At 42.6% G+C, this 72,089-nt stretch overlaps 1 long non-coding RNA gene across 1 annotated transcript; it reads right to left on the bottom strand.

Annotated features, from left to right (window-relative positions):
• Positions 1-13,905: 13,905 nt before the first annotated feature.
• On the bottom strand, positions 13,906-71,556 carry LOC131191663 (uncharacterized). The gene is made up of 5 exons (XR_009153553.1): positions 71,453-71,556; positions 15,580-15,721; positions 15,084-15,232; positions 14,496-14,973; positions 13,906-13,964 (listed from the first exon to the last, which is right to left on the bottom strand). It is a non-coding gene; the product is annotated as an uncharacterized LOC131191663 (long non-coding RNA).
• Positions 71,557-72,089: the final 533 nt, after the last annotated feature.

Raw genomic sequence — 72,089 nt, 5'->3', positions numbered from 1 at the left:
CAGGGGGACCCCTATCTCGTTTAACATAGACCCCCAAGTTGCCCCTATCCGCCTAAAGGCTAGGAGGGTCCCGTTCGCCCTAAAGCCCAGGATTGACCGGGAACTGGACAAGCTAGTAAACCAGGGAATTCTAGTGCCAGTTGACCATGCTAAGTGGGAGACCCCTATAGTCACCCCAGTCAAACCGGACGGATCGGTCCGGATTTGCGCTGACTACAAGGCAACGCTTAACAAAGCGTTGCAAAAGAGTGCTTACCCCGTCCCGGTGGTACAGCACTTACTGCACTCAATGGGGCAAGGGCAAGTTTTTGCCAAGCTAGACTTGGCCCAAGCCTATCAACAGCTGCCCGTAGATAGCAGCACAGCCGAAGCGCAGACAATTGTGACTCACAGAGGGGCTTTTAAGTGTACCCGATTACAGTTTGGGGTTAGTGTGGCTCCAGGGTTATTTCAGAACCTGATGGAGCGGCTATTGCAGGGCCTACCAGGGGTGGTACCATACTTTGACGATGTACTGGTATCCGCTGAGAATCTAGAGGAATTAGGGGTAAGGCTGCGAAAAGTTTTGGGCATTTTCCGGTCTGCCGGTCTCACGGTTAAACTGAACAAATGCCAGATCGGGGTTGAGTCTGTGGAATTCCTGGGCTACCGGATAGACAGGGAAGGGATTCACCCCACTGAGAGCAAGGTACGGGCCATCAGGAAGGCCCCGGTTCCAAAGAACAAAACGGAGTTACAGGCATTCTTAGGTCTGGTCAACTTCTACGCAGTATTCTTAAAGAATAAGGCAACAGTAGCCAAGCCGCTGCATAAATTACTAGCAAAGACAGCTGCATGGTCTTGGGGAAAGGCGAAGCTAGGCATTCAAGGGTAAAGAATCTCCTAACGAGTGATAGCCTCCTTATCCAATACAATGGCACGCTGCCATTAGTGTTAAGCTGCGATGCATCTCCCTATGGGTGGGGCTGTGCTCAGCCACAGATTACCAAATGGCACAGAAGCCCCTATTGCATACTACTCCCGAACCATGTCATCAACTGAAAGGAATTATAGCCAGCTTGATAAGGAAGCCTTGGCTATAGTTTCAGGAGTAAAGAAATTCCATGAATATGTATTTGGTTGTGATTTTGAAATCATCACGGACCATAGACCTTGCTAGGTCTGCTGGCAGGCGACCGCCCAACGCCTGTGGCACTTTCGCCAAGACTGACCCGATGGACTATCTTCCTGGCAGCGTATTCTTACAAATTACTACACCGGCCAGGAAAGGAATTAGGCATGCAGACGCCTGAGCAGATGCCCGTTACCAGAGACTATCAAGACCCCACTCCGGGATACCAGTTCTGCTAATTGACTCTTTGGACTCTGGCCCAGTCACATCCAAAGAGGTGGCTCGGCTCGTATAAGGACATTACAATAAGAACTGTAATTGGTTGGGTACAAGAGGTTGGCGCCGGGCGAGCGTTTTAAAGAGTTTGTAAAAAAACGTGGGGAACTCTCGGCTCAAGGGGGGTGCCTGCTATGGGGGGATCGAGTGGTGATCCCGGAGAAATTGAGGAAAAAGGTATTGGATCTCCTTCACGAAGGTCACCCAGGGATCGTGAGAATGAAGGGTCTAGCGAGAAGCTATGTGTGGTGGCCCTTAATGGACTCGGAAATTGCTGAAAGGGTAGGGAAATGCCAGGCCTGCCAGGAGTCCAGACCGCTACCCCCAACGGCCCCGATTCGGGAATGGGAGAGACCCCAGGGCCCCTGGTCTAGGATCCATATCGATTTTGCCGGCCCCTTCCACGGCCAAACCTTTCTGGTAGTAGTCGATGCCTACTCCAAATGGCTGGAAATCATTCTCATGAGATCCATGACAGCCGATGCCGTGATTTCAGTCCTACGGCACCTATTTGTAACCCACGGGTTGCCCGACACTTTAGTCTCCGATAACGGCCCGCAATTCACGGCAACCCAGTTTGAGGGGTACTTGGCAGAGGAGGGCATCCGGCATGTCCTCTCGGCGCCTTTCCACCCTGCGACGAACGGCCTTGCAGAACACTTCATTCGGAGCGCAAAGGAGGCATTGTCCAGAATCAAGCCAGGCGATTGGCAAACAAAAATTGATACATTCCTAGCAGTCCAACACAGAACCCCCTGTGTCACAACTGGCCGCAGCCCGGCCGAACTATTAATGGGTCGGAAGCTTAGGTGCCCACTAGACCGTTTAAACCCAAACTACACACCAGACGGTTACAAAGGGGCACACGGGAAAACAAGAGAGATGGCAACAGGTGACCTAGTGTGGGCACACAACTACAGCGAGGGCCCGACCTGGTTAGCAGGAACAATCCTAGAAATAACAGGACCCAAGTCATATCTAATAGAATTGGGGGACGGCCGGGTATGGAAGCGCCACATAGACCAGATAAGAAAACGAATAATAGGGAACACAGAATCAGACGATACATGCCCTGACTATTCAATGTTGGATTCCACAGCTGACTCAAACCCGGGGCAAACGAGGGACTTATCTGAGTTCCAGGCGGTCCAGCGACGCCAACCGGTTCCTCTGGGAAACAGCAGGGACGACTCTGCAAATAATCCAGGGCCGGATGGCCTAGAGGAGGAGCTGAGAGGAACAAACAGTCCCTCCGGCCAGCTCGACTCACTCCCAGAGAATGAATTGCGCAGGTCTGAAAGAGTCAGGAGACGCCCAGTCTACTTGCGTGATTACGTTGAAAAATAAGATGTAAATTTTATGTAAATAGTGGTAAAGTGTTTTCTGGGAGGGAAGGAGTGTAATGTATCTTTAAAAGTTTTGGCGGGAAAATAGCACGTTGCTGATTGGTTGAAGCCCCCGGTTAAACTGTATATAAGGAGAAGTTTTTCCCAGCACAGGTTGCTGGGTTCACCATATAGTAAAGAGCTGTTGTCACTATCCTGGTCTCCTGCCTCGTTATTGCCCGAATCTAACACAGCCCATACTTGAAATCATGACAGGAAACAAGTATTGATCATGTTTTACCTTGTTGTTAGTCGCAAAGTCGTGTCCGACCTACCGCAACCCCATGGACAACATTCATCCAGGCCTTCCTGTCCTCTACCTTTCCCAGGAGTCCATTTAAGCTCACACCTACTGCTTCAGTGACCCCATCCAGCCACCTCATTCTCTGTCGTCCCGTTCTTCTTTTACCCTCAGTCTTTCCCAGCATTAGGCTCTTCTCCAGTGAGTCCTTCCTTCTCATTAGGTGGCCAAAGTATTTGAGTTTCATCTTCAGGACCTGACCTTCTAAAGAGCAATCAGGGTTGATCTCCTCTAGGACTGACTGGTTTGATCGCCTTGCAGTCCAAGGGCCTCGCAGGAATCTTCTCCAGCACCATAGTTCAAAGGCCTCAATTCTTCGATGCTCAGCCTTCCTTATGGTCCAACTTTCACAGCAATACATTGCAACTGGGAAAACCATAGCCTTGACTATATGCACTTTTTTTGGCAGAGTGATGTCTCTGCTTTTTAGTATGCTGTCTAACTTTGCCATAGCTTTCTTCCCCAGGAGCAAGCGTGTTTTAATTTCTTGGCTGTAGTCCCCAACTAAGAAAATAAAATGTTCTACCTAAACGGTATAAAAGATTGGGGGTGAGATGTCATTATTTCACATTGTATGCAGGCAACCCATTCTGTTTATTACATTCTTCACAATTGTTCTGTTTAGATAAAATGTAAAAGGCTGAAAATACAGTTTCCTACTAGGGCATCATTTAAATCAGAGGTCTCCAACCTCGGCAACTTTAAGACTTGTGGACTTCAACTCCCAGAATCTCATCCTGAGAGCTGAAGTCGACAAGTCTTAAGGTTGCCAAGATTGGAGACCTCTGATTTAAATAATATCACCAAAAAGTAAACAAACAGATCAGATGCACTCAATTTCTTTCTTTTAGGAGACAGTGACATAGTTTATGTACATTATGGAGAACCTTTGGAGGTATCACCTGACATATTTAACCAGTTAGTCACTTTTTATTCTTCTTCTTCTTACATGCCACTGAGCTAAAAAATAGTGGACTAGCTTGAGGTTTGGTGTCTCATGCAAATCCTAATCCTGTATTTTGCTTTGTTTTCTTTCTGATCCCATTCAGGTTATTAATTGCGGTCTGGGTGACCCGTTAGGCCCTTTCACAACTGGTATGCCCTGTGTCAGGAACTTGCTGATTAGCAGGCTGATTATGTGTTGGGGTGTGTTAGGGAAGGGGAAGTTGTTTTTCTATTATTGCTGGCGAGAGATCAAGGGTTTTTAAAAATGTGGTGGAGTCTATTTAGGAAGTGTATTTGTTTACACAGCCCTTGACAGCTGTGGTGTTAATAGAAGGGCAGCTCTAATTTAAAGGTACAGGATGCTGCAAATGGCTGATTTGACCCTGCAGTCAAACTCATACATCTTCTAGACCTCTGTCAATCCGGGGGAATGAAAAAACCCATCGGACTCACTGCAAAGTGTCACAAGGCTTTGTACTTGTTGATGTTTTAGAAAAGCTAGCAATGCTGTACCAAATTTATCACGGTTGATTTGAGTTAAAGACTTTGGGGGCCCAATGCAATGCCCTTCCTGCTTTTAGCCCTCGATTTAAGGCAGCAGATGGGTTTTCTGCAAAATGGGATGCTAACTCTGCATGTTCAGAATCAAAGCCTGAACTAAATGTTATAGATGCATCTAAAATACAATAATCACCATGTAGTGAACATTTGTTTAGAATAACTCTATTGGCCCGATTCAACCTTGGGAAAACATAGAACCTGTCCTCCCTACACCCCAATCCATGCTGCCTAATCTATCTTTTGGGTAACACAGAGCTAAAGGATAGAGCAGCCTACTTGGAAATGCTATTAGCAAATCTACCGATCCATTAAAATCTGTTGAGCTGTGTTGGCTCAAAGATAGATCTGCCCAACCTATTGGTCTAGCTAACGGGAGATAGCAATTGCAATAATACTTAGACTTATATACCACTTCATAGTGCTTCACAGTCCTCTCTAAGCGGTTTGCAAAGTTAGCATATTGCTCCCAACAATCTGAGTCCTCATTTTACCCACCTCGGAAGGATGGAAGGCTGAATCAACCTTGAGCCAGTCAGAATCGAACTCTTGGCAGTGAGCAGTGAGTTAGCCTGCAATAAATGCATTCTAACCACTTTCACCACCACAGCTCTGCTGAACAAAGTGATGAAGACAAAAGAGTATTTTTGCTTTCTTGTCCTGAGATTATTTGCCCATTTCCTGCTTCCACCTGTTCTTTAGTAATCTCTTTGGATTTGAGGTGGTATGTTGTTTACTAATCTCCTAGGGGAAGGGTGTCACCTTTCTTGGGTCCAGTATACTGGCGAGTCTATTGGCGAAAACTATAATATATGTACTTTATGATCAGTTAAAGGCAAGAGTTCTGAGCTGAAGTGGCGCAGTGGTTAGAGTGCAGTACTGCAGGCTACTGCTGTTCATCACCGGCTGCCAGCAGTTTGGCAGATCAAATCTCACCAGGCTCAAGGTTGACTCAGCCTTCCATCCTTCTAGGGTTGGTAAAATGAGGACCCAGATTGTTGGGGGCAAGATGCTGACTCTTAGATGCTTAGAGAGGGCTGTAAAGCACTGTGAATATAAGTCTAAGTGCTATTGCTATTGCTATTGTTAACCATAATCTGCTTTTAACAGAAGTCTGATACACAAAAAGTTGGCAAATGAAGTTTCTATATATCATGAGGAAGAAAATTCCAGGTTGTGGCTTCTGTGTGCTGGGGTAATGTTAAATATACCACCTGCAGGTAGGTTGACCCTTTAAATTTCCATGTACTTTATCTTAATTTTCACAATTGGCTTATCAGTGGGTGGTTCATTTTTCATGGTATTATGGTTAAAAAGATTGAGGATTTGCTTATCTAGGATTAGCTTTTTTCATGACAGGATTTATAGATACTTAAAAAATAAACATGGGGGAAAAAAACTACCACATATACTTGCAGATAAGCCTATCCATGGATAAGCCCTTCCTCAGATAAGCTGAACCCAATTTTGGGGTATGTTTTGGCACCTAAAGTCTTATCTGTGAATATATACAATAGTCAAATTTAACTTGCCAGAAATTTTTTTTAGTTAATAAATGCATGTTGTAATCAAAAAGCCTTCATCACAGGATGTGAGATGGAAGTTCACCCTGGGGCTGAGACTGGATAGAATTATTATTTTCAAGTTCAACTTCCTGGAAAGGGTTTGCAAAATGTATTAGAAGGTATTACAAAAACCATGGAGTACGTGTAAAATAGGTGTAAAAGGCATCACATTTTGTTAATTTTCTAGATACGGGCAAAAGAATGACAGCTCGCTGCTTCAATAAGCTTTAATGGAATTCAGCAGGATTGTCTTTTATAAAGGAATGTACTGAAGAAAAAGCAAGGGGCATTAATACGGAATCATTGGAAGCTTAAGAAGCTTCTTGGATGGGAATCAAAACATCTTCAAGGAAAAACCAAGTCCAATTGCCTTTTGAAAAAGCACCTTTGGGACAACCATGACCTGGATGAATGAGAAGCTCCATCGACATTCCCCCTGCAGTTTTCTTGGTAGGTTTTCCTAAGTAGTTTGCCATGGATTCCTTCCCAGGGCTGACAAGGTCTGATTGGCTCAAGGTCATTAGCCTGGCTGTTTTGTGCCTAAAATGAGAATCATAATCTCCCAGTTTTTAACCTGGTGCTTTAACCATGACACCAGTATGGCTCTGTTACTTAAGGAATACTCAACTTATTAAATTCTATAGAAAACCAAGTATTTATTACAATACAACTGATTAGAGGCAATCTCTCTAGAGTTTTCCTGAGTCTTAAAATAACATTTTCAACTGCAAATTAACAGCTTCTTTTTTTCCCTATAAAGCAGTTTCAGACTGGAGCTCATGTTTGCACAACTGTGGACACAAGCCCTGCTAAAATGTATACATTAAAGAACGTAGGACAATTATTTATATCCAAAACACATTGTAGTGCAATCACAGTGTTGGTGGCATTGATGTGTTTTCTAAGACAGGGAACATATGGAACCATCAATCCAGTGATTTATGCTTAATGTACAAAAAGAAAATCCCAGAGCCTAACAATTCAGTTGATTTAATCAAGCAACACTGTCCATTTTTGTTGGTATGATGATGATGATGATGATGATGATGATGATGATGATGATGACGACAACGACGACAGTATACACAGCAAACGAGATAACTATGCTGGATTTCGTATCTCAGATCACTAGTCGAACACTTCCCAAGTGTTTAGGACTGTGTGATGTATTGGCGAATTATGCGAGCAGATCCCAGTAAGGTGGCCTTCTGCAGCTGACCAATGGTGATCTTGTCAGCGCCAATCATTTTTAAGTGCTTGCCTAGGTCTTTAGGCACAGCTCCCAGTGTGAGTACCACTAGAACCACCTGCACTGGTTTATGCCAGAGTCTCTGCAGTTCGATTCTCAAGTCCTGATATCTGGTGAGTTTTTCAAGTTGTTTCTCATCGATTCTGCTGTCACCAAGCATAGCAATGTCGACTCTCCACACTTTTTTCTTTTCCACAATCGTGATATCTGAGGTATTGTGTTCCAAAACTTTATCAGTCTGTATTCGGAAATCCCATATTAGTTTTGCATGCTCATTTTCAATCAATGTGCGATTGGTCAGCTATAACCAGGTCTTTTCCTTATCTACTTTTCCTTGGATCTTTTCAAGGAACTGTCCATGAAGTGCTTGAGCTTGCATCGCTGTTGTTGTTGTTGTTGTTGTTATTATTATTATTATTATTATTATTATTATTATTTACTTTATTCATTAAATATGAAACTCAGTCAACTGAACATTCAAAAATGCATCACAAATACCATTGACTGGTGCTAATGGTTGATACGTGTTGCTGCCAGTGTCCAAGGTATCAACCAAGTACCTTCTTAAGATGTACAATGTTCCAAGTAGCACAGTTTTTTACAGTTCCGCTGGTATTATTGCAGGAAGCTGCAATTTGCTGATGTATCTTATAAAATTCTTGGACATGGTACCAAGTGCCCTGATGACAATGGGTATCATTTTACATGTTTCATCCATAGCGTTGGAGTTTCGATTATGATTATGATTATGATTATTATTGTTGTTGTTGTTGTTGTTGTTCTTTTAAAAACAACATAATTAGTAGCTTTTATAAAAACAGTCTTTATAATTGTTTATTTGGCTGTTTCTTATTTTTAAAAAGCACACCAGTGCCTTATGTCTATGGAGATTCTCAGTCATCAAGTTCATGGTTGTCCCAAAGGTGTTTTTTCAAGAGACAACTAGAATTTCTGATTTTTTTCTTTGAAGACATTTCGCTTCTCATCCAAGAAGCTTCAAAGCTGAAGAAACATTTTTGGTAAGAAGCAAAGAAAAATTTTACATTTTTGGTAAGAAGCAAGAAAAAACCAGAAAGTCTAGAAAAAAACTCTTGAAAAAACACCTTTGGGACACCATTGCCTTAGTCAAGCATCTGGGACTTAGTCTGGATTTGTTTTATCCCATTCAGATACTGACCACATTGGGACATCAATTCAGGACATCCAAGGCAACTCCAATTTGGCCAAATGCAGTGATACATAATTGGGTATCATCGATATATAGATGACACCGTATCTAAGCAATGTGTGTCCTCTGTCACCAACTGTAGTATCACCAACTGTAGTAAATAACATAGGGAAGAGGACTGAATCCTGAGAAACTCTACAATTAATCTCCCAAGGACTTGATTGTTCACCCAAGGGACTGGCACACTTCTGAAGTAGGAGTGAAATCACGGAAGAATGTTGTTCTCAACTCCCAACTGCTGCAGATGGCCAAAGAAGATAAAGGTAAAGGTAAAGGTTCCCCTCGCACATACATGCTAGTCGTTGCCGACTCTAGGGGGCAGTGCTCATCTCCGTTTCAAAGTCGAAGAGCCAGCACTGTCCGAAAACGTCTCCGTGGTCATGTGGCCGGCATGACTAAACGCCAAAGGCGCATGGAACACTGTTACCTTCCCACCAAAGGTGGTCCCTATTTTTTCTACTTGCATTTTTACGTGCTTTCGAAACTGCTAGGTTGGCTGGGACAAGTAACGGGAGCTCACCCCATTACACGGCAGCACTAGGGATTCGAACTATTGAGCTGCCGACCTTTTGATCGACAAGCTCAATGTCCTAGCCCCTGAGCCAGTGCACTGTAGAAAATAATGTATAAAATACATTTTACTCTTGAAAACTGTAGAATAGCATATACGCTTTAGGAGAACTAAACACAGGCATGTGTATGTTAACTGAAGAGGACATGACAACGTGTATAAATATTTGTGCAAATCTTTTCTCGGTCAGAAGCTGCAGCAGTGGCTAAAATATTACTTTTGTTTAATGTAAGCTTGTCATTACTGCCTAACGCCAGAATGGATAGGCAGCTGCTTCTGGAAGGCAGAAGATATTGCCTGCTCACCTTCAAAGTGACCTCATGTTTCTTAGTTCTACTTCTAAAATACACTTATGTCAACTTGAGTCTGTTGTCTCTTGGGCTAAAGTGTTTGTTGTAGGCTAATAAAGGTAAAGGTAAAGGTTCCCCTCGCACATACGTGCTAGTCGTTGCCGACTCTAGGGGATGGTGCTCATCTCCGTTTCAAAGTTGAAGAGCCAGCGCTGTCCGAAGACGTCTCTTTGGTCATGTGGCCAGCATGACTCAACGCCAAAGGCGCATGGAATGCTGTTACCTTCCCACCTATTTTTTCTACTTGCATACTTGCATTTTTACGTGTTTTTGAAACTGCTAGGTTGGCAGAAGCACAAGTAACAGGAGCTCACCCCGTTACATGGCAGCACTAGGGATTCGAACCGCCGAGCTGCCGACCTTTCAATCAACAAGCTCAACGTCCTAGCCCCTGAGCCACCGCGTCATCAATTAAATGGCTATTTTGCAAAAGAAAGACTGACCCTTCAATTAAACCAATTCTTAAATCAGTTCTTGTACTTTTTAGACCTTTCCTTTGCCCTGAGTGTTAAAATATCACAGTAAGTATAACAAAGATTGCTGCTTTGAAACTAGCAAAAGCTTTATTTTAATTGTTTTCCTTTCTGAGTTCCTTCTGTGCTTTATTATTATTATTTAAATGAACACATTTTCACCATGTCACCAATTTAGTAATCGGTCACCTGCAATAGAAAGATTTTACGCTTAGCTCTCAAATAGCCAGATAACCTATGAACCATTGTCAAAAGCAAGCTGAACTCTCAGTGTGATGCCACTGGGTGTTTATGGAGCTATTGGAAGTAAACATTTCTCTTCCAAATGACACTGGAATACAACTCATAATTGACTTTTGAAAAAATGTACATTTCTACAAAAATCAGGCAATTACATAGGTCTTCTCGAAATACCAGAGCGAGAATGGAAGATCTCCTGCATACCCCCACCCCACCCCAAATGTGATAGTTTGTTTAACAACATCATTCTGTTGAATTCAGCTGGAGTAAAAGCATATGCTGCTTTGTACATCCAGAGAAAGTTATGGGTTATATTGAATGGTTTGGCTCATTATATAAGAAATCGTTGGTTAACATCTGGCTGGTTTCTAGAAAATGATTTAAACAAGGCAAACTTAGAGGGGACCTTTTTTTTTACAGCTTTATCTAAACCTTTTCAATCTTTGAAATGTTCTGTCTCCAACCAATCATCCAAGCAGCTGGATGATTATTTCTTGCATCATTTAAATATGTCTGCTTTCAGTTCTCTTCTGAACCAAGACCCAAGATGTTTTCAGCATCAGCCAGCTCAAATTCCCAATTGCTGTCGCAAGTTTACTTAATACTAATTGCAAATCAAGAAATGCATCCACTATCTCTTTGAGCAATTATTCTCTTTCAAGTAGCCTCCCCAATAATTAAATGTTCTTATTGATTAATTGATTGAGCAATTCAATTTATATAGCTTTTATATGAGTCTAGGTAGCTTAAAATAAAAAAAACATACATAAAATACAGACTAAGGTAAAGGTAAATTAAAATAAAACATAACAGGGCATAATCTAACCAATCAGCCACATAATCAAGAGATGAGCTCTATCCCATGCTCAGGGTCCCAGGCTCTGGCATAAAGCAATTTTTTAAAACTTCCGATAGAAGGCCAATGGGAATGGGACCAATCTCAGGAGGGTGATATCATGGCAGAAAAGATACCACCCTTTGGAAGATCGTTTTGAGTCCTGTCTGCCAACATTCTCTAGCTGATGGTATCTGGAACATGCTTTACCTGCAGAAACAATTTAGGAGATAAAGTCCTAAAAGTAATCCAATCCTAAACTATAAAGGTATGTAGGTATGTATGAATAATTGGAGCTTCCCAACTGTAGCAATGATAACATTTTGGGTTGGCACCCATTCAATCTTATTTTAATTTAACATTCCTTCAATTTCCTGTACAGTACTTTCCATTACATTTCCACATCTCTTTATGTTTGGATTTTTCCCCAACATTGATTTGCATTTCAATATATTTGCATTTTCTTTTGCATTTCTCTTCTTCTGTATGTGGTTTATCCTAATGTATACATTTGGATATTGTCTTTTTTTCAAATCTAAATCTAAATCTATCATATGTATATATTAAAACATTTTAAGAGTGTCTTCTCCCCTAATGCATACATTTGGGAATACACTGAAAGAGAAATACAATTAGAAAATGGAATAGGAGAAAGAAACAGGAAATGAAAGGTACCAAACTGGATGTTTTGGGAGAACAAGTATGGACCACAGTATCATATCCATTAGAATAAGATTTAATAAGTATCCAGGAAACATCTACTAATGGGTGATTGAAATGCAGAAGTTGATGAAATGGAAAAAGTAGAAAGATTCCAGTCTGGTAAACACAGTAGTGTAGGGAGTAGGTTACTAACGTTTTGTGAAAATAATGCTTGGTTAACTGCTAACATCTGCTTCAGGCAACATATACACACATGGTCATCACTGAGTGGTCAGCATCAGAATCAAATCAAATTGACCATGTGAGAGGGAACAGAACACAGTGAAATGCAGTCCAGTCAACCAGGACACTTCCAGGAAGACTATAAAAGAGATCATGGTGTCAAATTACAGAGGTTGTACTTAGAAAACCAAAGGATAATTTGCCAAAGATTGGATCACAAGGATTATCTAGTTTGGTGTTTCTCAGCCGCGGCAACTTTAATCTGCGTGGCCTTCAACTCTCAGAATTCTCCAGCCAGCAGGTGAAAATTATCCCTACTAGGATATGATTGTTCATCTTCTTCTTAAATACCTCCAGAGATGTATAACCCACAACTTCCAGAGTTACCGTATTTTTCGGTATATAAGACGCACTGGAGTATAAGACGCACCTTAATTTTGGAGGAGGAAAACAAGAAAAAAAGAATTCTGCCTCTGCCTACCAGCATCAGGATCAGTGGTGTCCTCACTTCCATTCTGATTTTGATAACGTGAGTGGCCTGGGGAAGCACGGAGGTCGGGACTTGCTTGGCAAAGCAAGTGGGGCAAAAGGCAAGGCGCTGCCACCCAAAAACACTGTTGCTGCGATCTCCGCCACCAAAAATGGGGTGTGCAGAGGCAAAGAAAGAGCATCACATTTTTGAGCGGTTCCAGGCAGCAGAGATCGCGGCAAGAGTTTTCGGGTGGGAGCCCCTTGCCTTACGCCTCCTGTGCAGCGCCCAGCAAGCCACCAGTTCTCCAGTGAGGCTGAGACATCAGTCAGACATGGGTTGCTACAGCCGGATCTGCCTAGAGACTGAGTCATAGTTTTTTGACCACGCCCCTTCCTCCTTCCTATTGGGCCCAGCTTCAACTCAGTCAGCCTGAGAGAAACAGCTCTAGCAGATCTGGCTTTCAGCCCATTTCTGTTCGATTCTTCCAGAGTCACTGTGAGTTTTTTGACCAAAAAAATTCTTTTTTCTAATCAGGAAACATACTGGTCTACCAGGCTTGCTTCAGTCTAGCAGAGCTATACCAATCTACTTGCCTTTTTAAGGAGCGCACCGGTCTACCTTCTTTAAAAATAGAGGCACCGGTCTACTAGTCACCTACAGCGCTGATCAGCTGTAGTGCGGCCCTTTGATGCACCACAGCAGATGCAAGACTGTTTTCATGAGGATGCGCGGCTGTGCAACGCACAGAGGCCAACAACCTCTGAAGGGTGGGGGGCAGCAGGTGGGTGGGGCTACATTCGGTGTATAAGACACACCCAGATTTTCACCCTCTTTTTGGAGGTAAAAAGGTGTGTCTTATACACCGAAAAATGCGGTAGGTTGTTCCATTGCTGTACAATTCTTATTGCCAAGAAATGTTCCCTTAAATTTAAACAAGATCTAGGCAAGCTGCAACCTATATTAATTTCTGTATTTCTGATTCTAGTTTCTGTAGCCAGGGAAAATAGATCCTTTCTTGAAACTTTATTTTAAGTAGCTGCACATGGTTATTGTGTCTTTGCTGAGTCTTTTTTCCGTTTCATCTTGAACGTTCCAAGCTCCTATAATCTGTCCTTGGACTTGACACAAAATGAAAGCTTAGGAGAGCTGACAAAAGAGATATGGTTAAAGCTAGATTAGAAAGAAAATTGCCTCCTTTTCAGAGGAGAATATCAAAAGTGGCCTTCAGAACGAGCTATCAGAAAACTTAGGAGAAGAAAGAAATGTGGTGATTGAAGGCTTCCAACATTAAGCAAGGAGTCTCGGAAAGCACGTCAACAAACTGAGGGAAAAATCACAAAAAAGGAAATGAGAGATATTTTTAATAAGATCATAGAAATCACGTCAACTAGTTTTAACTGTGTTTCCTTTTCTTTTTCTTATCTCAAGTCTTTAATTTCTTTGGCTTAGTCTATCCTGCTCCTTTTCTGCGGTCTGCTCAGTGTTGCTTACACCAAAAGGAAATACGTTGATGGCTGCGTCTGCAAGCGTGTCAGAGAAATCGTAGGATTATTATTACAGCTAAGAAGGTCAGACAATTCAAGAAAAATCACAGACGTGGTCTAATAGAGGCCACAGAAGTTAAAGGAAGAGGTACCATAAATGCCGTATAAAGCCCTTTGCAAATAGGATGATAGAATGACAGTAGGATAAGATCATTTGGAGAAATAACAACATATTCAGGAGTGGACTTTGCTAAAAAGTGCAATTGTTGTTGTTAGTTTTGAAGTCATGTCTGACACATCACAACCCCATGGACAATGTTCCTCCAGGCCTTCCTGTTCTCTACCATCCCCCGGAGTCCATTTAAGCTCAGGCAGACTGCTTCAGTGACTCCATCCAGCCACATAATTCTCTGTCGTCCCCTTCTTCTTTTGCCCTCAATCTTTCCCAGCATTAGGTTCTTCTCAAGTGAGTCCTTCCTTCTCATTAGGTGGCCAAAGTATTTCAGTTTCATCTTCAGGATCTGGCCTTCTAGAGAGCAGTCAGGGTTTATCTCCTCTAGGACTTACCGGTTTGATCGCCTTGCAGTCCAAGGGACTCGCAGGAGTCTTCTCCAGCACCATAGTTCAAAGGCCTCAATTCTTTGGTGCTCAGCCTTTCTTACGGTCCAACTTTTACAGCCATACATTGCAACTGGAAAACCATAGCCTTGACTATATGCACTTTCGTTGGCAGGGTGATGTCTCTGCTTTTTAGTATGCTCTCTAGCTTTGCCATAGCTTTCCTCCCCAGGAGCAAGCATCTTTTAATTTCTTGGCTGCAGTGCCCATCTGCGATGATCTTGGAGCCCAGGAAAATAAAATCTGTCACTACCTCCATTTCTTCCCCATCTATTTACCAGGCATTGAGAGGGCTGGATGTCATGATATTAGTTTTCTTAATGTTGAGTTTCAAGCCAACTTTTGCACTTTCCTCCTTCACCCAAAAAGTGCAATCCCCAAAGGCAAAAGCCAAGGACTGATAACATATCCTCTGAATTGTTCAAATCTGTAGGAAAAGAGGAGTCAGTGATAACCACAAACAATGAAACAAAATTGTCCTAGAATTGATGGGGGAAAAATCAGTACTTACAGTAATTAACCAGTGGAACAGCTCACCTTCAGAAGTTGTGGATGCTCTTTCACTGGAGGTTTTTAAGAAGAAACTGGACAGCCATTTGTCCAAAATGTTATAGGGTCTCTTGCTTGAGCTTTGGGGTTGACTAGAAGACCTCCAAGGCCCCTTCCAACTATGTCATTCTGTTATTCTGTTAATATTAAAGATGGGAGTCAGGAAAAAAAATGCTCATATTAACAAACCATTGCTTAATATCTTATATAAAAAAAAGAATAGAATCCATACACACAGAAGTACCAAAGGAACTAATGTAAGATAGATGAAATTAAGTTACTAGCATAAAATAAATGCAGGGAAATGCAAGTGAATACAAGAAACAAGTTTATCTTTGCTTCATTTTTTATGACAACAGAGCCCTCATTCACATCAGAATGAGACATGAATATAGGAAATAAGCTTTGCAACATAGAAGAAGCTCCTGTAAGACATAAATTTAGAGAAACAAACTGGTTTAGAACAGTGGTGAGTTTCACTTACCTTTGCTACTGGTTCGCTCGTATGTGCGCCCCTTCTGCGCATGCGCAGAGCGTATTTGATGATGTCTGGGCATGTGGGTGGAGCCTCCCATCGCTGCTGCTACTGGTTCGCCCAAATCGGGCAAACCGGTAGCAACCCACCACTGGTTTAGAATAAGAAAAGAAAAATATATTGTGTCTCCATATCCATTTAACGTAAACAAGAAAAATGGTTCAGTTGAATGGAGTCAAACATGGTAGTTGAACCATTGATACTGTGGGGAACACTGATGGCACAACTTTGTGAACTGAAAGTAAAGACAAACTCATAAGAGCTTTTTATGAAATAAAAAAAATGGAAAGTGAACAATCCAAGTTAATTTTCTATGGAGATTCTCAGTCATTCAGGTCATGGTTGCCCCAAAGATGCTTTTTAAAGAGGCAATTGGACCGTCTGGTTTTTCTTTGAAGATGTTTCACTTCTCATCCAAGAAGGACAACAATGACCTGGATGACTGAGAATCTCCATAGACATTTAGCTATGCATGTTACAGAGTTAAAGAAGCTTCTTGGATGAGAAGCATAACATCTTCAAAGAAAAGCCAGAAAGTCCAGTTGTCTCTTGAAAAAGCATATTTGGGGACAATCCAAGTTAATGTTAAATATTAAGAAGAAAATAGGATAGAGCTGTATTTGATTGGATTTTGTCAAAACTCCATTTTAGATGAGTTTTGGTGGTCTAATTGTTAGTTGACAATATTAATACTACACTGTTCTGCACATGAGGTAGATGGAGGTTACAATTCATAAATTAATTAAAGAAATATTCTGATCCTCACCACAATCCTATAAATTATGTTTTTGTCAACTTTATGCCTTTTTTTCCCCTTCAAAAATGTTCTGCTCCATTTAAATTAAGAAACTTGAGTGTATCCAGGAAAATTAGAATGGATATGTTATTAATGTCCACGTAGCTCATGCTTATGGGCTCTTTCATTGTTAGAGGGAACATTTGATCTTCTCCAGTAACTGTTGAAAAAAATCCCACCACTGTTTTTGTGATAAAACTGATTTGACCATGTTAAACTTAAAATGTTTGTGTGTCTCTATGTGAATGGGTTAATATTAAAGTCATGGTAATTTTATCTGGATAGAACGAGGAAACATCTATCAGTATTTTTTTTAACTCTCTCAGACAATTTTTTATTTTTTTAAGGGATTGCAAGTTATAATATATGAGAGGGTGTACAACTATCTGTTAGGATCGATTTTGTTTGCCTTATTCAATCTGAGCTATCCACATCCTTTAAATCAGGGATGTCCAACCTTAGCAACTTTAAGACCTGTGGACTTCAACTCCCAGAATTCCTCAGCCAGATTCTGGGAGTTGAGAAGTCCACAAGTCTTAAAGTTGCAAGGTTGGACACTCCTGTCTTAAATAGTTCCAGTAAACATTTTAATTTTTTAAAATAATTTAAATGTAAACAATTTAAACAAATTTTAAATTAATTGGTTTAAATAATGAGAAAAATCCAACATTATTTTTTTATTTTATTTAAAGCTAATGAAGTATTTTCATGCATGTTCCAAAGCCATGGAAATGTTGTGAAAGGATAGAATTTCTACATGTTTGAACCTGGAGATTTCAGCATCTGATTCATCCTGATAGTGATGAGTACATGACTCTATTTCTTCACCTTATCAGCTTCACATCTGTTTATATATTAGCTTGTGTGATCTCATTTCTGCATTTAGGTGCATTTTGAGAATGCCCATGTGAAAAATTTATTTCAAATATATCTATTTGTTGAAGGTATTTCTCTGTCAAATTATGTATTTGAGCACTTCCGGTGGCACCGTAGGTGTTGAAGACGGTCTTTTCAGACCGCCAGCCCCGCGATCACGTACAGCCATTCAGACAGCGAAAATCAGCTGTCTGGCGGCTCGGAAACCTTTCCCTTGGGAGAAGAGGGAAAGGTGAGCAATTGGGTAGAGGTAGAGCTCCCCAAAAAGCCCCAGGAACAATTCTGGGGCTAGAAGGGTGAGAGCTCCCTGGAAAGCCCAACAGTGCTCCGGATTCGGGACATTTTTGCTTTTAAGCAGAACAAAACACTACGAACACCTCTGCTTCAAGATGAAGATTTAACTTGATTAAAGCAGACAGAGCAATGACAGGAGTGCTGGCAATGGCAAGTACCAGAGCTTAACTCCGTTCCCGGATTGTATTCAAGAAGAAAAAAGGAAATGGCGCCTCACTTAAAAGGGTGTGAAAGTGAAACTTAAGGAAGTATTTGTTAACATTGTTGCACTCTCAGTCTTCTTTAAATTTGCTGGATTTTACATTTACATGAAGAGATTTTAAAGTGAAAAGTGGAAGGACTATAGAATTGATTTACCTAACCCAAATACAGAGTTTATGACAAGATTTGAAGATTTTTTGAACTTATTGAGACGGTTGTAAGGTATAAAATTAAAGTGAAAAATGGCTTCTAAGCAAACAAAGCTTGGTGTTATTAAGGATGTTGGGACTTTGTCAGTTTAAATGCAAAAACTACAAGAAGATTTGAAGGAATTTTTAAAAGGTCTTTTAGAAGAAGCTCTAGACTTTCAAACCTCTGTTATAGATCAAAAATTTACGGAGCTTGAAGAGGAAATATCTCAAATAAAAGACATTATTGAAACTAGGAATAAGGATGTAAGGGAAGATGTGGTGGCAATATTTCAAAGATTATTTGATTACACGGTTCAGTTGGATGGAAGAGTGGAAGAAATTAATCAAGCTAATGTGAATTTGGAAAATAAAATAGAGGAGGTTCAGACAAAGATGAACAGGGTAGACGAAGAGTTATTTTTGTTGCAATATAGATCGATGGAGTTTGCCCTGAGAATGAGAGGTCTCAAAGAAAATAAGCACGAGAAACTAAAAGATATTTTTGCAGATGCTTTTGCACATATATTTGGAGAACAACCAGCAGAATTTGTAACTCAAATCGAAAAAATTTATCGTGTTAATTCCTGGGTTGCCAGACAGAGACAGTTACCAAGAGATGTTGTTATCTATTTTACAACTAGGAAGATTCTGAATGAAATTTTACAAGTATCTTATAAAAATAAAATTCAAATATCAGGACAAGCGATGTTAGTGTTCAGAGAAATTCCTCCTAAAATGTTAAGATCTAGAAAGGAGTTTACTTTCTTGGTGGATGAACTTAGAAATCATCAGATGCAGTATAGATGGGATGTTCCAGCTAGATTAACAGTAAATTATAAAGGAGGAAAATATCATCTTAACACAGTTTTTAAAGCAAGAGATTTTTATACTAATGTATTAAAGGCTGGAAGTCCACCACAGCTAGAAGTTAAGATGGCAAGTGAAGTAGAGATTGGAAAAAAGTGGGAGAAGGAAGTAAAGCACACACAATTTAAAGTTGGGATGGTAATTGCTGAAGAAGAAACACTGGAAAAATTAGGGGATTTAAATGAGCAAAGATTGATTTGAACAGATATTAAACGAAAAGAACAAAGAATAAAGAAGCAGCAATATCAAGCGAAAAGAGTTTCTTTTTATGGGAAAGGGAAAATCATAACTGAAATTTTTGAATATATTTAAAAAGTATTGTGTATGTGTTTAAATTGTGAAGAAGTATTTGTAGTAATATTATTTGAATTGGGAATATAAGGTGTTGATAAAAATAGAATAAGGAATGGAATTAATTAAGTTTTATAAAATGTTTCGTAGATGATCTGGAATTTAAATGTAATGTTACTTGATTATATATGGTGGATTTGTTAAAAACTAAGTTATTCTGGATAAAAATTGATTACGGGCTATATAAGGTGTTGATAAAAATAGAATAAGAAATGGAATTAGTTAAGGACTGTATGATAAAAGGGGAAATTGGGCTAAATATTAAATGTATATAAGTTAAAAATTTAAGAGGAAAACTTCGTAAAATGTCTACGAGATGATATCTAGATTCTAAATACTGGCGTGTATGTATTTGAAACTATAACTTAAATGTTGAAGATCTGGTTGGGCTGATACTATGTATTATTATATATGATGGATATGTAAATTTGTTGGATTATACAAAATATTTTGAAGAAGAAGATAATGTTTAAGGGCGTAAATTGATTTTAGATTAAATATTAGTAGCTAGATTACCGGCAGTGCAATATTGGAAGATGGAACATTTGCCTATCATTGAAGACTGGACGCTAAAAGCAATGAATTTATTGGAGAAGGCAGGAATCTCAGCATACCAGAAAGACTATCCACAAGAAAGATGTATATTGGAAAGGAGAAGATGGATTGACTATTTTGAAAACAAATATTGTTTATAGATTAAGAACTATCAAATAGCCTATGAATGAATAGAATGTACTGTATATTTTCTTTTCTTTTTCTTTTTCTTTACTATGGAGAAGGGGAGTTAAGGTTCTAGGGTATGGATGGGAGTCAATGGATAGTTTGTGTATTCTAGCTTATGATTGTTAGATATTATACCCTGTATATTGCTCTGGGAAGTCTTGGGGGGAGGGATTGGGTGAAGGGGGGAGGGGGGAGGGAAAAGGGTGAGGGTTGGTGGGAAGAGAAGGGGATGTATGGGTAAAAAAATTTTGTAAAACTTTTTTAACAAAAAAAATATGTATTTGAGAGGGAAAATTCATTCATTTGTAGTGAATTTTATGAATGAATGAATAGAGGGACACGGTGGCTCAGTGGCTAAGATGCTGAGCTTGTCGATCGAAAAGTCGGCAGTTCAGAGGTTCAAATCCCCAATACCATGTAACAGAGTGAGCTCCCATTACTTGTCCCAGCTTCTGCCAACCTAGTCGTTTGAAAGTACGTAAAAAATGCAAGTAGAAAAATAGGGACCACCCTTGGTGGGAAGGTTACAGCATTCCGTGCGCCTTTGGTGTTTAGTCATGCCGGCCACATGACCACAGAGACGTCTTCAGAAAGTGCTGGCTCTTCAGGTTTGAAATGGAGATGAGCACTGCCTCCTAGAGTCGGGAATGACTAGCACATATGTGCAAGGGGAACCTTTACTTTTACCTAATGAATTTTATTTCTAAATATCCGCTCTAGAATATCTTTATCCTAAAGCATTCATAGCTGTATCATACAATTTTAAGAGGTGTGAAATTCAGTTAGTGTCTGCATCCATCCCTATATAAATCGAAAGGAAGTGGAGTGGGTGGGCTCAGAGTGCCCCCTTTCTGAAAGAGATATTGTGTTCACGTTCGAAATATTTGATTGAAATGTCAGGCTTGGCTTTTAAAAAGTAATCTTTCTCCAGTCCTACTCCGGAAAAGGGCAATCAATAGGTGAAAAGTTCATTCGAGCTCAAAGCAATCAAGCAATGTGCATTATTTATTTATTTATTTATTTAATTTAATTTTTATACCGCCCTTCTCCCGAAGGACTCAGGGCGGTGTACAGGCATAATAAAAACCAGCAATACAATATACAAATTTAAAATCCAATTTAAAAAACTTATTTAAATTAGCCCAATGATTAAAATTTACTCTACTAAAACCCCATTTAAAATTAATAAATTTAAAATTTAAAATCCCAATTTAAGCCAGCCCCGCGCGAATAAAAAGGTGAGTCTTGAGTTCGCGACGAAATGTCCGAAGGTCAGGAATTTGGCGTAAGCCCGGAAGCCTGCTCCAGAGTGTGGAGCCCCACAGAGAAGGCCCTTCCTGGGGCCGCCAGCCGACATTGTTTGGCGGACGGCACCCTGAGAAGTCCCTCTGTGGGAGCGACGGGTCGGTGGGAGGCGTATGGTAACAGCAGGCGGTCCCGTAAGTACCCAGGTCCTAAGCCATGGAGCGCTTTAAAGGTCATAACCAACACCTTAAAGTGCACCCGGGAGGCCACAGGCAGCCAGTGCAGTCTGCGCAGGAGCGGTGTTACATGGGAGCTACGTGTAGCTCCCTCTATCACCCGCGCAGCTGCATTCTGGACTAACTGAAGCCTCCGAGCGCACTTCAGGGGGAGCCCCATGTAGAGAGCATTACAGTAATCCAAGCGAGAGGTAACGAGCGCATGAGTGACCGTGCATAAGGCATCCCGATCAAGGAAGGGGCGCAACTGCCGGACCAGGCGAACCTGGTGGAACCCAGAGACGGCCGTCAAATGATCGTCAAACGACAGCCGATCATCCAGAAGGACACCCAAGTTGCGCACCCTATCCTTTGGGGCCAGTAACTCGCCCCCAACAGCCAGCCGCGGCTGCAGCTGACTGAATCGGGGTGCCGGCATCCACAGCCACTCCGTCTTGGAGGGATTAAGCTTGAGCCTGTTTCTCCCCATCCAGACCCGTACAGCCTCCAAACACCGGGACAGCACTTCAACAGCTTCATTGGGGTGGTCCGGGGTGGAAAAGTACAGCTGAGTGTCGTCAGCGTACTGCTGGTATCTCACCCCGAAACCACTGATGATCTCACCCAGCGGCTTCATGTAGATGTTGAACAGCAGGGGCGAGAGAATCGACCCCTGAGGGACCCCACAAGTGAGGCCCCTCGCGGTCGACCTCTGCCCCCCTGTCAACACCGTCTGCGACCGGTCGGAGAGATAGGAGGAGAACCACCGATATACGGTGCCTCCCACTCCCAATCCCTCCAACCGGCGCAGCAGGATACCATGATCGATGGTATCGAACGCCGCTGAGAGGTCTAATAGGACCAGGGCAGAGGAATATCCCTTGTCCCTGGCCCTCCAGAGATCATCCACCAATGCGACCAAAGCTGTCTCCGTGCTGTATCCGGGTCGGAAGCCGGACTGGAACGGGTCTAGATAGACATCTTCATCCAGGTGTTGGGGCAGCTGTCGCGCCACGGCACTCTCTACATTAAAGATTCTGTTAATTTTATTTCTAAAGAAATTCTAAAACATTATTTCTGGGAGGAAAGGAATGAGCCATAACTTGTATGGAATCTATCCCTATTGCTAGATACCATATAACTACAATATTTCTACTGTACTCAAAGCTTAAGGTTCGATCTACTTAAGGCAGAAAAAACTTTTCAATTAATTTTTGTTTTAATCTCCCTTGTCACAGTATTATTGTTTGGATGGGTTTAGCTTACTTTTGTTGCTAATTTTATAGCATTAGACCAGGGGTGTCAAGCTCACGTCATCACATGACGTATCGCGACTTTCCCCCCCCTTCGCTAAACTGGGCATAGGTGTGGCCAGCATGTGACACATCTGGCCCACAGGCCGCAATTTTGACACCTCTGGATTAGATTCTCAAGAACAGACAAATCCTATGAGATAAATTGGACTACTGTTTGTGGCTTGAACCTGTGTTCTTCAATTCTAATCCAACACTTACCTTATATATCAACTTAACTTATACTGGCTCTCAAATTTGCAAACATCAGACCTGCACCATTTATATTTCTTCTTCATTTAATATGCTGTTTACTCCTTAGTTTCTAATCTGAACTGAATGACTAATTTCTTTCAGATAACATTATTAGACTTCTGTTATTCTTTGGGTTTTTTTACTATTCCCCAAAGAAATGACTTCAAATGATTTCAATTCTATGTGCTTTATGCATGTTGATTTTTTTAAAAAAACTCTTTTAATTAACATAATTAAATGTGTAGTACTCAGATTAAATTTACTAAAATTAACTTTTAAAGATCTAATTTTTCATTTCCCGTAGTATTTAAACCATAGTCCTGAATCTATCTGGTAACAATTTTCTCAAATGTTCCTACTAGCTTGTGGGCTTGAGCTATAGAGGAGATGGAATAAAAGACCCAAAGTTTCACGTGATGGCAAGATGGAATTTGAAATTGAAAGCATTCTACCTGCCGTGTTGTCCACTGTAAGACTTCAACAAGACCAACATATTGTGTCTTTATGGATGGAACAAGGCTTGAGTTTACCTATTGGAAGTGGTGGGGTTCAAATAATTTAACAACCAGTTTTCTGCCCTAATGACTGACTGGGTGGGCTTGGCCATGGTGGGCATGGCCAGGGGGTGTGACAGGCAGCACTCGGCCTCCTGCACACACACCCTGGGAGCAAAAACAGGTTGTCGGGGACATGCCACACACACCCCGTGCCCACTTTGGCCCTAGTAGACCTCCCTGCACTTACCTAGGAGCCAAAACAGGGCATGTGGGGACTCCTGGAAAGAGTGGGGTGGGACAGAGCCAGCCAGCAATTTAACAATCGGTTTGCCCGAATCAGCTTGAACCAGCTGAATCCCACCACTGCCTATTGGTTTGACTGCTTGAATGTGCAAGGTTTTGTAAATTGAAAGTTTCTCTACCCCCCCTCCCACCATTTTGAGCAACTGCCTATCTCTTCCAAATACTAAGAGCTCAGATTGACTCACAGCAATAACAGGCAGTCTTCCATCCAAAAAGACTACAGGTGCAACGCTAGTAAATTTTAACAATTGCTTCGATACCCTGAGCCAATATGTTCTGTGCAGTTCTCTGTGGGTACAGAATACATATGAAATGGTATCAGGGGTGAAATTAGCCTTGGCAGTGGGTATAAATCAAGGCTTTTATAACTGGGATTCTTTTGCACTCACTCCACTCCGTAAATTCTTGCTTTTAAAGAGAGAGTCAAATTCCCAATGGAAGAAGAAAATCAATTACTTAATGCTTTCTAAAAGAAACTCACACAGAAGGTGGGAGGAAACTGTCATTTAAAGCTTTAATTTATAGATGTTCAATCCAAAATATTAGCTGGGTTTGCCTCTGAACATATGTAACCTATTAAGAGAGGAGCATTTCAGACTTTGGCTTGCAACATTCGTCTCTCCCGGACAGGAAACGGAAACCAAAATTTTTACTTTTGCAATTGGCTATAAGATTTTTTTTTATGAGCTATCTTGGTCTATTTAATAAATGGGTGATACGTTAACCCAAGGAAGAAGTTAATATTAAATGTTTCTTCTTATACAAGAATAGATTTGCAAAATAGATACGTTGCACCAAAACATTCACTTTGGTATCCTATGGCGAAAGAAAAGATAGCAGGTTTAAGTGATCAGAAGGCATATAGGAAGAAGCCTTGTTGACTCAATATTTTAACAACTATATACTGAATATTAACTTTTCACTCTTAGCATGTTGACCTCACACCATTTTATGAGGTATCATTTCAGGGCAATGATACATGAATACCCAATCTAATAGTTGGGTTTCCTATCAATTAACAGTAGATAACCCAACCCACTGATGACTATTCTAGGGTAGGAGTTGTACCTGAATTTAATACCTATTGATCCCCCCCTCTCTCAATCTCTCTCTTGCTCTCTCTCTCTCTGTCTCTCTCTCTCTTTTCACTCACCCATCCAACCATGCATCCATTCACCAACCCATAATTCTTATTTGTGTTATGTATGTATTTATGTATGTATGTATGTATGTATGTATTTCACCTTCTTTTTATTTTTTAATATATGCATCATCTGACTGGGCTATCAAGCTACAGTCAGGGGGAAAAAATAACCCGTATTTATTTCAATCAGCACTTTCCCCCAAAGTCTACATGGGGGATCATATGCATGAAGAAGAAAAGAACAGGTTCCTTCCAGTCCGGCCAGCCTTTCTAAGGCTTTGAAGACCTGGTTTTGTCATTGAGCCTGGGGCCCTAGAGGTATAGAGGGCGATATTAATTATGGCAGTTGGTTGATACCGCTCCCTTGCTATTGATATTATTTATAATTTTCTTAAATTGCTTTTATTCTATTCTTAAATACTGCATTGTTAGCTTCTCATAATCATGTCTTCAGAATGAGTGGCCATGTAAAATAGAACAGAACAGAATAGAATTTTTTATTGGCCAAGTGTGATTGGACACACAAGGAATTTGTCTTGGTGCATACACTCTCAGTGTACATAAAAGAAAAGATACCTTCATCAAGAATCATAAAGTACAACACTTAATGATAATCATAGGGTACAAATAAGCAATCAAGAAACAATCAATATCAATATAAATCAAGCAACAAAGTTACAGTCATACAGTCAATGAATAAATGAATGAATGAATGAATGAATGAATGAATAATAAGCTTAAATTTGAGAGTTCTCACTGGTATTGCAGTTCTGTCTCATTCTTTCTTATATCCCTCCCTGAAGTCTATTTTCCCTGCAAATCCTTTTTGTTAGGCAAAAATACTATTGTTTTGCCTTCTCTCATCCCACATGTGTGTGATATGCATTTTCCCTGCTTTACAGTCTCACTAGCACATGCACATCAATGTCTGTATGCATGTGTGCATACAATAGCCAGGATTCTTAGAAGTTTGATATTCTAGAGCAAAGAGAAAATAAACAGGTATCTCTAGTAGTTCTTTCATCCAAACAAGGCTCAGGAATTAGTGACTGGCTAAGAAGGGGCATTTCCATTGTAGCTATTCTGTATCAATTAAAGATGTAGGGAAGGAGTGGCAGAACTTGAGGTGGAGTTAAAAGAAGAACTTGCCTAGAATAGCCATTAGGAGACTACAGTAGTGGCCAAAATTGTGGAAACCTTTTGGGAAAAGTGTATTTTCTAAAACTAGCTAATAACACCACTTTTTTTTTAGTAGTAGCATAAAATTATATATCAATGGAAAGATAATTTAATCAAGAATGTAATGCAATAACTTTTATGAAGGATTTTTTATTAGAATAGCAGTTACAGTATAAAGAAGAAAAGTGAAACACGTAGAAAAAATGAGATATACAAAAATTATCACCATAGGAAAAAAACGAGATATACAAAAATAATCACATCAGTTAATACTTTTCGAGGTTTAATTAGCATGGCAGTCACAGAAGATTCAGCCGGTTTGGACCGGTTCAGACAAACCATTAGCTCCGACGATCAGCTAGGAGAGAACCAGTTCGCTCTGACGAGCAGGTGTCCCCGCCTACCCATCCCTGCGCTTTACTTACCTTTATCCTCTCAGCTGATTTGTGCAGCAAAGTGGATTGCCATGCCTCAGCTGTGGTACTCCCCAGAAGTAATGTGGAAGGTTAGTTTTGTTAAAACTGCATGCATGCGCAGTGAGAAGCACACAATCACTGAATTGGGATCAAGATAATGAGGTAGAAATGGGGACGTTGCAAGCACACGTCTTCATCTAGGTAGAAGGAGTGTTGTGCAAACATGTCAATGTTTCAATTGCTGATCCCAGAGAACAGATCCATATTCTGTTATGACTGCATTTCCACAGACAATTAAGTCTTACTGTTTTAATTTCAAGTACTTATCTCTGACTTTCTCTTGAAACTGATTGTGAGCAATCCAATAATTCAAATAAATTGGGTTGGAGCGCAAACTGGAGGTAGAACTGATTAGTGCCGTGTAAAGAAGAATAGAATAAAAGCAACGTTAGATGCTTCCTTGACACTGCTCAGACTTCTACCCTGTTTCCCCCAAAATAAGACATCCCCTGATAATAAGCCCAATCGGGCTTTCAAGCGCATGGCAATAAGGCCAAGCGCTTATTTCGAGGTTCAAAAAAATATAAAACAGGATCTTATTTTCGGGGAAACACGGTAGGTCCTAGTAAATTTATCTTTAAGGGACTGGAAACCAAAAAAAAAAAAAAATAGGACTGCAGGAAGAATTGACAAAACTGCTCCTTGCCTTCAGCTCCAGCATAATGTGAATTATTACGGGAAAAATTAAGTGTTCCATTAAAACTGATGTGACTTAAAAGCACATAATGTTAGGATATGCTTTCAACTTTATAAGCCTTGCTGCAGCCTTTGAAAAATAGCTTTTAAATTCTTCTTCTCTGCTTAAATGGCAAAACAAGGTCAACCCTAATTTCTTTTCTTTTAACCAAAGGAACCAAATCCAATGCATTTAGAATGACCATTTGGTAATTCAGTCCTAAAGTGGAACCAAATATTTGGCATTGTGTGGGCTTTTCCAGACTTCATACGTAACACTTAATATTTTTCACATCCATAACACATCTGATTTCATTGTTGAATAATTTAATAACTTCCAGTAATCCTTCTGTTACATTATTCTCTTGGAATGGTTATTAGTATTTTTCTATGTTGTAATGGTTAACTTCAGTTAGATGTGTTATATTATTTCAACATATCAATACCTATATATATATCTCATATAATTTCTTTCAAGATTCTATCTGTGGTTTATATGCTGTAAAGGTATAATTGAGAACCGTGGAGAAATTAATTTGGTTGGTATTTTAATGTGAATTTCCCCAATCTCCCTTTTTTTAATTTATGTATGAGCTGAAACAAAGTTACTTTTTGAAATACACTTTTGAATACATTTTAAACTTAAAAATTTAAATTTAAATAAAGGAAAGGTGAAGATTCCAAACAAGTTCAGAACTTCTTTTTAATAAAAAATAGTCTGTAATTTAATTAACCACTGCTATTCGACACAACCAAGAGCTTTGACCAATTCTAAGAAAAGTATTCCTACAGCACTGTCCCTGATCTTATTAAATTAAAATTTTAAAATATTTTTCATACAAGTTCTGGATTTATCTAATTCCATATCTTTTAATGCAGTGACAAAAGAGTGGTACATTTCTATTTTTCTGGTGGTTTTAGGGTAATCTCATCTCAAAAAGTATTCTGAACATTGAGCTTTCAAGTGATTTTTCTAAAAGCTTATTTACTAAAATATCAAGCACCTATAATTGGTGACATTATTTTCCCCTGATTGGTGACAAGGTTATCCAACAGTTGTTGTTTTCATTTCTGATGTGAAATGATTTAGGACATGCTTGATTTCCATTTTGGTAAAAAAACCTTCTGTTTTTCCCCCTTATCTTTTCCAATTTACTTCTGTCATAGCATACTTCTTCCCACTGTTACACTTATTCATTTTTCTGCCTATATTACTATTGTGAATGCCGTACTTGCTTTATCATTTGCATTTTTATTTCCATCCCCCTTTGCAACAATTTTTGACTTATTTCACAGAGCCAGTCCACTGTGATGTAAGCTCCTTTCCTTTTGAATGTGTGCACCTACAAATGGGATGGGATGTGTATCACAATGCTGCACTGCTCTTTTGTCATTTGATTAAAACCTGCATTCATAACCTATATGTTATGAATATATCAGATCATATATTTCAGCTGTATCACAACTGCTGTATATACAGTACATCAGTCTCCACATATCTTTCATTTATTGTGATGTTTTCCTTGCAGAATTCTTCCTTCAGATCAGAAGAAACAGAGCACTGAATCCAGAAGACAACCTGCAGTGAAGAAGGAAACTTCCCAATTTCTATCTCTGTATTCTTAACGAATTAAAGGCAATTCCTTCATTTCAAAGATCAATGGGGAAAAACTCTCTTTCCTTCTGTGAAAATAAGGTACTAGAAGTGGATTTTGTTGCTGCTTCTAAATAGTTGGGATGTTACAGTTGTCTCTGTTTTGTTCCTTCCTCAGAATATCATTTTTCCTTGAAAGAGGTCATAGAATTTTCTACCTTATTCATATTTTAATCATTCACATTACTTTTATGAGTATCCTTTCCCCCTTCCCCAATTTCTATAATAAGAGCGTTCGGATGGTGATAGTGCTTAGAAGTATTCACAGCTGAGTTTAGTGTTCCAAATACTTGATTCATGTTTTTCTTGCACCCATGTAACACAAAAGTAGTTGCGAAAAGTGTTTGGAAAGTTCACAATAATCCAGAATGTGGAAGCGAGGTCCTCAGCCAAGATCAGTTATCGGGAAGATGTGTTACAATAATCATTCATATTACTGATAGTTCATCACTGTTTCTTAGAGTTTTCAGTTGTTGATTTCTGACACTCTCTATGAAGTTTTTCAACTTCATACGTTTTCTTTTTGAACTATTTTTCTAGAGCACTGTGCATATCTAAGTTAAAAGCTACTCTATTCTGGAGGGAAGACATTTTTTCAGTGAATGATTTCACTGAAAATATACTTCAGGCAATCAAACCTAAAATGTTATTGAGATTTGCCTGATACAGTTTGCAGTTGATTTTTAGAGGAACACGGCTGCCATCCTCTGGATAGGCAGAGAAGGAATTCTCAAGTCACTAAGTTTTCCCCACCTTCAACTCTTTCTACATTTTCTCCCCACTCTCTTCCTACAAGTGTCAAATGAATTTGCAGAATTTGCATTTAGAATGGCAATGAATGGGAAGGTCCCCAGAACATTTGATTTTCATTACACAACAAAATAAAACTTATAAAAAACCATTGCTGGAACTGGGTATGTCTAGTTTCATGAAAAAAAGAACTAGGGGTGACATGATAGCAGTGTTTCAATATCTCAGGGGCTGCCACAAAGAAGAGGGAGTCAAGCTATTCTCCAAAGCACCTGAGGGAAGGACAAGAAGCAATGGGTGGAAACTAATCAAGGAGAGAAGCAACTTAGAACTGAGGAGAAATTTCCTGACAGAACAATTAATCAGTGGAACAACTCGCCTCCAGAAGTTGTGAATGCTCCAATACTGGAAGTTTTTAAGAAGAGATTGGACAACCATTTGTCTGAAGTGGTATAGGGTTTCCTGCTTAAACAGGGGGTTGGACTAGAAGACCTCCAAGGTCCCTTCCAACTATGTTATTCTATTCTATTCTTTCTATTCTAAAGAGTTGTCAACTGTTACTATAGACAGAATAGAATTATTGTTGGGAAAAATGGAAAAAATGTACCTCTGGCTGAGGGACTCTGGGAGTTGCTGGCTGAGGGACTCTGGGGTTTAAGTCCACAAGTCTTAAAGGGACCAAGGTTGGAGACCCTTGATTTAGAGAGTGTTCTCAGTATTGAACAGACAAAATTTGCTCAGACAAAGAGAGAGAAATTTCTCCTCTAAGGTATTTAACTTAGTTGAAGATACTATCTGAAGCAATGTAATCAGCACTTTATTTATTTATTTATTTATTTATTTATTTATTCAAATTTATATACCGCCCTATCTCCCGAAGGACTCAGGGTGGTTCACAGGCAAATAAAACAGCATATATATACAAATTAAGAAAACCATTAAGAAAACATATTCAAAAAGCCTGATTATTAAAATAATATAGATATTAAAACCAATTAAAACCCCTATAAAATTTAAAAATTTAAAATTAGAAAATTTAAAAAACTAGTCCAGTCCCGCGCAGATAAATAGGTGTGTTTTAAGCTCGCGACGGAAGGTTCGGAGGTCTGGAAGCTGGCGGAGTCCTGGGGGGAGTTCGTTCCAGAGGGTGGGAGCCCCCACAGAGAAGGCCCTTCCCCTGGGCGTCGCCAGACGGCACTGTCTAGCTGACGGCACCCTGAGGAGTCCCTCTCTGTGAGAGCGCACGGGCCGGTGAGAGGTATCCGGTAGCAGTAGACGGTCCCGTAAGTAGCCCGGCCCTATGCCATGGAGCGCTTTAAAGGTGGTTACCAGAACCTTGAAGCGCACCCGGAAGGCCACAGGTAGCCAGTGCAGTCTGCGCAGGATAGGTGTCATACGGGAGCCACGAGGGGCTCCCTCTATAACCCCCGCAGCCGCATTCTGAACTAACTGCAGTCTCCGGATGCCCTTCAAGGGGAGCCCCATGTAGAGAGCATTGCAATAATCCAGGCGAGACGTCACGAGGGCGTGAGTGACCGTGCACAGGGCATCCCGGTCTAGAAAGGGGCGCAACTGGCGCACCAGGCGAACCTGGTAAAAAGCTCTCCTGGAGACGGCCGCCAAATGATCTTCAAAAGACAGCCGTTCATCCAGGAGGACGCCCAAGTTGCGCACCCTCTCCATCGGGGCCAGTGACTCGCCCCCGACAGTCAGCCGTGGACTCAGCTGACTGTACCGGGATGCCGGCATCCACAGCCACTCTGTCTTGGAGGGATTGAGCTTGAGCCTGTTTCTCCCCATCCAGACCCGTACGGCCTCCAAGCACCGGGACAGCACTTGATAGCTTCGTTGGGGTGGCCCGGTGTGAAAAGTACAGCTGGGTGTCATCAGCGTACAGCTGGTACCTCACACCAAAGCCACTGATGATCTCACCCAGCGGCTTCATATAGATGTTGAACAGAAGGGGCGAGAGGATCGACCCCTGCGGCACCCCACAAGTGAGGCGCCTCGGAGCCGACCTCTGCCCCCCTGTCAACACCGTCTGCGACCGATCGGAGAGATAGGAGGAGAACCACCGATAAACGGTGCCTCCCACTCCCAATCCCTCCAACCGGTGCAGCAGGATACCATGGTCGATGGTATCAAAAGCCGCTGAGAGGTCTAATAGGACCAGGGCAGAGGAACAACCCCTATCCCTGGCCCTCCAGAGATCATCCACCAACGCGACCAAAGCCGTCTCAGTGCTGTAACCGGGTCGGAAACCGGACTGGAACGGGTCTAGATAGACAGTTTCCTCCAGGTGCAAGGGAAACTGATATGCCACCATACTCTCTACAACCTTCGCCGCGAAGCGAAGGTTGGAGACCGGACGATAATTACCTAAAACAGCCGGGTCCAGGGAAGGCTTCTTGAGGAGGGGTCTCACCACCGCCTCTTTCAAGGTGGCTGGGAAGACTCCCTCCACCAAGGAAGCGCTCGTAATAGCCTGGAGCCAGCCTCGTGTCACCTCCTGAGTGGCCAGTACCAACCAGGAGGGGCACGGGTCCAGTAAACACGTAGTAGCATTCAGCCTACCCAACAACCTGTCCATGTCCTCGGGAGCCACAGGGTCAAACTCATCCCACAAAATGTCACCAAGACCACCCTCAGATGTCCCATCTGAGTCACCGCAATTCTGGTCCAGACCGTCCCGAAGCTGAACGATTTTATCGTATAGATAACCGTTAAACTCCTCAGCACGTCCCTGCAACGGGTCATCCCGCTCCCCTTGATGAAGGAGGGAACGAGTCACCCAAACAGGGCGGCTGGGCGGTTATCTGCCGATGCAATGAGGGAGGAGGCGAGCTACGCCTCGCTTCCTCAATGCCACTAGGTAAGCCCTATTATAGGACTTCACTAGTGTCCGATCAGCCTCGAACGGCTAGACCTCCAGGAACTCTCTAGGCGTCTTCTCCGGCGCTTCATCCTCTCAGCTCCTCGGAGAACCAAGGAGCCGGTTGGGACCTGCGCCGGGTCAGAGGTCGCAAAGGCACGACACGGTCTAGGGCCCCACCGTGGCCTGTTCCCAGGCCGCAACAAGTTCCTCAGCCATGCCGTGAGCCAGACTCTCAGGAAGTGGCCCAAGCTCCGTCCGAACCTCTCCGGTCCATCAGGCGCCTGGGACGGAACCAACGATCGGCTCCGCCTCCCTGCGGTGTTGAATGGCGGTCAGAAAGTCCAGGCGAAGGAGAGAGTGATCTGACCATGACAAAGGTTCAATGACTATTTCCTTCAAGTCCAGATCTCTCAACCACTGACCAGAGACAAAAATCAAATCCAAAGTGCCTCCCCCAATGTGAGTAGGGCCATCAACTACTTGGGTCAGGTCCAAGGCCGTCATGGAAGCCATGAACTCCCGAGCTGCTGTCGATGACGAGCCGGACGATGGCAAGTTAAAGTCCCCCATGACTAAAAGTCTGGGGATCTCAACTGCCACCCCAGCAAGCACCTCCAGGAGCTCGGGCAGGGCAGCTGTCACGCAGCAAGGAGCCAGGTACGCGACCAGCAAGCCCATCTGACACCTATGACCCCATCTCACAAAGAGGGATTCGCACCCGGCAATCTGAGGTACAGTGGTCTCCCTCGGCTCCAGACTCTCTCTAATCACAACCGCCACCCCCCCACCCCTACCCTGAGCCAATATGTTCTGTGCAGTTCTCTGTGGGTACAGAATACATATGAAATGGTATCAGGGGTGAAATTAGCCTTGGCAGTGGGTATAAATCAAGGCTTTTATAACTGGGATTCTTTTGCACTCACTCCACTCCGTAAATTCTTGCTTTTAAAGAGAGAGTCAAATTCCCAATGGAAGAAGAAAATCAATTACTTAATGCTTTCTAAAAGAAACTCACACAGAAGGTGGGAGGAAACTGTCATTTAAAGCTTTAATTTATAGATGTTCAATCCAAAATATTAGCTGGGTTTGCCTCTGAACATATGTAACCTATTAAGAGAGGAGCATTTCAGACTTTGGCTTGCAACATTCGTCTCTCCCGGACAGGAAACGGAAACCAAAATTTTTACTTTTGCAATTGGCTATAAGATTTTTTTTTATGAGCTATCTTGGTCTATTTAATAAATGGGTGATACGTTAACCCAAGGAAGAAGTTAATATTAAATGTTTCTTCTTATACAAGAATAGATTTGCAAAATAGATACGTTGCACCAAAACATTCACTTTGGTATCCTATGGCGAAAGAAAAGATAGCAGGTTTAAGTGATCAGAAGGCATATAGGAAGAAGCCTTGTTGACTCAATATTTTAACAACTATATACTGAATATTAACTTTTCACTCTTAGCATGTTGACCTCACACCATTTTATGAGGTATCATTTCAGGGCAATGATACATGAATACCCAATCTAATAGTTGGGTTTCCTATCAATTAACAGTAGATAACCCAACCCACTGATGACTATTCTAGGGTAGGAGTTGTACCTGAATTTAATACCTATTGATCCCCCCCTCTCTCAATCTCTCTCTTGCTCTCTCTCTCTCTGTCTCTCTCTCTCTTTTCACTCACCCATCCAACCATGCATCCATTCACCAACCCATAATTCTTATTTGTGTTATGTATGTATGTATGTATGTATATATGTATGTATGTATGTATGTATTTCACCTTCTTTTTATTTTTTAATATATGCATCATCTGACTGGGCTATCAAGCTACAGTCAGGGGGAAAAAATAACCCGTATTTATTTCAATCAGCACTTTCCCCCAAAGTCTACATGGGGGATCATATGCATGAAGAAGAAAAGAACAGGTTCCTTCCAGTCCGGCCAGCCTTTCTAAGGCTTTGAAGACCTGGTTTTGTCATTGAGCCTGGGGCCCTAGAGGTATAGAGGGCGATATTAATTATGGCAGTTGGTTGATACCGCTCCCTTGCTATTGATATTATTTATAATTTTCTTAAATTGCTTTTATTCTATTCTTAAATACTGCATTGTTAGCTTCTCATAATCATGTCTTCAGAATGAGTGGCCATGTAAAATAGAACAGAACAGAATAGAATTTTTTATTGGCCAAGTGTGATTGGACACACAAGGAATTTGTCTTGGTGCATACACTCTCAGTGTACATAAAAGAAAAGATACCTTCATCAAGAATCATAAAGTACAACACTTAATGATAATCATAGGGTACAAATAAGCAATCAAGAAACAATCAATATCAATATAAATCAAGCAACAAAGTTACAGTCATACAGTCAATGAATAAATGAATGAATGAATGAATGAATGAATGAATAATAAGCTTAAATTTGAGAGTTCTCACTGGTATTGCAGTTCTGTCTCATTCTTTCTTATATCCCTCCCTGAAGTCTATTTTCCCTGCAAATCCTTTTTGTTAGGCAAAAATACTATTGTTTTGCCTTCTCTCATCCCACATGTGTGTGATATGCATTTTCCCTGCTTTACAGTCTCACTAGCACATGCACATCAATGTCTGTATGCATGTGTGCATACAATAGCCAGGATTCTTAGAAGTTTGATATTCTAGAGCAAAGAGAAAATAAACAGGTATCTCTAGTAGTTCTTTCATCCAAACAAGGCTCAGGAATTAGTGACTGGCTAAGAAGGGGCATTTCCATTGTAGCTATTCTGTATCAATTAAAGATGTAGGGAAGGAGTGGCAGAACTTGAGGTGGAGTTAAAAGAAGAACTTGCCTAGAATAGCCATTAGGAGACTACAGTAGTGGCCAAAATTGTGGAAACCTTTTGGGAAAAGTGTATTTTCTAAAACTAGCTAATAACACCACTTTTTTTTTAGTAGTAGCATAAAATTATATATCAATGGAAAGATAATTTAATCAAGAATGTAATGCAATAACTTTTATGAAGGATTTTTTATTAGAATAGCAGTTACAGTATAAAGAAGAAAAGTGAAACACGTAGAAAAAATGAGATATACAAAAATTATCACCATAGGAAAAAAACGAGATATACAAAAATAATCACATCAGTTAATACTTTTCGAGGTTTAATTAGCATGGCAGTCACAGAAGATTCAGCCGGTTTGGACCGGTTCAGACAAACCATTAGCTCCGACGATCAGCTAGGAGAGAACCAGTTCGCTCTGACGAGCAGGTGTCCCCGCCTACCCATCCCTGCGCTTTACTTACCTTTATCCTCTCAGCTGATTTGTGCAGCAAAGTGGATTGCCATGCCTCAGCTGTGGTACTCCCCAGAAGTAATGTGGAAGGTTAGTTTTGTTAAAACTGCATGCATGCGCAGTGAGAAGCACACAATCACTGAATTGGGATCAAGATAATGAGGTAGAAATGGGGACGTTGCAAGCACACGCCTTCATCTAGGTAGAAGGAGTGTTGTGCAAACATGTCAATGTTTCAATTGCTGATCCCAGAGAACAGATCCATATTCTGTTATGACTGCATTTCCACAGACAATTAAGTCTTACTGTTTTAATTTCAAGTACTTATCTCTGACTTTCTCTTGAAACTGATTGTGAGCAATCCAATAATTCAAATAAATTGGGTTGGAGCGCAAACTGGAGGTAGAACTGATTAGTGCCGTGTAAAGAAGAATAGAATAAAAGCAACGTTAGATGCTTCCTTGACACTGCTCAGACTTCTACCCTGTTTCCCCCAAAATAAGACATCCCCTGATAATAAGCCCAATCAGCTTTCAAGCGCATGGCAATAAGGCCAAGCGCTTTTTTCGAGGTTCAAAAAAATATAAAACAGGATCTTATTTTCGGGGAAACACGGTAGGTCCTAGTAAATTTATCTTTAAGGGACTGGAAACCAAAAAAAAAAAAAAATAGGACTGCAGGAAGAATTGACAAAACTGCTCCTTGCCTTCAGCTCCAGCATAATGTGAATTATTACGGGAAAAATTAAGTGTTCCATTAAAACTGATGTGACTTAAAAGCACATAATGTTAGGATATGCTTTCAACTTTATAAGCCTTGCTGCAGCCTTTGAAAAATAGCTTTTAAATTCTTCTTCTCTGCTTAAATGGCAAAACAAGGTCAACCCTAATTTCTTTTCTTTTAACCAAAGGAACCAAATCCAATGCATTTAGAATGACCATTTGGTAATTCAGTCCTAAAGTGGAACCAAATATTTGGCATTGTGTGGGCTTTTCCAGACTTCATACGTAACACTTAATATTTTTCACATCCATAACACATCTGGATTTCATTGTTGAATAATTTAATAACTTCCAGTAATCCTTCTGTTACATTATTCTCTTGGAATGGTTATTAGTATTTTTCTATGTTGTAATGGTTAACTTCAGTTAGATGTGTTATATTATTTCAACATATCAATACCTATATATATATCTCATATAATTTCTTTCAAGATTCTATCTGTGGTTTATATGCTGTAAAGGTATAATTGAGAACCGTGGAGAAATTAATTTGGTTGGTATTTTAATGTGAATTTCCCCAATCTCTCTTTTTTTAATTTATGTATGAGCTGAAACAAAGTTACTTTTTGAAATACACTTTTGAATACATTTTAAACTTAAAAATTTAAATTTAAATAAAGGAAAGGTGAAGATTCCAAACAAGTTCAGAACTTCTTTTTAATAAAAAATAGTCTGTAATTTAATTAACCACTGCTATTCGACACAACCAAGAGCTTTGACCAATTCTAAGAAAAGTATTCCTACAGCACTGTCCCTGATCTTATTAAATTAAAATTTTAAAATATTTTTCATACAAGTTCTGGATTTATCTAATTCCATATCTTTTAATGCAGTGACAAAAGAGTGGTACATTTCTATTTTTCTGGTGGTTTTAGGGTAATCTCATCTCAAAAAGTATTCTGAACATTGAGCTTTCAAGTGATTTTTCTAAAAGCTTATTTACTAAAATATCAAGCACCTATAATTGGTGACATTATTTTCCCCTGATTGGTGACAAGGTTATCCAACAGTTGTTGTTTTCATTTCTGATGTGAAATGATTTAGGACATGCTTGATTTCCATTTTGGTAAAAAAACCTTCTGTTTTTCCCCCTTATCTTTTCCAATTTACTTCTGTCATAGCATACTTCTTCCCACTGTTACACTTATTCATTTTTCTGCCTATATTACTATTGTGAATGCCGTACTTGCTTTATCATTTGCATTTTTATTTCCATCCCCCTTTGCAACAATTTTTGACTTATTTCACAGAGCCAGTCCACTGTGATGTAAGCTCCTTTCCTTTTGAATGTGTGCACCTACAAATGGGATGGGATGTGTATCACAATGCTGCACTGCTCTTTTTGTCATTTGGATTAAAACCTGCATTCATAACCTATATGTTATGAATATATCAGATCATATATTTCAGCTGTATCACAACTGCTGTATATACAGTACATCAGTCTCCACATATCTTTCATTTATTGTGATGTTTTCCTTGCAGAATTCTTCCTTCAGATCAGAAGAAACAGAGCACTGAATCCAGAAGACAACCTGCAGTGAAGAAGGAAACTTCCCAATTTCTATCTCTGTATTCTTAACGAATTAAAGGCAATTCCTTCATTTCAAAGATCAATGGGGAAAAACTCTCTTTCCTTCTGTGAAAATAAGGTACTAGAAGTGGATTTTGTTGCTGCTTCTAAATAGTTGGGATGTTACAGTTGTCTCTGTTTTGTTCCTTCCTCAGAATATCATTTTTCCTTGAAAGAGGTCATAGAATTTTCTACCTTATTCATATTTTAATCATTCACATTACTTTTATGAGTATCCTTTCCCCCTTCCCCAATTTCTATAATAAGAGCGTTCGGATGGTGATAGTGCTTAGAAGTATTCACAGCTGAGTTTAGTGTTCCAAATACTTGATTCATGTTTTCTTGCACCCATGTAACACAAAAGTAGTTGCGAAAAGTGTTTGGAAAGTTCACAATAATCCAGAATGTGGAAGCGAGGTCCTCAGCCAAGATCAGTTATCGGGAAGATGTGTTACAATAATCATTCATATTACTGATAGTTCATCACTGTTTCTTAGAGTTTTCAGTTGTTGATTTCTGACACTCTCTATGAAGTTTTTCAACTTCATACGTTTTCTTTTTGAACTATTTTTCTAGAGCACTGTGCATATCTAAGTTAAAAGCTACTCTATTCTGGAGGGAAGACATTTTTTCAGTGAATGATTTCACTGAAAATATACTTCAGGCAATCAAACCTAAAATGTTATTGAGATTTGCCTGATACAGTTTGCAGTTGATTTTAGAGGAACACAGCTGCCATCCTCTGGATAGGCAGAGAAGGAATTCTCAAGTCACTAAGTTTTCCCCACCTTCAACTCTTTCTACATTTTCTCCCCACTCTCTTCCTACAAGTGTCAAATGAATTTGCAGAATTTGCATTTAGAATGGCAATGAATGGGAAGGTCCCCAGAACATTTGATTTTCATTACACAACAAAATAAAACTTATAAAAAACCATTGCTGGAACTGGGTATGTCTAGTTTCATGAAAAAAAGAACTAGGGGTGACATGATAGCAGTGTTTCAATATCTCAGGGGCTGCCACAAAGAAGAGGGAGTCAAGCTATTCTCCAAAGCACCTGAGGGAAGGACAAGAAGCAATGGGTGGAAACTAATCAAGGAGAGAAGCAACTTAGAACTGAGGAGAAATTTCCTGACAGAACAATTAATCAGTGGAACAACTCGCCTCCAGAAGTTGTGAATGCTCCAATACTGGAAGTTTTTAAGAAGAGATTGGACAACCATTTGTCTGAAGTGGTATAGGGTTTCCTGCTTAAACAGGGGGTTGGACTAGAAGACCTCCAAGGTCCCTTCCAACTATGTTATTCTATTCTATTCTTTCTATTCTAAAGAGTTGTCAACTGTTACTATAGACAGAATAGAATTATTGTTGGGAAAAATGGAAAAAATGTACCTCTGGCTGAGGGACTCTGGGAGTTGCTGGCTGAGGGACTCTGGGGTTTAAGTCCACAAGTCTTAAAGGGACCAAGGTTGGAGACCCTTGATTTAGAGAGTGTTCTCAGTATTGAACAGACAAAATTTGCTCAGACAAAGAGAGAGAAATTTCTCCTCTAAGGTATTTAACTTAGTTGAAGATACTATCTGAAGCAATGTAATCAGCACTTTATTTATTTATTTATTTATTTATTTATTTATTTATTCAAATTTATATACCGCCCTATCTCCCGAAGGACTCAGGGTGGTTCACAGGCAAATAAAACAGCATATATATACAAATTAAGAAAACCATTAAGAAAACATATTCAAAAAGCCTGATTATTAAAATAATATAGATATTAAAACCAATTAAAACCCCTATAAAATTTAAAATTTAAAATTAGAAAATTTAAAAAACTAGTCCAGTCCCGCGCAGATAAATAGGTGTGTTTTAAGCTCGCGACGGAAGGTTCGGAGGTCTGGAAGCTGGCGGAGTCCTGGGGGGAGTTCGTTCCAGAGGGTGGGAGCCCCCACAGAGAAGGTCCTTCCCCTGGGCGTCGCCAGACGGCACTGTCTAGCTGACGGCACCCTGAGGAGTCCCTCTCTGTGAGAGCGCACGGGCCGGTGAGAGGTATCCGGTAGCAGTAGACGGTCCCGTAAGTAGCCCGGCCCTATGCCATGGAGCGCTTTAAAGGTGGTTACCAGAACCTTGAAGCGCACCCGGAAGGCCACAGGTAGCCAGTGCAGTCTGCGCAGGATAGGTGTCATACGGGAGCCACGAGGGGCTCCCTCTATAACCCGCGCAGCCGCATTCTGAACTAACTGCAGTCTCCGGATGCCCTTCAAGGGAGCCCCATGTAGAGAGCATTGCAATAATCCAGGCGAGACGTCACGAGGGCGTGAGTGACCGTGCACAGGGCATCCCGGTCTAGAAAGGGGCGCAACTGGCGCACCAGGCGAACCTGGTAAAAAGCTCTCCTGGAGGCGGCCGTCAAATGATCTTCAAAAGACAGCCGTTCATCCAGGAGGACGCCCAAGTTGCGCACCCTCTCCATCGGGGCCAGTGACTCGCCCCCGACAGTCAGCCGTGGACTCAGCTGACTGTACCGGGATGCCGGCATCCACAGCCACTCTGTCTTGGAGGGATTGAGCTTGAGCCTGTTTCTCCCCATCCAGACCCGTACGGCTTCCAAACACCGGGACAGCACTTCAACAACTTCATTGGGGTGGCCCGGGGTGGAAAAGTACAGCTGGGTGTCATCAGCGAACAGCTGGTACCTCACACCGAAGCCACTGATGATCTCACCCAGCGGCTTCATAGATGTTGAACAGAAGGCGAGAGGATCGACCCTGCGGCACCCCACAAGTGAGGCGCCGGGCCGACCTCTGCCCCCTGTCAACACCGTCTGCGACCGATCGGAGAGATAGGAGGAGAACCACCGATAAACGGTGCCTCCCACTCCCAATCCCTCCAACGGTGCAGCAGGATACCATGGTCGATGGTATCAAAAGCCGCTGAGAGGTCTAATAGGACCAGGGCAGAGGAACAACCCCTATCCCTGGCCCTCCAGAGATCATCCACCAACGCGACCAAAGCCGTCTCAGTGCTGTAACCGGTCGGAAACCGGACTGGAACGGGTCTAGATAGACAGTTTCCTCCAGGTGCAAGGAAACTGATATGCCACCATATTTCTACAACCTTCGCTGAAGCGAAGGTTGGAGACCGACGATAATTACCTAAAACAGCGGGTCCAGGAAGGCTTCTTGAGGAGGGTCTCACCACCGCCTCTTTCAAGGCGGCTGGGAAGACTCCTCCACCAAGGAAGCTCGTAATAGCCTGGAGCCAGCCTCGTGTCACCTCCTGAGTGGCCAGTACCAACCAGGAGGGGCACGGGTCCAGTAAACACGTAGTAGCATTCAGCCTACCCAACAACCTGTCCATGTCCTCGGGAGCCACAGGGTCAAACTCATCCCACAAAATGTCACCAAGACCACCCTCAGATGTCCCATCTGAGTCACCGCAATTCTGGTCCAGACCGTCCCGAAGCTGAACGATTTTATCGTATAGATAACCGTTAAACTCCTCAGCACGTCCCTGCAACGGGTCATCCCGCTCCCCTTGATGAAGGAGGGAACGAGTCACCCAAACAGGGCGGCGGGGCGGTTATCTGCCGATGCAATGAGGGAGGAGGCGTAGCTACGCCTCGCTTCCCTCAATGCCACTAGGTAAGCCCTATTATAGGACTTCACTAGTGTCCGATCAGCCTCCGAACGGCTAGACCTCCAGGAACTCTCTAGGCGTCTTCTCCGGCGCTTCATCCCTCTCAGCTCCTCGGAGAACCAAGGAGCCGGTTGGGACCTGCGCCGGGTCAGAGGCCGCAAAGGCACGACACGGTCTAGGGCCCCCACCGTGGCCTGTTCCCAGGCCGCAACAAGTTCCTCAGCCATGCTGTGAGCCAGACTCTCAGGAAGTGGCCCAAGCTCCGTCCGGAACCTCTCCGGGTCCATCAGGCGCCTGGGACGGAACCAACGTATCGGCTCCGTCTCCCTGCGGTGTTGAATGGCGGTCAGAAAGTCCAGGCGAAGGAGAGAGTGATCTGACCATGACAAAGGTTCAATGACTATTTCCTTCAGGTCCAGATCTCTCAACCACTGACCAGAGACAAAAATCAAATCCAAAGTGCCTCCCCCAATGTGAGTAGGGCCATCAACTACTTGGGTCAGGTCCAAGGCCGTCATGGAAGCCATGAACTCCCGAGCTGCTGTCGATGACGAGCCGGACGATGGCAAGTTAAAGTCCCCCATGACTAAAAGTCTGGGGATCTCAACTGCCACCCCAGCAAGCACCTCCAGGAGCTCGGGCAGGGCAGCTGTCACGCAGCAAGGAGCCAGGTGCGACCAGCAAGCCCATCTGACACCTATGACCCCATCTCACAAGAGGATTCGCACCCGGCAATCTGAGGTACAGTGGTCTCCCTCGGCTCCAGACTCTCTCTAATCACAACCGCCACCCCCACCCCTACCCTGAGCCCTCGGCTGATGGAATGCAGAAACCCGGTGGGCACATCTCGACAAGGCGCGCCTTCTGCACCCAACCAGGTCTCCGTGCGCCCATAAGGTCCGCGGCACCCCTGGATAAGATCATGAATTAGGGGGCCTTATTGGCCACGGACCGTCGTTGCACAGCATCAGCCGAAGGCCCAGGCTCTGAGAGTCTTGACCATCCGGAAGCGGGAGAAGTCTGGGGCTCGGGCGCGGTCGCCTGCAAACATCGGCGCGCCCCCAAAACGATATGAGCCCCGCTTCCGTCATATCTGCCCCTCCCACTTACCGTGCAAAATAGAACCACCCTCAACCGACGGAACACAAACCCCCCCGTGACCTCCGAACCTATTAACTTACCGCGAGCACTCGCAGGAACTGGACCCCCCCAACGGGTTTCCCCCAACACCCGTCCTTGCCCTCCCACCCCTTAAAAATGCCCTGTCTAAAAACCCCCAAAGGCTCCTCCTCTTCGCGTGCCACCTCTGTGGGTCCCAAGACCCGTCATGGAGGCCGGCCTTCGGTAGCGTAACAGGCCGTTCCCGCGAGGCGGGGGCACCTCGCAGGTGCAAGAGTTCAGTTCTAGAATAGCGCATACAATACAGTAAAAGTCAGCAGAAGATAGATCATCCTAGGCTGGCAGAGATGTTAACAGGGATGTTCTCCTGAGGTAGCTCTCGACTTAGGATCCAGATATAAGATGACATAAGATGTAAAAATGGACAGTCAATCTCCATGGTACTTTATAGATGACCACCAAATAACAACAAAGCATGCTAACAAAATTAAAACCAAGAATATTGCATGGTTTTCAATTCAAACCTTTATTTTTTTTTCAATTCAAACCTTTATTGTCAGAGTACAACATGTGTACAATGAGATTGGCTGAGCTTCCCTTCGTACACCCACCCCCCAACCCAATACAACTCACAGTGAAAGACAGTAAAAGAAAAGAAAAATCCCTAACCCAGTAAATCCTACTAACAAACACACAATCCTACTGCACCATGTGAACTTATTGCACATCATACAATGTTTCTTATTTATGCTTCTTGTAATTTACAATTTCTAGTAGTTCTAACCCCCCCCTTTTTTTTAAATAACCACCTAAGTTTCCTTCAAAACCCTATTCAATATGAAGCTGTCCAGCTCACTCAGCTCTTTGACTGGTTTATATCTAGTTCTCACAATTCACTGAATTAAATATTTCCCATAGGGTTTTTAAAGGAAAACCATTGATTGCCTTTACGTTTCCCTAACAATGACTCATTTATTAAAAGGTCACTGGGATGAGAGAAATACATGCAGAAATGTCAGAGGGTCTTTTAAAGAATTCTATGTAATTTTGAAACCTTGCAATTTTCTGGAATGTGCTTAGAACTTTTAAGTTCTTTGAACTTTTAACTTTTAACCATGTCCATTAAACCACACCCGGCTACTCAACACCTGGACATGGAAGGCTGAAAGTTTTCTTTACACATTAAAACAGAGGTCTCCAACCTTAGCAACTTTAAGACTTTTTTAAAAAAAATTATTTTGTCATAACATTATATAGAGGAACATATATTGAAAGGAAACAATAGGACAGGAACGGTAGGCGCTTTTGTGCACTTCAACTTCAACTCCCAACTGGCTGAGGGACTCTGGGAGTTGCTGGCTGAGGGACTCTGGGGTTTAAGTCCACAAGTCTTAAAGGGACCAAGGTTGGAGACCCTTGATTTAGAGAGTGTTCTCAGTATTGAACAGACAAAATTTGCTCAGACAAAGAGAGAGAAATTTCTCCTCTAAGGTATTTAACTTAGTTGAAGATACTATCTGAAGCAATGTAATCAGCACTTTATTTATTTATTTATTTATTTATTTATTTATTTATTTATTCAAATTTATATACCGCCCTATCTCCCGAAGGACTCAGGGTGGTTCACAGGCAAATAAAACAGCATATATATACAAATTAAGAAAACCATTAAGAAAACATATTCAAAAAGCCTGATTATTAAAATAATATAGATATTAAAACCAATTAAAACCCCTATAAAATTTAAAAATTTAAAATTAGAAAATTTAAAAAACTAGTCCAGTCCCGCGCAGATAAATAGGTGTGTTTTAAGCTCGCGACGGAAGGTTCGGAGGTCTGGAAGCTGGCGGAGTCCTGGGGGGAGTTCGTTCCAGAGGGTGGGAGCCCCCACAGAGAAGGCCCTTCCCCTGGGCGTCGCCAGACGGCACTGTCTAGCTGACGGCACCCTGAGGAGTCCCTCTCTGTGAGAGCGCACGGGCCGGTGAGAGGTATCCGGTAGCAGTAGACGGTCCCGTAAGTAGCCCGGCCCTATGCCATGGAGCGCTTTAAAGGTGGTTACCAGAACCTTGAAGCGCACCCGGAAGGCCACAGGTAGCCAGTGCAGTCTGCGCAGGATAGGTGTCATATGGGAGCCACGAGGGGCTCCCTCTATAACCCGCAGCCGCATTCTGAACTAACTGCAGTCTCCGGATGCCCTTCAAGGGGAGCCCCATGTAGAGAGCATTGCAATAATCCAGGCGAGACGTCACGAGGGCGTGAGTGACCGTGCACAGGGCATCCCGGTCTAGAAAGGGGCGCAACTGGCGCACCAGGCGAACCTGGTAAAAAGCTCTCCTGGAGACGGCCGCCAAATGATCTTCAAAAGACAGCCGTTCATCCAGGAGGACGCCCAAGTTGCGCACCCTCTCCATCGGGGCCAGTGACTCGCCCCCGACAGTCAGCCGTGGACTCAGCTGACTGTACCGGGATGCCGGCATCCACAGCCACTCTGTCTTGGAGGGATTGAGCTTGAGCCTGTTTCTCCCCATCCAGACCCATACGGCCTCCAAACACCGGGACAGCACTTCGATAGCTTCGTTGGGGTGGCCCGGTGTGGAAAAGTACAGCTGGGTGTCATCAGCGTACAGCTGGTACCTCACACCGAAGCCACTGATGATCTCACCCAGCGGTTTCACATAGATGTTGAACAGAGGGCGAGAGGATCGACCCCTGCGGCACCCCACAAGTGAGGCGCCTCGGAGCCGACCTCTGCCCCCCTGTCAACACCGTCTGCGACCGATCGGAGAGATAGGAGGAGAACCACCGATAAACGGTGCCTCCCACTCCCAATCCCTCCAACCGGTGCAGCAGGATACCATGGTCGATGGTATCAAAAGCCGCTGAGAGGTCTAATAGGACCAGGGCAGAGGAACAGCCCTATCCCTGGCCCTCCAGAGATCATCCACCAACGCGACCAAAGCCGTCTCAGTGCTGTAACCGGGTCGGAAACCGGACTGGAACGGGTCTAGATAGACAGTTTCCTCCAGGTGCAAGGGAAACTGATATGCCACCATACTCTCTACAACCTTCGCCGCGAAGCGAAGGTTGGAGACCGGACGATAATTACCTAAAACAGCCGGGTCCAGGGAAGGCTTCTTGAGGAGGGGTCTCACCACCGCCTCTTTCAAGGCGGCTGGGAAGACTCCCTCCACCAAGGAAGCGCTCGTAATAGCCTGGAGCCAGCCTCGTGTCACCTCCTGAGTGGCCAGTACCAACCAGGAGGGGCACGGGTCCAGTAAACACGTGGTAGCATTCAGCCTACCCAACAACCTGTCCATGTCCTCGGGAGCCACAGGGTCAAACTCATCCCACAAAATGTCACCAAGACCACCCTCAGATGTCCCATCTGAGTCACCGCAATTCTGGTCCAGACCGTCCCGAAGCTGAACGATTTTATCGTATAGATAACCGTTAAACTCCTCAGCACGTCCCTGCAACGGGTCATCCCGCCCCTGATGAAGGAGGGAACGAGTCACCCAAACAGGGCGGCTGGGCGGTTATCTGCCGATGCAATGAGGGAGGAGGCGAGCTACCGCTTCCTCAATGCCACTAGGTAAGCCCTATTATAGGACTTCACTAGTGTCCGATCAGCCTCGAACGGCTAGACCTCCAGGAACTCTCTAGGCGTCTTCTCCGGCGCTTCATCCTCTCAGCTCCTCGGAGAACCAAGGAGCCGGTTGGGACCTGCGCCGGGTCAGAGGCCGCAAAGGCACGACACGGTCTAGGGCCCCCACCGTGGCCTGTTCCCAGGCCGCAACAAGTTCCTCAGCCATGCCGTGGGCCAGACTCTCAGGAAGTGGCCCAAGCTCCGTCCGGAACCTCTCCGGTCCATCAGGCGCCTGGGACGGAACCAACGTGTCGGCTCGGTCCCCCTGCGGTGATGAAGGCCGGACAGAAAGTCCAGGCGAAGGAGAGAGTGATCTGACCATGACAAAGGTTCAATGACTATTTCCTTCAGGTCCAGATCTCTCAACCACTGACCAGAGACAAAAATCAAATCCAAAGTGCCTCCCCCAATGTGAGTAGGGCCATCAACTACTTGGGTCAGGTCCAAGGCCGTCATGGAAGCCATGAACTCCCGAGCTGCTGTCGATGACGAGCCGGACGATGGCAAGTTAAAGTCCCCCATGACTAAAAGTCTGGGGATCTCAACTGCCACCCCAGCAAGCACCTCCAGGAGCTCGGGCAGGGCAGCTGTCACGCAGCAAGGAGCCAGGTACGCGACCAGCAAGCCCATCTGACACCTATGACCCCATCTCACAAAGAGGGATTCGCACCCGGCAATCTGAGGTACAGTGGTCTCCCTCGGCTCCAGACTCTCTAATCACAACCGCCACCCCCACCCCTACCCTGAGCCCTCGGCTGATGGAATGCGAGAAACCCGGTGGGCACATCTCGACAAGGCGCGCCTTCTGCACCCAACCAGGTCTCCGTGCGCCCATAAGGTCCGCGCACCCCTGGATAAGATCATGAATTAGGGGGCCTTATTGGCCACGGACCGTGCGTTGCACAGCATCAGCCAAGGCCCAGGCTCTGAGAGTCTTGACCATCCGGGAAACGGGAGAAGTCTGGGGCTCGGGCGCGTCGCCTGCAAACATCGAGCGCGCGCCCCCAAAGAACGATATGAGCCCCCGCTTCCGTCATATCTGCCCCTCCCACTTACCGTGCAAATAGAACCACCTCAACCGACGGAACACAAACCCCCGTGACCTCCGAACCTATAGACTTACCGCGCGAGCACTGAGGAACTGGACCCCCAACGGGTTTCCCCAACACCCGTCCTTGCCCTCCCACCCCTTAAAATGCCCTGTCTAAAACCCCAAAGGCTCCTCCTCTTGGCGTGCCACCTCTGTGGGTCCCAAGACCGTCATGGAGGCCGGCCTTCGGTAGCGTAACAGGCCGTTCCCGCGAGGCGGGGGCACCTCGCAGGTGCAAGAGTTCAGTTCTAGAATAGCGCATACAATACAGTAAAAGTCAGCAGAAGATAGATCATCCTAGGCTGGCAGAGATGTTAACAGGGATGTTCTCCTGAGGTAGCTCTCGACTTAGGATCCAGATATAAGATGACATAAGATGTAAAAATGGACAGTCAATCTCCATGGTACTTTATAGATGACCACCAAATAACAACAAAGCATGCTAACAAAATTAAAACCAAGAATATTGCATGGTTTTCAATTCAAACCTTTATTTTTTTTTCAATTCAAACCTTTATTGTCAGAGTACAACATGTGTACAATGAGATTGGCTGAGCTTCCCTTCGTACACCCACCCCCCAACCCAATACAACTCACAGTGAAAGACAGTAAAAGAAAAGAAAAATCCCTAACTCAGTGAATCCTACTAACAAACACACAATCCTACTGCACCATGTGAACTTATTGCACATCATACAATGTTTCTTATTTATGCTTCTTGTAATTTACAATTTCTAGTAGTTCTAACCCCCCCCTTTTTTTTTTTTAAATAACCACCTAAGTTTCCTTCAAAATCCTATTCAATATGAAGCTGTCCAGCTCACTCAGCTCTTTGACTGGTTTATATCTAGTTCTCACAATTCACTGAATTAAATATTTCCCATAGGGTTTTTAAAGGAAAACCATTGATTGCCTTTATGTTTCCCTAACAATGACTCATTTATTAAAAGGTCACTGGGATGAGAGAAATACATGCAGAAATGTCAGAGGGTCTTTTAAAGAATTCTATGTAATTTTGAAACCTTGCAATTTTCTGGAATGTGCTTAGAACTTTTAAGTTCTTTTAACTTTTAACTTTTAACCATGTCCATTAAACCACACCCGGCTACTCAACACCTGGACATGGAAGGCTGAAAGTTTTCTTTACACATTAAAACAGGGGTGTCCAACCTTAGCAACTTTAAGACTTTTTTAAAAAAATTTATTTTGTCATAACATTATATACAGGAACATATATTGAAAGGAAACAATAGGACAGGAACGGTAGGCGCTTTTGTGCACTTCAACTTCAACTTCCAACTGGCTGAGGAACTCTGGGAGTTGAAGTCCACAAGTCTTAAAGTTGCCAAGGTTGGAGACCCCTGCACTAGAACTGTGTTAGCAACCATCTTCATTCATTTATTCAGTGAACCTATGGGGAAACAGATGCCCCCAAAATAGAATCATCCTGCATTGGGGACAATTTGCATCACAACAACTATATCTAGAACGTCTTCAGTGTGAGGGAAGGCAGGGATGCTAGATGTCTCCTTTTCCATTGTTGGCTCAGTGTGTGAGGAATACTTCTAAACAGGATTTGGATATTACTTAAACAATTCTGTTATTTTCAGTGAGGAATAGTTTATCTCAGGATGGGTTACTATGCATTTGATTCCCAAATCCCAAATTAAAATAGTTGAAGATTTTTGTGCACAGGGACAGAAAATATTTGCAGCTTTCCTTCTACATAGGCATATCCTCTACCTAGCAGATCATAGTTTAAACATATTGTAGAGTCAACTTCTTGAGACAGATATTTTGAAAGAAGCCAAACCCATTAAAAACTGGTCTATTAATTCTAAGGACATCCCACGCTCCAACTAAAGTGGAGTTTATAAATTCTCTGTCTCACGCTTTGAAATGTTAAAGGACATATGTGACCTTACTTGGGGCAAATGACAAAGTTGAATGATCCTATTTTAAAGTACAATATAATTTTTAAAAAATTATTTGTAGGAAACCAAGCACTAAGCATATGCAATAGCTAATTTAGAAATGGCTGCATTTATTTGATATGAATTGATCTGAACAAAGAAGAAGAATATAATCTAGCTTCATGGTACACTGGACAGGTCCACACATTAAGGCTCTAAGTCAAGGACTACCTGCATAGGGACCCATGCTGAGGGTTCCCAGATCTGGAATGCAAAAATCCAAAGAACCATTAGAAGGCAGGGAAGAGATACATATTTAATGGTATGCTGTCATTTAGCCATCAATTAGTCTGCTGCGGCCCAAATCTGATTGTCCCATCAAACCCTCTTGCACAGTCCTCTTAGTTGTGATATCACCTTACAAACCATTTTGTAATATGGATGTGCTTCACTAAATTCACTTTCTGGAAAATAAGCTCAACTGAACAAAGCAACATGTCCTTCCAAGTAACAAAGATGTTCTTTTTTATTCAGAGAGAAAAAAAAACCTGTCAGACAGTGGAACTTGGAATGCATTCTATTAAAATACCAATTTAAAGACTCAGATCTTTTCAAAGGGCAATGCTAGAGATCAATGGTTAATTCTTAAACCAGAAAATTAAGATTCTATGTAGGAAAAACATCAGCTGCATAGAGAACATTCGTATCCCTAGGCTACCGACTGCCTTTGGTTTTTAGCTTTTCTATTTAAATCTTTCAATTTTAATTGTCTTGTAGTACTTTTTCTTTTTTCTTTTTTATCATATTTATAAATTTTCCACGGTTAGTGTATCAGTTAGATGGGTGGCATAAAAATTAATCAATAAATACAAGCAGAATATAAATGAATTAATGAACAAAAATGTGTATCCTATTTTTTTTAAAATAGTCATCCAGCTACAAACAATGAAATACATTACTTGCTTGTTTGGTTGAATTATATTTCACTTTTCTGCTCTGGTGAACGCCCAAAGCATCCATATTAAAAAAAAGACAAAGCATTCATATTGTAAACTCCAATCTCAGATCCTATTTCGGGCACAGTTATGATTGTGCATTGTTGATTGCTATTATTGGTAAGCAACAGCGGTGGAATCAATGGTGAAATTCAAAATTTTTTTACTACCGGTTCTGTGGGCTTGGTGGGCGTGGTGTGGCTTGGTGGGTGTGGCTTGGTGGACATGGCAGGGGAAAGATACTGCAAAATCTCCATTCCCTCCCCACTCTGGGACCAACCAGAGGTGGTATTTGCCGGTTCTCTGAACTACTCAAAAGTTCTGCTACCGGTTCTCCAGAATCTGTCAGAACCTGCTGAATTTCACCCCTGGGTGGGATCCCACTGGTTTAACTACTGGTTCGCTGTGGGCACGTGCGCATTTTGCAGAAAATTGCTGAGAGCAAGGAAAAGAGCTGAGGTGCGTCAATCTACTCTCCCACCCCAAGCAGCTGGGCTTCAGAAGCAGAAATATAGGTACAATCAGTATAATCAGTAGTGGGTTTCACTTATCTTTACTACCAGTTTGTTTGCATGTGCACGCTTGCTTCACTCGTGCATCTGCCACTTCTGCCCATGTGCAGAAACTTCTGCCCATGCACAGAGCATATTTGATTACTTCCAGGCGGGTGCGCAAAGCATCCTGCTGCCATTACTACTGGTTCTCCCAAACCTGTGCGAACCGGGAGCAACCCACCACTGAATATAATGCAGGGGCAGGCGGGCGGGCCCACTTCAAAGAAAGAGAGAACCGGTTCACTCATGGCTGAAAGTCAAAGCTAACAGTTCACCCGAACAGGTCCGAATCGGTAGAATCCCACCACTGGTAAGCAGAAAGAAGTATCTATCTGGCTTGCCATACCTGTTAGAAATATTAAGGATTTCTTAATTTTTTTCTGGTTGAGAAAGCATTAATTTATAGTGCTTCAGATTATCTTTGATATCTAGACTGAATCCATCTCCCCAAATCTACTATCAGTTTCTCCTGAACTCAGTGTACACAAAGTTTTTTTTTTTTAATTTCAGCTAAGCTTTGATTGAACAAGGTCTTTCCAAATTTGGTATATTCCTATAATTTAATCGTTCTTTGAGCTTGATTGTTAGTTTCCTTGTCAACCCTGTTCCTGCTTTGTCCTTTATTTCTGATTGCTCTTCAGTCCTGAGTACTAGCTTGTTTATTATTCCTACTTTCCTAGTGTGTGCAGCATTTTTTTTATTCAAAAGAAAATAAGCTTCAGAGATAATTGAGGGACAGACATAATGCCTATCTGCAACTCTTTAAACCAATGTCTTTTTCTAGGTTTATATGGCAGCTGTAGAGTTCAGGGAAACTGTATGATCCTGGGAAAAGTTTAAGTTTAAGTTTAGTTTGTGTTTAGTTTAAGAAGTTGCAGAAATATGCCACTGGGCTAGAAAAATCTGAAGCATATTTTGGAATCAATTTCAATGTACTGCATGGTCCAAAGTTGAACATAATAACTATTTACACAATTTGTACAAGTAATTACTATTAACAGACTATTTACAGACTCTGCTAAATACCTAATTCCCACAACATTGACTTATGCCTAAGGATATTTATCTATGTAGTAGGGTAGTACTACTATTATCCTTCTCAACTTTCCTATTATCTTCTCCTATTGATATCTTATGATTATCACTTTGTTGTTTGTATGTACACGGAGAGCTTATGCACCGGAGACAAATTCCTTGTGTGTCCAATCTCACTTGGCCAATAAAAGAATATTCTATTCTATTCTATTCTATTCTATTCTATTCTATTCTATTCTATTCAAAAGAAAGAAACAGGGACCACAGTAGGACAATACTTTGCATAGCAGACAATTTCTAGTTGATTGACTGCTATTTTCTTGTAAATTTTTATTGAAGCATTAGATGTTGTTCAAGACAATCAAAGACTCAGTCATGTGTATAGCTAATGTCAGAGCATCTTTGGCCTCTTCAATATGTGTCTATACATTGGGAAAGGCAACCTGAATTTTGTTTGTACAAAATAATCACCAATGGTATTTTAATGCTTCAAATTATAGCAGGAAGTGTTTATTTAATATAGATGCCATCTTGCAAATGTGACTCCAAGTGGATAGTAACACATTAAAGCAATAAAAACCATATTAACAAAATAAAAAAAACCAGCAATGGTCACTAAGGACGAACCCAACAAGGCAGTAAAGAGAAATTACTCAGTGGGGCATCTGAACTTCCAAATATCCAGTTTTTCAGTGTTTTATGGAACCTATCTGATCTTGGGGAAGAGGAGTGAAATGGTGCTTCAAAGAGTGAGCACACCACAAACTCTGCTTCTTATACAATACTGTTATTAAAGTAATATCTTATTAATTTATTTTTCCCTGAACTTGGGATATGAAACAGGAAAAAAACTATTCTCTTCAAGTTCTTTTTAAGGGCATCAATTCTCACATTCTTCTGATACAGTAGAGCTGCACTCCGATTTGAAAGATGTGGTTTCCCTATATGCTTTGTGTATTTCAGTTGTATAGTATCTCTCTCCATGACCTTTCAAAGTAGAGCAGATTAAATATTTAAGGGCATAATACATAAATAAAATGAGAAAGGAAAATAGTAGAATGAATCTAGCCTTTTGCTATCAAAGTTGAACAAATCATCTAGAGCAGGGGTCTCCAACCTTGGTAACTTTAAGACTTGTGGACTTCAACTCCTAGAGTTAAAGCTGGCTGAGGAACTCTGGGAGTTGAAGTCCACAGGTCTTAAAGTTGCCAAGGTTGGAGACCCCTGATCTAGAGGTATTTAGAATATCTATCTAGAACCAACTAACTCTCTCTCCACTACCTTTGGCATTGTATCTCAAAGCCAGGGGTCAACAACCCACAGCTCTGGAGCCGCATGTGGCTCCTTCATCCCTCAGCTGTGGCTCCCTGTTGCTGATCAGCTCCACAATTGACAAAGCTTTCGGTTAGGAAAAAGGATGCTGTGCTAGGAGGAGACTCTATGGTGGGGGAACTGGACTTCCGGTCAGCAGAGGAAAAAGGATACCATGCTATGAGGAGACTATGATGGGGGAACCGGACTTCCAGTTGGCTCCAGAATTGAACGGGGGCTTTCGGTTACGACCTTTGTGGCTCTTTGAGTGTTTAAGATTGCCGACCCCTGGCCAAAGCAAATGTAAACTAAATCTTCCCTGAACCTAAGGAAGATTGGTTTACAACTGAATTGAGGTGCTTGGTTCCCAATTTTGAGAAGATTCTGTGGCCACGTATGCTGTGTCTTTTACCTTCTCCTCTCTCACAAAGAGGTTTTCCTCTCTGTCTGGGTTGCTTTAACTAAAAATAGCTTTTCTGAATGAATTGTGAAACATGAACTGGAGTGAGTTTGCAAAGCTTTGTTTTGAAGAGTAGATGAGACCACATTTGAACACTGGGGCACAGTGTAGCAAAAGTATGGAAATGGAAAAAGAAATAGGTGCCTGATGAAGGATGGTGCAAGTTTGAGGATTGTTCAAATTGAGTTTATGTCTCCAAGGCCAAGAAGTTACTGGAAAGGAGAAGACAAGTACTTATAGTTGTTATCCAGAGATAATAATTTGTTGAAACTTTGACTCTTGGCTGAGTTAGATTGCTGCAGCTGCCAAAATACCTGAAATCTTCCATTGTCAATAGTACACACTTCTTTGAAAGTTTGATCATCCAATACAGAAAGGTTTCATCTTTTGCCTGACCTGGAAATCTGGGATAAAGACCTACAGGGACATCATTTTTGCTTCTCTTGCCTTCTGTTCTCAGCAGAAGCCTCCCATAATCCAACTCATGAATTACTGTGCAGACATATACTTTCTTCACCTATAGCATAACAACTTCTCTTGAGGAAGACAAGTGTAAACTTCAAGAGTGCTTCAGAGAAAAAGTCGAGCTCCCCATTTCACAACAGTATCTTTAATATTTTTTTAAAAGGTTATTTCTGTATCAGTGACCCTCTGAACACTCAGAGAAAATGTCCATTCATCCCAGAACAGTTTTCTTTATGTCCTCCTTCAGCGCTGCTAAAATATTCAATTCTAGGGCAAACATCAGCAGAATTTGCATGTCTGTGGCAGCATCTACAGCTGACTAATGCTCTCTTCCATTCCTCCTCACCGATCCAGGGCTCAAATTTTTAAAAATAGACTTTGTACACAATAGCCCAGTCAAAAGTCCTGTTCTCTTGTTTTTACCATGGTGCAGCAAAAGGGTGGGCAGCCCTGATAAAATAAAGTCTTGTGAGTCACAAGATGAAGTATAAATATAGATAGTTTACTCTTCATGAGACAAGTGTTCTCTGTTCACTTCCTGACTCACCAAAGTTTCTACTCTCCAAACTTAAGTGCCATAAAGCAGTCCCATGGAATAAATGGGACTTTTTTATATCAAACTATTAGTGGGTTGCAGCTGAAGCAATCTGGAAGGCCAAGCGAAGAAACAGATATTGACTTCATCACGCTAATGACTCAGTCATTTAAGTTCCGCAAGAGTTTCTCTATGAAAGAGGTTTTTTGCTCCTCTTCTTATTCAGCTTCTTCTTCCCCTTCAGGGTTCACTGAACTAGCCCATGAGTTTGCTTTGAAGGAACAATAGGTCCCCTTATATTGCAAGCCCGAAAATCCAAGTGGAGCATGGATTTCAAACAGAAATATGGGGGCAGAATTAAAGATTTCAGATCCATATTATATTTTGAAGCTGAAGCTGAAGGCATTCTTCTTAAAAGAAATTGAACTATGACTATCATTAAGTGTTGTAAGTGTTGTACTTTGATGAAGGTATCTTTTCTTTTATATACACTGAGAGCATATGCACCAAGACAAATTCCTTGTGTGTCCAATCACACTTGGCTAATAAAAAAATTCTATTCTATTCTATTCTATTCTATTCTATTCTATTCTATTCTATATAGATAGGACTTTTACACAGTATGCCTTTCAGCACCAGGTGATAGAGTGAAGTAATAAGACAGCCCTTACTGAAGCTTTTTTCTGGATGGTGACTCAAGTATGTGAAAGAACACACCATTCAGTAATAGTAACAGACTTGGAAGGGACCTTGGAGGTCATCTAGTCCAACCCCCCCTGCTCACACAGGAGGCCTATACTAGGGATTCAAGCTGCCGACCTTTCTGACCGACAAACTCAGCATCAGGGTTGAAAGTTCTGTAATGCTAGAGGACTCTCACAACATTTTGCTCTGACAGGATTCTGAGCAGGACAGATGCTAGAGCAGGGATCTCCAACCTTGGCAACTTTTAGAGTTGTGGACTTCAACTCTCAGAATTCCTCAGCCAGCTTTGCTGGCTGAGGAATTCTGGGAGTTGAAGTCCACAAGTCTTATGGTTGCCAAGGTTGGAGACCCCTGTGCTAGAGAGAGAATGGATTCCAGCTAATGTCCATCTTTGCTCTTTAAACAAATGCATCATGGTAAGGGTGGGATTGATACGTTAGAAATTTTGAGACATGGTTGTGAGATTCCTTTTTTCCTTAACATTTAAAAAAACAAACAAACCTTGGCTTGAGAGAAACGCTTCAGAAATCTTTTCAAGTGACAATTCTGGAAGAAAGTTCGCATTTAAAAAAACTGATTGCTCTGATCTACAGTATTCTTAGATCAATTTGACCCACAATATATTTTAGTACTTATTCATCTGTACACCTGCCTTTGTATTCTTGTATTGTATATTTTGTATTGGTAGTAGAATCTCTTGGTTTAATGGCACCTATGTATGATTTTATACAGTGGTGAATATATCCCCACCCATCCCAATCTTTACAAATTCTTGTAAGATCTTTAAATATGATTGTCTTTTGGAAAATGGAATGAGAGGTTTTGTTCAGTCATTCCAGCCTTAATTACCTCCAGAATGAACTACTGCAATCCTTTCTGCATGGGGCTGCCCTTGAAAAGCATCTGGAAATTACAGCTGGTTCAAAACACAGCAATATAGGCAGTTATGAACACTACTCAGTCTGCATATATTACACCTTTGCTCTGTGGGCTATTTTGCTTGCCAGTATGGACAAATCAAGGTGCTGATAGTTTCTTATAAAGACCTCCTTCACATGAGGCTGGATTATTTTAAAGGATGTTTTTCCTTGATTGTATCTGCCCATCCCATGTTGTCTAATAAAGAGTCCCATGTGGTGGGACCTTGAATTCTGCTCGCTTCTTGTAAGGCCTTGAAGAGATGTCTGTGTGAACTGGCATGAGATTCAAAACATGAGGCAGAGCACATGAGATAGTCATCTTGATAGCCATTTTTGATTTTATGTTAGCTGCCAGTTATATACCTATTGCTATAGTGTTATGTTGGATTTCAACATAACACTATGTGTTATGTTGAATTGCCAAAGTCCATTGCAATGAGAGGAGCAGCCATATAAATAAAATAGTTACAAATACAATTATCTATCAATAAATACTTTGTATTTCAATCTCATTATATTAATTATTTATGTTATGTTATGTTATGTTATGTTATGTTATGTTATGTTATGTTATGTTATGTTATGTTATGTTATGTTATGTTATGTTATGTTATGACGTGACATGACATGACATGACATGACATTATATTATATTATATTATATTATATTATATTATATTATATTATATTATATTACATAATGTAGTGCTTGACTTACAACAAATCATTTAATGACTTTCAAAGTTACAATGGCACTGAAAAAAGTGACATGACCATTTTTCATACTTACAATCATTGCAGCAACCCCAGTGGTTCTGTGGGTGTGGTTTGGTGGGCGTGGCATGGCATGGCTTGGTGGGCGTGGCTTGGTGGGCCTGGCAGGGGAAGGATACTGTAAAATCTCCATTCTCTCCCCAATCCAGGGGAAGGTTACTGCAAAACCCTCATTTCCTCCTGATCAGCTGGACTCAGGAGGCAGAGAATAGATGGGGGCGGGGCCAGTCAGAATTTTTACTACCGGTTCTCCAAACTACTCAAAATTTCCACTACCGGTTCTCCAGAACTGGTCAGAACCTGCTGAAACCCACCTCTGAGCATCCCCATGGTCACATGATCAAAATTCAGATGCTTGACAAGTGGTTCATATTTATGGGAAGTGGCTCATGCAGCCTGTTATTAACACACAGCTGCCTGCAATTACAATTACTGCAGGCTCGAGTCCCACCAGGCCCAACGTTGACTCAGCCTTCCATCCTTTATAAGGTAGGTAAAATGAGGACCCAGATTGTTGGGGGGGGCAATATACAAATAGGATGAGACTATTGCCTTACACAATGTAAGCCGCCCTGAGTCTTCGGAGAAGGGCGGGATATAAATTCAATTTTTTTTAAAAAATGATGGTTTTGGAGTCATGTAATCAACTTTTGCAACCTTCTGACAAGCAAAGTCAATAGGGAAGCCAGATTCACTTAACAACCATGTTACTAACTTAACAACCGCAATGTTTCACTTAATACCTTTGGCAAAAAAAGGTTGTAAAATGGGGCAAAACTCATTTAACAAATGTCTCAATTAGCAACATAAATTTTGGGCTCAATTCTGGCTGTACATCAAGGACAACTTGTATATTATATTATTGTATTATTTAATCTAACTCAGGGGTCTCCAACCTTGGCAACTTTAAGAATTGTGGACTTCAACTCCCAGAGTTCCTCAGCAAAGCTGGCTGAGGAACTCTGCGAGTTGAACTCCACAAGTCTTAAAGTTACCAAGGTTGGAGACCCCTGATCTAACTAACTTTGTTAGTAAAATCTGTTGGATACAAAATGCCATTGCACATCTGAAACAAATACTAAAATCAAACAGAAAACTTTGATGTGGAATATTCAGTAAATGTTGACAGTCATGGAATGCTGAGCATATACATGCAATATGCCCATGTAGATATATACATTAAAGATATCATTTCTTCTCTAAGTTGTAATTTCAATGACTTTCTATTCCTCTGCATGCAATTCTAACTGGATGTCTAACCAATATATTTTGCTGCATGCCAAAACTGGGGTCAGAGGATGTTATGACACTTCTCAAAGAGGAGCTCAGGAGGTGCTAGCAGATGCATTTCCAAAGGACTGTAGAAGGAAGTGAATAGCAGGTGAATGAGAAGGACACATATCTGCCTTCATTCTTTCGATCATGAAAGTGGCCCACAAAATGCACCTCTCCCACTAAAATAATTATAGTAGACGACTATCTTCTCTGTGCTTCCCTACAGGCAAAACCTGTATTTATAGTATCAAAGTTACAGCCAAGTGAGATAATTGCCTTAGCAATTCCACACACTATTTAGCACTTCCAATTAGTTCAAGCAAATATCTGCACATGAAACTCTCCTCTGCCCCTTTGTTATTTTACATATAGGCTCATTCCAGAGTAAAACCAGTGGTGCGTTTAACTGGTGTAACAACTGGTTCACTTCGCACACATGTAAATGTGCGCTCCATGCAAGCGCATTGCAGCTGAGGCACGGCAATCCGCTCTGCTGCACCTATCAGCTGGGCTAAAAATGAACAAATACAGGTAGGTATAGTGCAGGGACAGGCAGGAGGGCCCAGCTGACAGTCGGAGCGAACTGGTTCGCTCTCAGCTCACCATCAGAGCTATCGGCTCGCCAGAACCGGGGCGAACCAATAGAATCCCACCACTGAAAACACAGTATTAAACTAATTCTGATTTTGGCTGGACAATTACGTGGCATCCAGAGAAAATGGAACACTCAGCTGCTTTCAACTCATGAAAGTACTTACCTAAGTAAATCCTTAACACTCAGTGGTGTGTAGGTTTGCTGAGACTCTTTGAAGAAGAGTCATTTGAAGTGACGCATGCTCTCTAAAGGGTGGGGGGGAGAGAGGATTAAGCTTCTGCATCTCTGTGCATTCTTCTGTAGATGCCAGCCCACGTTCTTGCAAACAGACTCATGTGCTAGTGACTGGAGCATAAGTAAGGAGGCAAAGAATTTCCATACTCCAAAACACTTTAATTCATTTTTCATAAGCTAATGACAAGCATTTCTGGGAATGGATTGACAGTTTCTGACTCAATTATGGAAGAAATTCAATTATGAGGTAGATTCTCTTTCAAAGCCGGAAACAAATGCACATTGCCGTTGAGTTATGAAAGACAGGCTGTCAAAAATGATTGCTCTTTCCACAAACTTCTTGTTGATGCTTGTTGTATCACTGAATATATGAACAGGTTATGGTAGTTGCTCAGCTTTTTCGTGGGCTACAATTTACTGGATTTGTCTGACCTCCAAATAATCTGTAGCAGGGCTTATAGGAATGAAGACGTTATAGGAGGACAGCTGAGTTTGTATAAGGTAGCAGAAAATTAGAAGAAATCTAGCACCACATTTTCAGAGTAACGCATTTTATTAGAAGGCAGAGGTCGTGAAAAGTTTAATAAAATGTGTTATTCTAAAAAGATGTTACCATATTCCTTCTGATTTCTAGGAAGGAAGATGATTAAAAAAGGAAGAAAAGGGAAAATAGAATCATCTCCGTGATCCATCTCTGACACTGGATGACTCATGATTATAAATCTGGAAAATTTCCCAGAAGTTATGATCCCAAGTAGCAAAATATTGCAGTGATTTAGGAGCAGATCTTAATTATGAGTAAGACATTATGAAGCTGTACATGTTTGATATGGCTACATATCGTGGCACGTTGGTTGCTTTCATTCAAAACTCATCAAATCAGCTAAAAAGGAAGTGATCACATACAGACAACATACCAAACTTGGTTACTTTTAACCAGTGTGTCTCAATTTTAGCAACTTTAAGATGAGTGGACTTCAATTCCCACGATTCTGGGAAGTTGTCCACACATCTTAAAGTTGCCAAGGTTGAGAAACACTGCTTTTAACCTTGATTAACTATTTTTTGCATTGTGTGTAGCCTGTTCATTCAGGTTATGGCTCAGTGTATTAAGGAAACACAGAAAATGATGAAAATCAATGATCAAGCTCAGGGGGTGCTATGAATGCAATCAGTAACCTATTGCTAGCAAATCCGATAGTAAAGATTGATGATCTGCATGGTTGGATGATCTTTCTAAAGAGAAAGAAACATGGTGGATAGCCTAGAGACAATCTGCTAGAATTCGAACAATTCAAATGAAGAAGGGGGAAATACTGTACATCTATAATGTAAGATTTTAGTGTAGGACAGAGATACAAGCGTGAGCAAACCAACCAGCACAGAGATTCTAATGTAAGCAAACATTCAACAGCAGCACAGAAACCAATGAATGAATTTGTATGAACAAATAAATAGCATTAGAGAACTGACTGCCATTTCCACTTTTATAAAAGTATTTATATCACGTTATTGACAAATGCCAGTACTAAGTTATGGTCTACAATAAACCACAAGAACTTACTATCTTTTGTGTTGAACCCAACTTGCCATAATTTCAGAAGATGAAAAATCTCTTGGAAGCTAGATGATGTTACAGAGATTCTGGAAAGCTCTTCCCTGTGGTCAGAGGAAGATCAAAGTGCTTTGATCTCTTTTCTGTCAATGATGAATGCTGAAGGTATGACACAAAGTTATGGAAGGTTATGGAGGTTTAATAACATGTATGATGTTGGATGGGGCTTAAGCATGGGTAAAATCATGAGAGTAAAGAGAGGCAGCTGGCACTGTGACCTTAGAAAAGAGACAGATAACAAAAAACAGACTGTTATCTTTGTCATGGTGTGAAAGGAGGCAGTATACGGGCACAATAAATGCCATTGTTTATGGTATGTGTGTTAGTATCTAAGGCAGGAATAGAATAGAAAGAAAAAAAACCACACCCAACAATTGCCTGTTTATAGCTTCCCAAAAGTACCTTGTGGGAATCTGGGGCTGAATTCGAAAGGCTAATGGTTGGATTTAATAATCTCACTTTATGTTTACTGTCCATCTCTGTTAAAAGAACTTTCACAGAAAACAATGAGAAGAAATAGCAAAGTCATCTTCCCACCCTGATTTATTTATGTTTTTATCTATATTGTGTAAAATCTGTTCCTTCTATGTATGTTCTTCATGCCTAAATGCTTGTCCTGCATGCTTAGGAAACATTCTGCAGTAAATAAGTTGTTTTCCCAATGTATATTCAAGTCGTTGTACATATATGTATAATATGTATATATTACAATCTGTATAAGTATTGTCCATATAATATAACCAACCAGCATCACATTTTTGGAGGCACATCATATAGTTGATGCACAGTCCTCCATCTACCCATCTCTCCCAAACGATGTCAACTTCTATAATCTCCAAACCAAACAGCAGATTGGAAAAGGTTGTTGAAGGCTATAATTTTCAAATGTAATTGGCAACACCCCTTCATGGATTACTACCTTGTGGTGGCGAAGGGGCTTGCGCAGCTCAATGAAGCTATGAGCTCTGCTGTGCAGGGCCACCCAAGATGGACAGGTCATAGAGTTCTGACAAAACCTGATCCACTGGAGAAGGAAATGGCAACCCACTCCAGTATCTTTGCCATGAATAGTACCAAAAGGAAAAAAGATATGACGCCAGAGGATGAGTCCCTCAGATCAGAAGGTGTCCAATATGCTACTGGGGAAGAGCAGAGGGCTAGTACTAGTAGCACCAGAAAGAGTGAAGCGACTGGGCCAAAGCCGAAAGGACGCTCAGCTGTGGATGCATCTGGTGGTGAAAGGAAAGTCCAATGCTGTAATGATTTTTTTCTCCATAGGAACCTGGAATGTAAAATCCATGAATCAAGGCAAGCTGGACATAGTCAAACAAGAGATGACAAGACTGAACATCAACATCTTAGGAATCAGCGAACTACAATGGACAGAAATGGGTGAATTTAATTCAGATGACCATCAGGTATACTACTGCGGGCAAGAATCCCTCAGAAGAAATGGAGTGGCCTTCATAATCAATAAAAGAGTAGGAAAAGCAATACTGGGATACAATCCCCAAAATGAAAGAATGATCTCAGTTCGAATCCAAGGCAAACCATTCAATATCACAGTAATCCAAGTCTATGCCCCAACCACTGGTGCTGAAGAGGATGAAATTGATCAGTTCTATGAAGCCCTACAGCCCCTTATAGAATTAACATCAAAAAATGATGTCCTTATCATCATGGGGGATTGGAATGCTAATGTAGGAAGCCAAAAGATAAACGGAATATCAGGCAAGTTTGGTCTTGGAATACAAAATGAAGCATGGCACCAGCTGATAGAATTCTGTCAAGATAACATGATGGTCATAGCAAACACTCTTTTCCAACAACCCAAGAGACAACTCTACACATAAACATCACCAGACGGTCAACTCAGAAATCAAATCGACTATGTGTTCTGCAGCCAAAGATGGAGAAGCTCTATACAGTCAATAAAAATTGAAGAAAAATTAAATTGAAGAAAGTAGGGAAAAGGACTAGGCCACTCAGGTATGAACTAAATCATATCTCTGATGAATACACAATAGAGGTGACAAATAGATTTAAGGAATTAGATCTGATAGACAGAGTGCCTGAAGAACTATGGATGGAGGTTTGCAACCTTGTACAAGAGGTAGCAACTAAAACCATCCCAAAGAAAAAGAAATGCAAGAAAGCAAAATGGCTGTCTGAGGAAGCTTTGCAAATAGCTGACAAAAGAAGGAAAGCAAAAGGCAAGGGAGAAAGAGAAAAATACACCCAGTTGAATGCAGAATTCCAAAAAATAGCTAGAAGAGATAATAATGCATTCTTAAATGAACAGTGCAAAGAAATAGAAGAAAACAATAGAATAGTGAGGTCCAGAGATCTCTTCAAGAAAATTGGAGCTATTGGAGAAGACTCATAACATAACATAACATAACATAACATAACATAACATAACATAACATAACATAACATAACATAACATAACATAACATAACATAACATAACATAACATAACATAACATAAAATAACATAACATAACATAACATAACATAACATAACATAAAACAGAGTTGGAAGGGACCTTGGAGGTCTTCTAGTCCAACCCCCTGCCCAGGCAGGAAACCCTACACCATTTCAGACAAATGGCTATCCAACATTTTCTTAAAAATTTCCAGTGTTGGAGCATTCACAATTTCTGCAGGCAAGTTGTTCCACTTGCACTCCTGCAAATCCCTTGGACTGCAAGGCGATCGAACCAATCAGTCCTAGAGGAGATCAACCCTGACTGCTCTTTAGAAGGCCAGATCTTGAAGATGAAACTCAAATATTTTGGCCACTTAATGAGAAGGAAGGACTCATTGGAGAAGAGCCTAATGCTGGAAAAGATTGAGGGCAAAAGAAGAACGGGACGACATAGAATGAGGTGGCTGGATGGAGTCACTGAAGCAGTCGGCATGAGCTTAAATTGATTCCAGAGGATGGTAGAGGACAGGAAGGCCTGGAAGAACGTTGTCCATGGGTCAGAAATGACTTCGCAACTAACAACAACAATTGGCAACAATTTTATAGGCTTTCATCGCAAAAATGCTTCTATTGAGGATGTTTTCTGTGTTCCATAATTGAATTATTGTATAAAATTCTATAAAGGAAACAATGGATGGAAACTAAGCAAGGAGAGAAGCAACTTGGAAATTAAGGAGAAACTTCCTAACCGTGAGGACAATTAACCAGTGGAACAGCTTTGCCTTCAGAAGTTGTGGGGGCTTCATCACTGGATGTTTTTAAGAAGAGATTGGACAGCCATCTGTCTGGAGTGGGTGTATAGGAGACTCGTGTATAGGGTCTCCTGCTTGAGCAGGACTAGAAGACCTTCATGGTCGCTGCCAGCTCTATGCTGATTGATTGAATTATGGTGCTCCCTGATACATTTTGCATTTACTTTTAATATTTCATAAAATGCTCTGGACATTGAAGGCTTTAAACTCGCAATGAGTGCTGTTTTCTTTTTTTTAAAAAGGTATTCAAAGCCAGTTCAAGTGTGGTCAAGAAACTAGGGAAATATTTTGTGCTCAAGAAAAAATTAAGCAATTTTTGCTTAATTAAAAAAACAGTGCATTCAAAGCAGGCATCATCTGACTTCATCATAGCAGATGATGAAGATGATAAGTAGATGATAAGAAAATGTATATGTGCATATTTATATACATATTTGTGGACATATCTGTCTTCAAGCTCTTCCTCAAGGTACTCTGCCTCAGGACTGAGATAGTGTTGCTGTCAAGGTTCCAAGTAATACATCCCCAACAATGAGAACTCCGAGGCAGGCATAGTGATTGGTCTCATTCGAGACAATGATGAATCCGCATACAGACGGGAGGTTGAACAACTAGCCTCATGGTGCAACCGGAACTATATGGAACTGAACACAGGTAGAAATGGTGGTAGACTTTAGGAGAAACCCTTCCATACTTCCACCTCTTACAATACTAGACAACATAGTATCAACAGTAGAGACCTTCAAATTTCTAGGTTCTACCATATCGCAAGATCTAAAATGGACAACTAACATCAAAAACATCATCAAAAAAGGACAACAAAGAATGTTCTTTCTGCGCCAAGTCAGAAAGCTAAACTGCCCAAGGCGCTGCTGATCCAGTTCTACAGAGGAATTATTGAGTCTGTCATTTGCACCTCTATAACTGTCTGGTTTGGTTCTGCAACCTGTTAGATCCGAGACCGGCCCAATAAGGACAGAGGCGAGACTGCCTTAACTCCAACTTTATTGGCCATTAACAGAACAGAGACAATGCTAACACTTCAACAACTCGTTAGAACGCTTCTGAGGAGAGGCGCGCAGTTGACAGCTATATAGAAGTAGCTGTCAAAATGGGAAGCCAATGACGGCTCTTCCTGGTTCCCGCTCTTCCTTGTTGCTTGCGCCTCCACCAATCAGCACGCGGCTAATCGGCTTTGCTGGGGCAGACAGGACGTAGCCGCGAGGACTTAACACCCCTCAACCCCCAGATCGCGCATGCGTAGTCGGCCAGATACGCTGGCCGGCGTCGGCTCCGCCCCGAACGCCTCAGTCCTGGAGGTGGAGTAGTCGAGGGAGGAGCTGGGGACCAGCTCTGAAGGATCGTTGGCGCGGATGTCGGCGTAGGAGGAGCCAGGCCTTCAGATGTTGGACCCAATGGATGAGCAGGTACGTCAGCCGCCGAGAACGCCCCGGGAATGTGTGTCGATGGCCGGTTTGCCGGGAAGTTCTGGGGATCGAGCGGCTTTATTATCGGCGAGGCCTGCTCGATTGGTGGCTCGATTTGAGTGGTGGCCTCAGCCTGAGTGGGCGGCTGAATTTGTTGTCGTTGTTGGCCCACCTCCTCGGTTGTTCTGCGCCTTATTTGGTTGATGTGCCGCCGCCACACTCGTCCGTCTGTGAGCTGGACCCTATAAGAGTATGGTCCAGTCAATGTAATGATGTGCCCTGGTAACCACTTTTCATCTTCCCCATAATTCTGCGCAAATATAGGATCCCCAGACTGAACGCCGGGCCCTTATATTGGGCTCTTGAGCCCGCATGTAGGTGGGTGCAACCGTCACACAGTTCTCAACCGGCGCCCCATTAGCAACTCTGCCGGGCTCATCTTGGTGACCTGGCACGGGGTAGTATGTTGGGCCATCAAATACCTATTTACATTCTGTTGCCAGTTGGAGGTGCCTAGACGGCCTAAAGCCTCCTTGGCTGATCTTACGGCCCGTTCTGCCATTCCATTCGCCGCCGGGTGATAAGGGGCCGTGGGGGCATGCCGCACCCCGTGGACCGCTAGAAAGTGCAGGAACGACGCTGAGGAGAATTGAGGCCCATTATCCGTGACCAACACGTCTGGGAGACCGAACGTTGCAAACAACCTGCCTAAGATCCGGACTATAGTGTCTGTGGTGGTGGATTGCAGTAGGAATATTTCAACCCACTTAGAATACGCGTCCACCACCACCAAAAACGTTTTCCCTAGAAAAGGACCGGCGAGATCTAAATGGATCCTTGCCCACGGTCCCCGGGGCATCTCCCAATCCCGGACCAGCGCAGCAGGGGCTACAGCCCTGGAGCCCTGGCATTGCTGGCAGCGTCCAACCCAATTTTCTATGTCGTGGTCTAGCTTCGGCCACCAGACATAGCTGCGACCTAGAGCCTTCATTCTCCCTATGCCCGGGTGGGCCATGTGTAGGCATTCTAACACCTGAGAGCGTAGAGCCGGAGGGATCACCACTCTGCTCCCCCAGAGTAGGCACCCCTTATGCACTGACAGTTCCCCTTGTCTGCGGGTATATGGTAGAAACTCGGGTCCCACAGCTCCTTGCGGCCAGCCCCTGCGGGCCCAGTCGAGGACTTGCACCAGTACCGGGTCCTTGGCGGACTCACGGGAGACATCCAGTGCGGAGATGGGGGAGTTAGACTCCTCTATCAGAAGCACCGGCAGGGCTGGGGCCGGGTCGACGACCGTTGCTGGGAGGGGGCAGCGGCTGAGGGCGCTCATGCGTCCTATGGCGCTGCCTGGCTTGTGCCTCAGTTGGTATGAATACGCGCAAGGAATTTCACCCACCGCGACATGCGCGTGACAATATTTGCGGGTTGCGCGGTCACTGGCCAGTAACCCTAACAGGGGCTTATGGTCAGTGACCAGGAAAAAATCGTCAGATAGATAGTCGTGGAATCTTTGATTCCTGCGACACTGTAAGAGTTTCTCATCCAGCTGACTATAGTTTCGCTCAGCTGGAGAGAGTGCGAGTAGAACGCTATGGTGCCTCCACCCATTTGGGAATAGGTGGCTGAGAACAGCCCCAACCCCAAATGGCGAGGCGCCGCAAGTGAGCGTTAGGGGAGCTTTTCATTGTATTGCACCAGGACAGCGGAAGATGTTAGAGCCGCTTGACAGCTTCAAGGAAGCTGCTGCGGCTTTAGACCAATTCCAAGGTGTGCCTGCGCCTAGGAGGCGATGGAGTGGCTCGCCACCGCCGCTTTGTGGGGAAGGAATATAGCGAGAAATTTAGGAGGCCTAAGAACGCTTGGAGCTCGGCCTTAGAAGTGGGCGTGGGGGCATTTCGGATTGCTTCGACCTTCGAGGGGCTGGCCAATGCCGCGAGCATCCACAAGGAACCCTAAGAATTCAACTTGGGGCACTCCGATCCTGCATTTGTCCCTCCGTAGCTTCAACCCCGCCTGGCGGAAACGGCCCAACACAGCCTTTACCTTGGTGACTAGTTCTGGGAGGTCCTTCCCTGACACCAGAACGTCATCAAAGTAAGGAATAACACCGGGGAGGCCATAGAGCAACCGCCCATGAGTCCCTGAATATCCCTGGTGCTACACTGACTCAATTGGAGTCGTACACTTGAAAGCTCCCGTGGGTGACGATTGTCTGCGCGATGGCCGCCTCCTCATCCACCGGAAGCTGTTGATAGGCCTGTGCCAAGTCTAACTTTGCAACTCGCCCTGTCCCAGGAGTGGAGCAAGTGTTGCACCACTGGGACAGGGTACGGGTTGGCTTGGAGCGCTTTATTAATCGTCCCTTATAGTCCGCACAGATCCGTATGGATCCGTCCGCTTCAGGGGATTACAATGGGGTTTCCACTTAGCATGATCAATGGCAACCAAAATGGCCTGGGCTATCAATTTATCCAGTTGTGCATCTACTCTCGGTCGGAGTGCTAAGGGGACCCTTCTCGGCTTCAATCGAACTGGCTGGACCTGGGGGTCAAGGTGAAGGGACACTGGGGTTCCATTATATTTACCCAGGGCGTCTTCGAAAACGTCAGCGAATTCGCTGGCCAATGCTGACGTCACATCAAGGAGTGTGGTATGGACCCCTGCCACATTTTGGCCGAGGGCAGCGGACCAGTCCAGCCCTAGGAGGGTTGGCAGGTCGCTTCTGACAACGATCAGTGGTAAGGTGCCTCGAATTTCTTGTATGCCACCCTGAATCTGCCCATGCCCAGGGTTGGGATCATTTTCCCTGATAGTCTCGCAATGTCACTTCACAGGGCTTGAGAGTTCTCTTTCCAAGCGTGAGCGAGACGCTTCAGGGTGGCCCAGGCGATGAGGGAGCGCGACGAGCCGGTGTCCACCTCCATGTCGCACGGTGCTCCTTCGAGCCGCACCGTCAAGTGTATTTTGTTGGTTGGTGCAGTGGAGGCGGCAAAGCTGACGACTTCGTCAGTAGACTCGGAGGCGGTGAAACAGGCCCGTTGACGTGCCATCGGCTTCCGGATTGGCTTTTGTGACCTGGGTCGCCCGGGCATCATCGCTGGATGGCAGGGCTGCCCTGCACACTCACGCTAGGTGTCTCGCTTCGCAGCGGCGACATACAGCTGCTTTGAATTTACAGTCGCCTCGCGTGGTCTCCTCCACACCCCAAACATGGGTTTGGCAGGTGCTTGTCGGGACGCCCTCGCCGCCTTGGCCGTAGATTTAGGCGGCGGACATCTGCTTCTTCTTCCGACGAGCCCCTTGAGTAACATCTTCGTGGTGGACGCCCAGGGGCGATCGCCGTTAGGGATCCCTTTGGTGTCGCTGGAGCTCTGCGGCGAATCATCGGCCAATTCCGCAGCTCTGGCCTCAGATAGGGCTGTGGAAAGGTCGACATCTTTTCGCGCCAGGAGACGCCGTTGGAGTCTCACGTCCCGGACGCCACAGACCAACTGGTCTAGCAACATGTCATCCAGAAAATCTCGAAACTCGCAGTGGAGGGCGGCCGAACTTAAGGAAGCCATGTATGCGTTAATCGTTTGCCCTTCCTTCTGTACGCAATGCCGGAACGCGTGCCGGCGGGCAATTCGGGACAGGGCGGGAGCATAGTGGTTCTTCAATTTTTCCACTAGTGCTTCCCAAGTCAACTCAAACACTAGCTGTGGGGCGGCGAGAGCTCGCGCGGTACTAAACACTTCGCTGCCGCATGGGCTTAGGAAATAGCCCCGTTTCCTCGCGCCGGACAGATCCGTGAGGTCATTGGCGTGGAGGAAGCATTCGAACCTCTCGATATACTCGTCCCACTTCTCGGAGGAAGGGACGAACGGTGGAAAGGTTGGCAACGCACCGGCCATAGCTGTTCAAATCGTGACGTATTTTGCTCTGTCTGTAGCTCGGATTTAATGTCGGGATAATCCCACCTTCGTCGCCAGTGTTAGATCCGAGACCGGCCCAATAAGGACAGAGGCGAGACTGCCTTAACTCCAACTTTATTGGCCATTAACAGAACAGAGACAACGCTAACACTTCAACAACTCGTTAGAACGCTTCTGAGGAGAGGCGCGCAGTTGACAGCTATATAGAAGTAGCTGTCAAAATGGGAAGCCAATGACGGCTCTTCCTGGTTCCCGCTCTTCCTTGTTGCTTGCGCCTCCACCAATCAGCACGCGGCTAATCGGCTTTGCTGGGGCAGACAGGACGTAGCCGCGAGGACTTAACACAACCCAACAAGACAGACATAGACTTCAGAGGATCATTAGAACTGCAGAAAAAACAATTGCTACCAACCTGCCTTCCATTGAGGACCTGTATACTGCACAAGTCAAAAAAGGGGCTGTGGAAATATTTACAGGCCCCTCACATCCTGGACATAAACTGTTTCAACGCCTACCCTCAAAACAACGCTATAGAGCACTGCACACCAGGACAACTAGACACAAGAACGGTTTCTTCCTGAACACGATCACTCTGCTAAACAAATAATTCCCTCAACAGTGTCAAACTATTATTAAATCTGCACTACTATTAATCTTCTCATCGTTCCCATCACCAATCTCTTTCCACTTATGACTGTATGACTGTGTTGCTTATATCCTTATGATTTATATTGATATTGATTGTTTCCTGATTGCTTATTTGTACCCTATGATTATCATTAAGTGTTGTACCTTAGAATTCTTGATGAACGTATCTTTTCTTTTATGTACACTGAGAGCATGTGCATCAAGACAAATTCCTTGTGTGTTTAATTACACTTGGCCAATAAAAAATTCTATTCTATTCTATATTCCTCAAAAAGCATTTTATTGGGACATATCAAATTGGCACAGACTTGATGGAAAACCAGCTCTAAGTTCCCGCCAGTTTTATACCCAATTAAAAGTAAAACTTTCCCCCAGAGTCGACAGTCACATAGTCCAATCAGTATATAGTCCAGTTGCTAGGTGACTTCGTTCTCCACCTTTCAAACATCTGCATGAATCTCCTTGATTCCTATGGGAAATAATTTTATTTTGGCTACAACACCCCAGCTATTTCTATACCCCTCCTCCTGGCCCTTAGCTCTAGCCTGTGTCAGCCCTGAAGCAACGCAAAAAGAAACCTCCTTAGAGGAAAGCTACAGAAAAGAAAATGGCCACAGTTAGGCCAGCTTCAGGGTAGACAGTTGCATTTTCTAAATATTCAGTTAGGAACATCTTGTGTACAAATTAAGAGTTAGTGATGTAGGATACCCTCTTGCATCAAATAAGATCATTTGTCCACCTCATGTAAACTTCCTCAAACTGGCACCCTTCAGGTGTGTTGGAAGTATGATTTCCATATTGGAAGCTGCAATCCCAACATACTTAGAAGATTCTGGTTTCAAGAGGACAGATTTATCTCAGCCTTGTCATGCTCCGTTATGCAAAGTCTACCCCCAGAAATTCTCTCTTTTGCATAACCATTAAAGATGCAATATTATTCTCCTTTTCTAGATGTCCTACAATACGTAGTCAATCTCTGGGTTCAACTTCATGGGAGACAGGTTGTTTATAAGTGCTCCATACAGGGATGAAATGCTACTGGTTGGCACCAGTTTGGGCAAACTGGTAGTAAAAAAATGCTACCAGTTCGACTGAACCGGTATTTCCAAAGATCAGCTGTGTTGCGTGATTTATATTTACTAGAAAGCAGGAAATCCTGCTTTCTGGTGAATCTAAATCCTGCAGCACAGCTGTTTCCCCCCCTCGCTGTTCTACTTACCTTCTTAAGCCTCCTTTTTCTGCGCAAAGCTTGCGTTTGGTGCGCACTGTCCATGCATAGGCAGCAAACGGGTGGCAAACCACGGAGGATTTCACCACTGGCTCCATACAACTGCAGCAAGGAGGAAATGGGCATAAGGAAATGGGAATAACTAATAAAGTTGCAATCCTATAAGCATGAGTAGTGTAGCCTCAAGCTCTCTCTTTACATATCCTAAAGGAATTCCAAGATCTTATCAAGGGAATTGGCAAACCAACAAACAACAGTAGCACAATTTCCTACTGATTTTTAACGACAGGAAATCAAAGTATACTTTCATAAGTTCCCAATAGCCTTCAAATATCTTTAAAAACTGCTTACACCTCTGAACCCGTTATGACCTTGGCTGATTCCACAAAACTAAATAGGCTTAGACTTAGGATCTTAGTCCTGGAAGGCCCACCAATATGAAGGCTGAGGGCTAGAGGGAGAAGTCAATAAGAGATTCTAGAAGATGGCAGTGGCAACCCGCTTCCAAGAAAAGAACATGCAGGTGTCCACAAAGTCACCAGGAGTTCAGTCTGACTAGATAAAGATTTTATCTTTTCAGACAAGAAAGAAGAAGCTAGGCTAGAAGAGTGTCTTCAGTGTTGGGTAG

The sequence above is a fragment of the Ahaetulla prasina genome, chromosome 2, assembly GCF_028640845.1.
Source record: "Ahaetulla prasina isolate Xishuangbanna chromosome 2, ASM2864084v1, whole genome shotgun sequence".
NCBI lineage: Eukaryota > Metazoa > Chordata > Lepidosauria > Squamata > Colubridae > Ahaetulla > Ahaetulla prasina.
Note: the sequence above shows the minus strand (reverse complement) of the source record. Positions and strands in the feature narration are given on the sequence as shown.